This window comes from Desmodus rotundus, chromosome 9, assembly GCF_022682495.2.
Source record: "Desmodus rotundus isolate HL8 chromosome 9, HLdesRot8A.1, whole genome shotgun sequence".
Classification (NCBI taxonomy): domain Eukaryota; kingdom Metazoa; phylum Chordata; class Mammalia; order Chiroptera; family Phyllostomidae; genus Desmodus; species Desmodus rotundus.
The window spans coordinates 6,170,087-6,231,034 of NC_071395.1; the positions used below are offsets into that span (position 1 = coordinate 6,170,087).

The window sequence follows — 60,948 nt, forward strand, 5'->3', positions numbered from 1 at the left end:
AATCCCTTGAAAACTTTCAACCCACCCATCTTCAGGATTATTAAAAGTGCCTTTCTGGAATTATTTGCTGGTTTTCTCATTATTTTAATATAGAATATCATCCAAAACTGTGCATGGAACTCTTTTGGAAGAGCATCCTGTCTTTGACCTAGAATTGATAATAACCTTTATTTTGTATCCAATATCAACATTTTTCTAAATCTTGCCTTTCTAGACTATACACATTGAGAACATATCTTAATTGGCTGTCTGGTCCCTTGCCTGGCTCATAACTGATACATATAAATAGATAGAATTTGGGCAAATTTCCCATGTATTTTCTATCAGTGAAATTTAATGTGCCTTTTCTGGTCTCTTTATATAGTTATCAAAATGTTCCTACACGTTATTCCATAGTCAGTACAGTTTGCACAATAGCTTAGCAACAAGTGATATCTTCAAGTACAAAGATATCAGTGCCTGTGCCTACTTTCCATTATTTATAAACTGTTAACCCATCCAGCCTTAGCTTGGCTTCTGGAGGCCCCTACTGTTCCGTTCCCTTCCCAGAGACTACTTGTTTTATGTCTCTAATACTATTCTTTACACCTTTTAAATTGTCTACCATGAAAGCCTTTTTGAACATAACAAATTATATATTGTTTCTGTGTCCTCGTTCTCTATGTCCCCACAATATAAACATGAGCCAGGTGTGATAACCGCTAACATTCTGTGCAGCCGTTACCTTACTTCCTTTCAGGTTTTTCCTCTTAGGTTTCCTCTCATTTCCTTAATTCTCAGTTATGTGGACACAACATCCTTATTTTTACCACTTTACCATGTCACTACTTATACTCGGGCCACGGCAGACCAAAAGGCACTTATCAAAAGCACAGGGGCTCTGGAGCACTTCTGTCTGCTCTCCCTTCCCACACAGGTTCTTATACATGCTTATGGTGAACCTCACTTTCAGCTGTGTGATGCCCTCAAAGGTAGAGTGAAGGGGTGGTACAGTCAGCAGCTCCCGCAAACACACAGAAGAGCATGTTCAAAACACATCCCTGTGTTCTAAGACCGAGTGCATCTTCCACCTCAAGAAGGTAGGGGTGTCATTAGTGGTTTCCGTGACACTCAGCTGATCTTCGGCTCCTGAAGAGGGGGTACATGCCAGGCTCTAGGGAGAGGACTAGGTGGAAGAAAGGTCCCTTCTCCCTTGTTTTGTTCGAAAGCTTTGCACACAGAAAGGATTTGGATCCAGGCAAATCAACTATATCACTCCACATATGTATTAAAATGCTTAGGATGGAAACAAAACCTAAATGTGCACTCAGTGGTCTGGGAAATGGTAAGGGCACATTAATAGGTTATCAGTGGTGCAGTCATAGATGTTTCTGCTCTGCTCCAGCAGACCAGCAGTGCGAATAGGCTGAGACAGGGCAGAGCCCGCCTGCTCAGAGCTGAGAGCCAGCTCCTCAGCAAGTGAAACAAGACGCCTCCACTCATTAGGAAGATGAAACTGGAACCAAGTGATAGAGGGCTTTTTAAGTCCTGTCTAAATAATAGCACAGTGATACGTATTTAAGACTGATCATTAAATATTTGTTAAATGAATGAGGAAAAGTCAGAGATGCTACATTGTAATAACCTTGTCATTATGACCCTCAGTGTCTGGAAGAGACATCATTAGCAGAAGGAACACCATCACGACCACAGATTCCAGAAGGCACTGTTTTCGTTACTTACTACTCACATCCCATAGGCTGTGTGTGCCCAAAGCCCTGTTCTTCCTTATCGCTACTCGGCCTCCTCCACTCCATCCTGCCTCTGCCAGGGACCATCTGTCTAGTGTCTGCTGTGGTCAAAGTTTTGAGGTCTATTTTTGTTCCATTTTCTAGTAGAATGGTAGATCCTCAAATTCTTCATAAAGGAACACCTACTTAATAAGTAAAACCTTCCTGATACCTGATGGTAATTTCAATCTGTCTTTAGGCTAAAAGACCCCTCTTAAATGATGAGGTGTAAATGAAATAGAGAAGCCTGTTCTGTCCATGGTAAAAACCAAATAAAGCTGATCTCTCTAAGAGTGAAGACTAGATCAAGATATTTCTATCATGTAAAACATCTAGACATCCTATGCGTGGCCTGCGGGGTAGAAAAAAGACAGACACTACAAGCTTTTGCCCATGTTGTATCTTCTTTTTATCTTGACAGCATCTTTTGAACAGGCAAACATTTAAATTTTAACTAAGTCCATTTTTTTCATGGATCGTACTTTTGTTGTTTTATTTAAAAAGTCATCACCACACTCAAAGTCATCCATATTTTCTCCTATACAATCTTGTATAGGGTCGAGTGTATTTTTTTAAAAGCAAATAGATCCCCAAAGGAGAATCTATAGGGTCCACACTAGACAGGTCGGTGACCACCTTTTAATCATCCTTTTATAGACAGAAACTAGAAATCAGCCTGGTACATAGTTAGGTAATCAATATATTTACATGGAGGGATGGATGGTTGGATGGATGGATGGATATGGTGTCTTTATGCAGAATTCAAATTCCCACCAAGAACAGACACCTAAACTCATCTCTCTTTCCCACTCATTTTCCAGTCTTCTGGGGAGCCCCTCAATATTCCTGGCCCTCCAGGCTGCAGGTGGGAGCTTCTTTAGCTGGGGGCGGTGCCTGGACAGTGTCCCTGGGCCAGCACTAGGCGGCGAGAAAGCGCAGCTCTGGGTAACCAGGCCAGAGGCGCTCCAGGGCTGGCTGCTAGTGCGAGGTTCCTTCCGAGAGCGATTGGACAGTGGAAGGCAGGGACCCATACTCAAAAAAGGGGCTCTCTGGACTTGATCAGCCCCAGCGGGGTAGCAGCCAATAAAGCACCTATCTGCCTCGGGGCTCTGGTGCCAGGGTGGCTGCGCCCACCCAGGCTCCGCGTGGGTGAACAAGAGGGCAAAGGAGATGCACAGCCGCTGCCCTCCAGTCCCAGGTTGTCTGGCGTCCGAAGCTGCCCGGCTTTTCCATCAGCTCCCGGGTTACCAGCAGCAGACTGAGCTACGTCCAGGGAAGGCGGCGCCACGAGCACAGGGGTGAGAGCTGGGTGCCCCCTCGCCTTCCGCTCGGTACCTGCTGTGGGCCTTCGCAGCGCCGGTCCAGCGGGCATGTTCCAGGTGGGCAGGTCCAGTGTCCCCAAACCTGCACCTCGGAGTCTGGAGGACCTGGACTCAGTGCAGCGCGTCCTCCTGCACAGGTCAGTGCTGGCCAGGGCTGGGGGAGAGACCGCCCCACGTTCCGGGTCCCGGGAAGGGAGGGGCAACGCTTCCCGGGGTCTCGGGGAAGTCTCCTTGGAATGGTCCCGGTGCGGGACTCTGCGGGACTCGCGTGGGAGAGACGGTGGGATCCTCGCCCATGTGTCGCAGAATTCGATGCTCCAGACCCGCAGGGTCTCCCACGGGGAGTCCGGTCCCATGCGGTCCGGCATAGCACCCCCACCCCACCCCGCCAGAAAACACCACTTTCTAAAGAAGCGAAAATATGATTAAGCAACACTGTTCTTTAAACACCTCTAGACTTTCTCCGGGGGGGAAAAAAAATTGTCGAGAGTTTTGTTTGGAGTTTGGTTGTGATTAGAGTTAGAACAAGCCATTTTGAAGAAATCTAATTTTAACACCTCCCCACTCCCGACACACACACGCACACGCGCATAACTACACAAAAGAAATTTAAGAGTTCCTCTAGAGGGATGAGAACCCCAACTTTCCGTAGACTGCTAATATATTAACTTACTGCTAGTACCTTTGTCCACCCTTGCCCTTTATGCAAAATAGACCAACAGTAAATTCCCTGGTATCAGTGATGAGTTTATAGAAGAGAAAGAAATAAGAATCCACAGGGAAAACACGTTCCTTTTCCATTTTAAGATTGAGAGGAGGGATGAAGTGCAGGCATGTAATGCTGCTTTAACTCTAGCAAAGCCTGGCCTCCGTAAGATATTATATGGGAAAAGCTCTTCTAGAAATATAGCAAAAGGATCTCTTGAATACATTTGTGGTGAGAAAGAGTAAGTGGTGCTTAGTAACTGTCAGGGGGAGGCTTATGTGAGTTCTCTCATCTGTAAACGTTTCAAGTGACCCTTTTAAGTCTGTACAAAACCATATGAGCTGTAGAAACCCTGTTCTGCTGGAAGTGTGAGGAAGAGAGAAACACATTGTGCAAGGAGGGAACTGGGGCTCTTCAGTGTAAAAGCTGTCTTCAGAAACCCACAGTTTTCCACAGTTGGTTTCTTTCCCCTCAGCCCAAGAGAGCCCCTGCCATATACAATAAAATATTACCAAGTGAGCCACTAACAGGGGATTCTGCTAAATTCCCAAAGACAGTTTCCCCTGCATGTGATAAAATTACAGTCCAGAAATAATCCCCCAAAAGTATTAGCTAGAAACTCATTCGCAGACTGACTTTGATAAAGCTGGAAGGGGCGTTCATTTTAAAAGCTGAAGACCTTCCTGCAACAGAACTTCATGTTTTAAAGGTCAGGTGCCAAAAAAATTCTTAACTGATAACACTGCAGGGTTTCAGGTCCAAAGCACAAACCTGTCTGAACGAAACAGGGCAGAAGAGTATGTTTGAGATGTACTCATGGAAACTGAGATGATTCTTTCAGAAGTAAGCAGTGCAGTTTCTGGGGGTAAAAACCCTGCTTGGTAAATGAAAAGCTACTTTATCTGAATTACAAATAACTGCTCCCACATGCTAGAGGAGCCAATGGAATCTGAAACCATAAATGCGTGTGTCGGTATCACAGTGAGCAGTGCTTTATTTTTAACAGTATTTGAAAGCCTTTTTGCAATGCATTATTTTTATCAGTGGTTACTTATTTGTTACTACATGTTTTCAAATGCAGTTAAAATTTTTGATACACTTATAGAGGTTTTCCTTTCATTTAATGGACCTATATTTTCACACATGTTCAAATGTATTTAATCAAATATCTTTTTCTTGTAATATTAGACATAAGATAATAGAAATTAGATAACTTTTAAACCATACTCATCTATTCACCATAGTTCTCATTGTGTAGTCCAGTGCATGGCCTATTTTTTTAGATCAGCTTAACGAAATATTTATGTTTTTCCTTTAAAACATCCCTTGTGAGACTATCCACAAAATGTTGGAAATTGCATTAAAGAGACCAGGAGCCTTGAGTCATAGAAAATTTATAGACAAGAGAAACTAGCAGACTATTCTATTTGATTTTTTACATCTTATTTTGAAGGATGCCTTCTGAGTGTTTATTTTTTAATTATTTGTATATTTTCTGTTGCAAATGTGGTTTTCAACATGTAAAGCATTAAATTGCTATGCTTTTGAAAAAGATACTTCAGCCAAACCAAAATTGAAACAAAGTTGCAAACTTTTCTCTGCATGTGGTGTTAGCTTCAAAATACATCAATACTAAAATAACAACATCTTGGCAAAAAAAAAAATGTTCAGCTATCCTGCTTTTTGATAAAAAGTTACACATAGGTTGTCCAAGTCAGGGAAAAGTTTTTGCATTTCTCAGTTACTTTTACTTAAGTAAATTAACACATCTGTGATCTTGATTATAAGAAGTTCCCAAATACAATAATATTAGTACTCGGTATTTTCAAAGATTTTTTTAAAATTTTGCACAAGGCTATTGCAATGCAGTCATTCCCTTGGAGTCCTATTTCAAACTTGGTTGTATGAGTTGGCAAGATATTTAACTTGTCTATATTTTCCTGTTCTTCTAGTATATGAAATATTAATACCCACCTTACTGGGTGGTAGTGTAAATTTCAGATGACATATAAGTGCTCTAAATATGTAAAGTTCTGGCCCTGGCTAGTGTGGCTCAGTGGATTGAGTGCCAGCCTGTAAACCAAAGGGCCACTAGTTTGATTCTCAGTCAGGGCACATGTCTGTATTGTGGGCTGGGTTCCCAGTTGGAAAAGCATGAGAGGCAACCACACATTGATGTTTCACTCCCTCTCTTTCTCCCTCCCTTCCCCATTAAAAAGTAAATATGAATATAAGGGATTAACAACTGTCCTAAATATTAAAACAAAGCACAAAGACAGCTACCCTAAGATAGCTATCCTAAAGGCTCTGAGATGACTCTCCCAAAGCCTAATGGTTCAAGCCGGAGTGCTGTTGTGTTCTGGTATTCTGACGTCTAAGCCAGCAGGAAAGTGAGCTAGAGATGAGCCTCTGAAAATGTTTGATGACCTACATGTCATTCTTTTGTCAACAGCAAAAATGCATATTTAAAACATTGTGAAGAGGTAGAACTCTCAGGGGTAAAGGTGTGCCCCATTAGATAACATTTCTGATAAACAAAATATCCTTTTAAACTCAAAAACTATTGTAATTGGGATTTGGTTGAATCTACAAATTGCTTTGGGTAGTATGGACATTTTGATGATGTTAATTATTCCAGTCCATGAACATGGTATATGCTTCCATTTATTTGTGTCTTCCTTAATTTCTTTCTTCAGTGTTGTATAGTTTTTTGAGTACAGGACTTTTACCTCCTTGGTTAGGTTTATTCCCAGGTACTTTATTTTTCCTGTTGCTATAGCAAATGGGATTTTTTTGCAGTGCAATTTACAATAGACAAGTGCTGGAAACACCCTAAGTGCCCATCAGTAAATGAGTGGGTCAAAAAACTGTAGTACATTAACATGATGGAGTACTACGCAGCAGAAAGAAAGAAGGAGCTACTAACCTTCACAAGAGCCTGGATGGAACTGGAGAGTGTTATGCTAAGTGAAGTAAGCAAGGCTGCGAAAGACAAATACCATATGATCTCACCTATAAGTGGAATCTAATCAACAAAAAAACGAGAGCAAAATAGAACCAGAGACATACAAATAAAGAACAAACTGACAGTGACCAGAGGGGAGGGAGGAAGGGTTTAAGGAGGGAAAGAAGGGGAATGGTCGTCAAGGAACATGTATAAAGGACCCATGGACAAAGACAATGGGTGGTGGGTAGGATTAAATGTGGGAGGTGGGAGTGGGTATGGCAGAGGAGTATAATGGGAAAAAAATGGGGACAACTGTAATTGAATAAGAATTAAAAAAAGAAAGAAATGAAACTTCAAAAAGAATAAATTCAAAAAATAAAAACAAATAAATAATAGAATCAAAATATTTAAAATATATATCATATAGCACACACTGCTTTATTTCTTAGGGTGTGAGGCATGAGATTCCGAGGGTTGTCTTATTTGGTTCTTAGCAACGCTGCATAGTAGGCAGGGGTTCTAATCCCTGAATTCAGCTGGGGAGACTGTCCGCGTTCACTTGGTTTAGTGCCAGAATGAGGATGAGAGCCCAGCTCCTCTGGGGAATGCATGGCACTAATGAATTGTCAAGCATTTTCACGGTTGTCATCAACTTACTGTAAGGTTCCACAGTGTAGTGACTTTTTTTTTAGGTGCTACTAAGGGCATTTGGCAGTCACTTACAAGCTATGATTTTTTGTCATTCTTCTGTCTTCGTTTGTTTCCTACTTTCCTCTTCATCAGCAGATTGTCAACCATCAGCAATTTCTGCTGCTGTTGTATGCTTGTCTGAAGGAGGCCTCCCTTCCTTCTGGTTGGCAACTAATGATCTCTGGCAGCACGACATTTCACTGAATTTGTTATAATTTGTAAATGAAAATACCAAGTGAGGATAGTTAGGAATAAATGAAAGGTTTGGGGTTTGAACTTTGTGCCATCTACTTTAGTTACTTTTCTGTTTACTTCTGGATTCTCATCTGTGTTCCATTGTTATTCAAATGGAGAATATACGATCTTAGAACAAGTTCCATACATTTTTACAGATAACTCAATTTTTATATAGGTGAATGATAATTTTAGATCATAATGTAACTCTATAAACAGAGGATTGCCAAAATGTTACTTTTATATATTATATCTCTATCCCAGATTTTTAAAATTCCATATTTTAAGTCTCCATTTTTTAAATGTAATTTGCTGACCTACCAAGTTATTTATTCATGATTTTAAAAATGGTTGTGGTTGTCAGTATTACCACATAGTTCATGAATTATTACTTCCATGTTCACAAGTAAAGCGATATTAAGTAATTTTTAACAAAATTTTAAATGTTTTAATGGTCATGACTTCCTTTGGCCTTGTTTTCATTTACTTCTCAATGCTAGCTTCTATTATTACTAGGGAAAGAGCTCTTGAACCTGCTAAAGGTACTAAATATTTAATTATGTTCTTATCTGGTGTATTTTATGTCAGAATTGTATTGTTTGCCTAATTGAGATGACCATCTATGCAAATAAGGACTTTAAGTTGCATATATATTAAACTTAACATGTTTGGGCCTCAGAAGATGGCTGGTCATTTGTGAAGTGGATAATAGAAAATGAGAATGGACCCCAATCAACTCTTGTAAGTCTTCCTGCAATTGCTAATTAGGAAACAGGCAAGTATAGTATTCTTAAAAAGGCCCTGAAAATGGCATCTTATTCTTCTCCTTTCTTCATCTTCTCCAATACATCTAAGGTTGTTAAATATTAATTAATGAATATAAATATGACACCTAAAGTTAGAAATCTGATTAGCTAATACCATACCCTGAAAGTTTAAATAAGAATTTTAAATGATGGCTATTATTTCTTCTTTTGTGAAAGATCAAAGAAAGTGGTAACTTTAGGGGTACAGGGTATTTTGTCTATTAAACTAACACATAGAAATAAATTAGCCAAGGAAGTTGATATACCTCAGACATATCTAGTGTGAAGGAACGTTTCTTAAAAGATACTCTTTTCTTGGAGTTTGTCATTTGGCAGCAAAGGTAGACCATCCCTAAATAATTTAGATACTAAGCAGACTGGTACTTGTTATAAAAGAACTTTATGGGCTACATTGTGAGGGAAGGTAGAACCAGGAACTCTTACTGAGATAGGTAAAGAGTCTGGGAAGGCTTCTTGGTACTATTTGAACTGGATCTTGAAGGGAAAATGTGGTGTTTTGGATAAGTAGCATTCCACAGTGAGAGAAATGTGTGAGTTAAAGGGTGCATAAAATAGTTTCTTGGACAGTCTGTGCTAAGTGTTTTACATGCATGAACTCACTGGCCCCCAAGCAGTCCCATGAAGCAGGACCCAATACCCACATTGACAGATGAGAAGCGAAGCTTGGAGAGGCTGCTTTGCTCAAGATGACACAGATGACGGGTTCTGGAGCAGGCAGAGGAGTGCCTGCTCAGCTCAAAATCCAGAGGTGGGGGTGGGGCCCAGCCTCCTGGGCAAATGGGCAGTGGTGTGAAGCGCAGAGCTGAGGAAAGGCTTAGGGCAGCGTCCCCAGGTCGGCCTCAACCCAGGCACCATGGAGCAGGTGTTTAAAGTAGAGGTTTCCAGGTGGACGCCCCTGGGGACTCAGATCCTGCTGAAGTAGGGCAGGGTGTTAAAATGTGTATGTTTAACAAGGATCCTAGGTCATCTTTTAATCAAGCAAGTTGAGCACACCTGTTTAACCTGATTAATATATAGCAGGAAATAAAGGCATCTAACTCTGTAATTGGTGCTCAATTGTTTGTAGAAGTGTACTTTTTAAAAAAAGGAAACTACACAGTTTGCACTTCATGCTGTAATGGGCTGGCATTGCAGGTTTGTGAGCAGGGTATATAATTATTAGGTACTTACAGAAGAATGAAGTGTTATTTATAGGAATAAAATGTATTTTTTGTTTAAATTTAAAATATCCTTTAAAAAATTCCAGTAAGGTGCTTTTAAAATGAGGAAAGTTTAACTTATTACAGAGGTACCTAAAGCATTTTTTATTTTACAATGGAATCTTAAGTAGTTTTTGACATTTGAGATTGTGGTGAGAATAAGCATGTAGGTTTTAACATGAAACATAACATAACTACTATGGCGATTCCACCTTTTAAAATAATACTGTTTCTCTGATTTTAAAATTAATATCTTTTCTGGGACCTCAATCCCCAAAATACTTGGAAATATTTGTTTCTCTTGCTTCCTGGATCCACTCAAACTTCTGACCCCTAGCTTCCTCCATCACTTTCAGCTGGCAAGGTTGCTCCACGCTCGGGTTTACCAGAGAAAAAAGCACCATCACATGGAGATCGGCTCAGCGTCCTTCCTGGAACGGGCACGTGGGCATCCACGCCTGCACCCCCCTTTGGGAAGTAGTTTTGAGGAAACCGTGTCAGCAAGGCCATCCCCTCCCGCCACCTCGCACACCTCCTTTGGCCATTATCCCTCTATGAATTAGTCCCTTGGTTCTCCAATTTCAGTGATATGTGGACCTTTTTTAAGGAAAAAACTATCGGGGATTCCCAGGGATGACTTAAACTTTTTTTTTAACCATAATTTTAAATAAACAGATATAAAAGCTCTGTGCTATGTAGTTCTTATATAAGATAAAAGCAATTTTACAAATTAATACACATCAACTACAAAATAAAATTCAATAGCTGGTATACCAATATAAAAAGGCACATTTAAAAATGAATACAAATAAAACCATAAAACACAGGTATTCAAATGGACATCAGTTTAATGTGGCAGTGAAACTAAATTGCAGCTTGACAGTTTCTGTAACTGACCCAGGTCCTTTTGGGTTCTCCATGCATGTATCACTCTGGGCCGAGGGACGACTCACCTCCCAGTACTCTTCTTTGTTTGGAACATTATACCCTATAATAACAAGGCAAGTTAAGACCTCCCCTAAGAAATGTGCTGTGGCGCTACACACCTAGTTTGTTTTCCTTTGGGTATTTCTTTAGAAGTCTGTATTTATGCTAGAATACTTATCACTGTGTGCTATAAAGTGCCCATTCACCTCTCAGTCTCCACCGCCTGCCCTTGTACTTTAAATCGAATTCCCAGCACCCGTCCAGTGAAATCACAAAATAACATTACAGCATATCCTTCATTTCCTTGTTGTAACGGGAATATTTTCCCCATGCATTCCTCTTTGAAAACATTTCTGTTGAGATCATAATATTCATACATATAAGTGTATTAAAAATTTTCCACTATTGTTGAACATTTAGATTGCTTTCAGCTTTTCACTTTTATAAATTTTATTTGCATTCCTTACAGTCTAGTGGTTATTGACTTTTAAGTTCGATTCTTGGTTGGATTTGGCTAGTATAGGGTATTTACTTCATAGTATGTGACTAGTACAATATGTGAATAGAACAAGTAATTAGAGCAATGTCTAACTCTTAATAAATGCTAGCTATTTTGTACTTACAAAAAATACTTGGTGTAGGTTTTCGCAAATGACAGGTAAAACTTACCTGTTTACACTCTCAACTTCAGTGATGAGAACACTTCATTAAATTATAAAATTTTGACTTAGAGGATGAACACACAGTTGATTTCACAATATTGTCACCTATTTGAAGTACCTATCTACAATGTCTGCTTGGGAGAACTGTAGCAATGTTTACAAATGCGAAATAAGAAAACCTAAGCAGCAATGGCGCGTTAATTTGCATTAACACCTGGAGAGTATTGCTAAACAGCATCCGTTCCCAGATTAGACGCAGAAGCCCTCAGGAAAGGCAGAAGGTAATTTCCTTTACCTCAAAGGAAATGCAGGCTGAGCGTCTCTAAAGTTCCGACAGCTCTTCGGCGTAGAAACAAAGTGCGAACCGGAGGGGGGGAAAACTGGATCTCCACCTGTTTTACTCAGCACACTGCTTCAGAGACGCAGTAGAGGAGAGCACGCGGAATTTTGCTACTTCCATTCCTCCCACACCCCCTCCCAGAAATTTCAGCACATTGGCTTCTTTCAGTTTTCCTGGTCTTCCCGGGGAAGCTTCCCCGTCTCCTTGGCAACCTGAGCTGCCACCAATTGCAGCCAAGGATTGGTGATCACGTGGCCTGTGCCGCGTCTCTAGCGGAGGAAACATGGCGGCCTCGGCCAGTACTGGCTGTGAAGTTTGAATTGCTCTACTGTGGCTGCTGCATCTCCGCTGATGGCGACTGCGGCCTTGTGCGGTTCTCGTCAGAGCCCAGAGGGGCTCCTTGGAGACCCCTCTCCACAGGAAGATGAGGACTGTGATCCTGAAGATGCGGCCAGCGACTCGGGCTCCTATTCGTCCGCCAGTAGCGACTACGAGTAAGGTTCTGGAAGAGGCACAATGAAATCCATCCCTTCAGTCCCCAGAGTGGAGTGTGCACATGGTTTGGGGGAACTGCGGACTTTTGGGTGGTTGGGATTTAGTGACCTTCAGTAGCAGCGATTTTCCATCGTTTTCATGTCCTGGCACACATAAACTAATTGGTAAAATTATGCAGCACACCAAAAAAAAAATTTTTTTTGCCAGTCTGATTAAAAAATAGGTATAATTTTGATTCATTTATGTTGGATGGCTATTGTTGTGTTGACTGTTGTCACTTTTTTATTGGTAACCTAAGGGAAAGGAGGTCAGTGTCCCTGACTAAATACTCAGGGATTGCAGGTTTTAAAAATTCTACACATGTGTTGAAGATCGCTGTTCTGTAGTAAGCGGGATTTATTTGTGCCACGTTTCAGTTGTGTGATATCGTGAGCTGAAATGAGGTACTATTCTTTGCTAGTATAGGTTTTTTAGGATTCTCGGATGAGGAGTCTTTCCTCTTTCTGGTGAATTCTATAGTCTATTAGGGTTTGTCTGTTAGAGCAGGGGTGTCAAACTCGTTTTCACCCGGGACCACGTCAGCCTCAGGGTTGCCTTCAAAGGGCTTAGGACTGTGTTAATGTAACTACTTCTTAACTGTTAAGGAGGTGAAATTGCACTGGGCCCTTTGAAGGGAACAGAGGCTGATGTGGCCCCTGGTGGAAATGAGTTGACACCCCTGTGTGAAGAGTGTTCATACAACTGCCCTGTTGCGGGGTCTTCTGGCTTTTCTAGCATCATGGTGCTTGTGACTTCACCCTCATTAGCACTGAGAGCGAAAGGACACCCTACACGTTTTGTAAGACACCGATTTAAGGTGCAGTTTTTTCCTGTTATAAAAATGAATAGATGTATAAAAGAAAGAAAACCCACCCATAGTCTCAATGGAGGACAACCTCTCTTACCATTTTGGGGTATTTCTGCTATATTTTCCTATACATCCTCATGGTTTTCTTGTTTGTTTTCTTTTACCATAATGTAATTTTTTAAATACAGAATACCTAAGTATTGCTTTCCACTTTTTTTAACCTTAGTAATAATGAAGAAGTTACTTTGATTCACAGTACCTAGTGCTGCTTCTGTTTTAAAGGAATGTATCAATTACTACTGTGGATTAAGAACTTGTTGGAAAAGTCCGTTAGCGGTAGCTTGAAATGACAAAGACTGGAAAGGTCCAGTTACCAAAACATCAACCCTCCTTATAGGGGACTGCCACATATGTCAGTTTTAGGATGACATTTTTTTGTGTGTATTTAGGAATAACAGTTACTTGGCAATTACTTTATAAGTATGTAAAACATTTTTCATTGTCTTTAAAAACATGGAGGAAAATCATTACTAATAGCTACTTAATATACTCTAGAGCAGGGGTGTCCAACCTGCGGCCCAACACAAAATCGTAAATTTATTTAAAACATTATGAGATTTTTTTTGTGTGTGATTATGTGTTACAATGCATTTATGTGTGGCCCAAGACAACTCTTCTTCCAGTGAGTCCCAAGATGACAAAATGTTGGATACTCCTTCTCCAGAGGCTTAATGAGGACAGATAGCGTTCTTGAAGACCTGAACAAATTTAAGAATATCACATATTTTGCATAATCTTCCACTGCTGTGGTCATTTAAAAATAATTAGAAAATTCATGGTTATCAGTCGAAGCTGCTGGAAGGAAGTCTGGATTATATGGAACCCATTTGGTGTTGCTATGGGAGCTGTAGGCAGTGTGAGACTCAAAGTATCGGTTTGTCTACATCTTAAAATCACACACTTAGCGCAGAGAAAGGCTGTCACTTGCTCCTAGCCGCACAGCTAAGTGTTGTCAGTGTAGGAACTCAGGTGACCTGATTTCAACTGGGGCGCCCTGATTTGGATAGAATTGAAAGATAAATAAACTAGTCATGTTTCCTAGGAAATGAGCAATCTGAGAAACTTGTGTTAGGAAAATTCGTTACTTCAAAGTATTTTGTAATTCAGAAAAAATACATGTATCCGTCAAACTTGGAGCAGATTATAACTACACAGTTATTTCTGATTAGAGCAAAACAGACTAAACAAAATAAGAACCTCACTGAGAAACGTGTACATAATGACAACTTTGCAGCTTGTACCATGGGTGTCTCAGAAGAGAGATGAAAGAGTATTTATATAATATTGATTATTGTGACCCATATTTTATAAAAATCTGAATTAAAACTGCTAGCTTTAATTCCTTTTTTAACATATACCTTTTATTTTGGAGTAAGTTTAGATTTACGGCAAAGTTGCCAAGATAGGAGAGTTCCTGCATATCCTTCAGCGGGTTTGCCCTGGTGCTGATACCATCTTACGCAGTTATGGCACATTATTCAACACGAAGAAATTAACATTGGTACTGGGCTATTAAGTAAACTCCAGGCTTTTTCTGGATTTCACCCTTCCTCTACTTGTGCCCTTTTTTGTTCCAGGGTCCAATCCAGGATATTGTATTGCATTTAGTCATCAAGTCTCCTTAGTCTCTTCTGGTCTGCGACAGTTCTCGGTCCTCCCTTGTTTTTCATGACCTACATCTCTTGGTTAAGAAGATGCCAGCCAGGTTTCTCTGCAGTGGTTACTGTTTTTCACTTTCCACACTCTGTTCTTTGGAAGCACATCACTAAGTCCAGCCTGTGCTCAAGGGGAGGAGAGATTAAGCTCCGTCTCCTGGAGCAGGGAGTATCTGCACAAAGAACCAATGCCTTGGTGTCTTCTTGGTTCATTTTCTTTTCGCTACATATCGCCTTCTTTTGCAGAGTCTCAGGTTTATTTCCTGTCTTTAGTCCTGTCTCTCTACTCCCTTCCTGTATTTTTTCTTTTAAAAAAATTTCTTCTTCCTCTTAAAGTGAAGTATTTTTAACCTAAAGGTTAAGAAAATGGATCTCATTCATCGTTGTTGGACGTGTGAATTGGTACGGTCTTTGGGGCAAAGATCTCTGCATGCACAGATGCGTAAAGGTGGTTACCATATTGTTTTCCCTGGGGGGTGGGGGGGCGGCTGGGAACTGAACACAAAGCCCATCAGTAGGTGAATAACCAAATGCGTTACATCGCCGACATGGACAATTAATGCAGCCATTAGGGATTTCTAAATTGTATTGTTAATTGATAAACGATAATGATACAAACATACATTCCCACTTTTTAAAAACAAAGACAAAACAACCCTATGTGTTTTTATGTGATTATAAGAACATAGGTTTTTAACACTGCTTATGTCATGAAATGTAGGAAGGGGAGATGCTGTGTGTGGTGACCACGTCCTGTCTGTGTGGAATGAGTCTGTGCATCTGTGTACGTGAAAGGGTGCATGAGAGCAGGCACCAGCTAGAAATCCGGTCAGCGTTCATCCCTTCCTCTCTGTCGTCCTCTCACCTAATCAATCTTATAATCCGGGTGATTTTCCAGCATTTCTTAAATGTTTTTCCTATTTTTCATTTTTTTCTACCGTTGCCTTCCTTATCGTCTCTGCTTGGGTGACAAAAAAAAGCCCCCTAAATGGTTTCTTGTCTTGAGTCTCAGGCACCTCAAATCCTTCCCTGCCCCCTTGTCAAACTAGATCTATCCAGGCATAGCTGACATGTAAACCTGAACTTCATCGATGCCCTCTTACCTCCACTACACAACCCAAACCCTTTGCCATGGGCCAAAGGCCTTGCAAAATTAGGACTTGGCTGCTCCTCCTGTCGTCACTCCGCACCTCCTAAATTAAGCTCCGGCCACCGCAGTCTAGCTTAAGTTGTCCGCACAGGCCACGCGGACTGTTGCCCGAGGCCTTTGCTTATGCTGTGACTTCTTTTTGGAGTTCTCGTCTCCTTCTGCTCCCCAGGCTCCCCTCCCTGGTCCCTTAAGTCTGGTGGACAACAGCATGGTGATTGCTGGGTGGAGCGGTATAAGGGGACTAAATGGTAACAGAAAAAAAATACAATAAATATTAAATCAATGAGGAAAAAAAACCTCATGCGTGGGGTCTCATCTACAAGAAAGTGTCCCCTGACCTCACCCTCAACCCCTGGCTAAGCCCGATGACCCCTCTCTAGTACTAACCATGTGTATTGTCGTGAATTCTCGCCCAGTTCCTCTTCCCCACCAGGCAAGGGGAGGAACTGATGTTTTCATCGTGTAGTTCTAGATGACTCTTGTGCCTGTTCTGTTTCTTTGCCTTGTGACTGAATGCCACCCCCTGAGCACTGCCCCCCCTAACCTGCACGGGTCCTTAAATCATAACCGAAAAGTGGTTTCACATTTAGATTTTAGAGATTGAAATAAACTTCACATTTAACAGATAAGGGGGAAATGTTTCTTTTGGGTCAGATATTGTACCTATAATGCAAATAACATACCAGATTAAAGAGCTGGATTTGGGATTGTGAAACAAACACGTTCCTTCATTGCTTAAATTGATATATATTTTCATTAAGTAATTGTGTGTAATTATGGTATTTATATCGTGGCTTTTAAAATTATGGTGCATTGCTATCAGCAAGTTTTATGGTGAGGACGCAGTTACTTAGATTGTCCCTTCACAGCAGAGTGCAGTTATGAAATACTGATTTCTGCAGGTACGATAGGGTTGGCCGAAACAACGGATGTGTGATTAATAACCTGCAGTAGGTGGTGCCAAGTGCCTCAAACGATGCCACACACTGGGAACCAACAAGTGCCAAAGAAATACTGGGTTGCATATTTGGGGCTAGTTGTGCCCTTTTTTCACCTTTCATATATAGTTGAAAATTATGTGTTAATTGCCAGCCACAGACTGACGCGGTGGTTAGTTTCAGCGTTGAGTAATAGAAAAGTGCATTTTTTGGACTGATTTTCACAGTATTTAGAAAGAGACTCTTGAGTTAACAAAACGAGAGTTGCTAATACACACTGCAGAAAACCAAACTGTCGGCTCTGACTGAACGATTAGGACGCAAATTATACCCTTTCATGCCAGGATATTACAGCTCATGTTTCTAAAAAGACCCTCTCCACTGGTAGTTTTTCCACTGTAGCCAATTTTGCCTTAGAGAATAGCAGTTTGAAAAGTAAATGCTTGTAACATTGAACAGGGTAGAGTTTATGATTAGGTATGTTAGCTTAAGATGATTATTTTTGGTTTTAATGCTGTGTCAGTCAGTTTTAGTGGCAATAATTTTATTTCTTTCAATGGCATACTTCCCAGTTAAAAGGGTTTTTTTACAATCACATGATGAATTATGTAATATGTGGTTTACTTTTCCTACTACAATTATTCATAAAAAGGAGTTTTACAGAAATTACAGGCTAAAGAAGTGATTATTGTTAACGGTGGTTATAAACTGGTGTTTTCAGCAACGATTTTTATTCACGGTGAAGGGAATGTTTCTTTTTTGAAAATTTATTATTAAACAAAGTCTATCAATCCTGGTCTTCAGCTTTCATTTTAACATGACAGCCACACTGAAGAATGTCTATGCAAATAATGTGTTTGTATAGAGAATTTCCAAATGGCTTATGTCTGTGAATATAATTGCACAATCCACTACTAATGTAAATTATTATCCAGTGACATTGTGTAATGTGAATAACAACCACACAGGGGCTGAACTAAATTTCTTTAAAAAACAAAAACTTAAATTCCAGAAGGGGACCGTCTCATTTTTTGTTGTCTTTTCCGTCCTTGTAGATCCCTTCTCCAAAACCTGTTCTTCAAGGTGCTACAAAAAGCATCCTCCAACTATGGGTGCTCATGATAAGTTAGGGATAATGAGATGCCAATACTAAAAGAACTTTTACATCTCCCACCTCCCTGCACCCTGCCCCCACCCTCACTGCTACGCCAGGAAGACATAGCTGTTTTTCATATGTTCTGCTGCTATTCAGATTATCTTCTTTTTCTTTTTCACAGTGACCTTGAGCCTGAGTGGCTGGACAGTGTGCAGAAAAACGGAGAGCTGTTTTACTTGGAACTGAGCGAGGACGAGGAAGAAAGCCTCCTTCCCGAGCCACCTGTGGTGAACCATGTCCGGTTCAGTGAAAATGAGATCATTATTGAAGAGGATGATTACAAAGAAGGAAGAAAGTATGAACCCAAACTCAAGCGGTTCACCAAAATTTTAAAAAGCAAAAGACTTTTACCCAAGCGCTACAATAAGAAAAACAGCAAAGACAGTGGGCCAGTCTCCATTCTAAAGCATCAGTCCCACCAGAAAACAGGGGTCATTGTCCAACAGAGGTACAAGGACGTGAACATCTACGTGAACCCCAAAAAGCTAACGGTCACCAAAGCCAAAGAGCAGCTCAAGCTTTTGGAAGTCCTGGTTGGGATCATCCATCAGACCAAGTGGAGCTGGAGACGAACTGGAAAGCAGGCTGGTGGGGAGAGGCTGGTGGTGCATGGCTTGCTGCCCGGGGGGTCGGCCATGAAGAGTGGTCAGGTGCTAATCGGTAAGTGCCTTTGCTGACCATCAGTCTTTGTTTGCTGTGGTACGTAGTTAGTGATGCCTTGTGAGGAACGTGGTCAAACAGAGTTCGTAGCCAGCGTCTGAACAGACTCTGGACTGCTTGGTGACGCTTGGGACAGGAGTGACGTCGTTAAGGGTGGTGTGCTGCCAGGCACAGTGTTCTGGAAAGAAACTAAAGTGCTTTAGTGCCTTGAATAAAGTGTGTGCGCCTTGCCTAGGCCAGGGGAGAGCTTAACTGATTTTTGAGTTTTAAATTATATAATTTTATGTCATCTTGGTTATAGTTGCTGACAAGGAAAAGAAAATAAGCTGATTGTACAGTGATAATTTAGGGTTGAATGACCTGTATCCAATAACATGACAAAAAATATATAATTTATGAATAAAAATACTTGAAAATTGTATGTTTGCACTTGAGTGCACTAAGATCTTGGAGTGGTTTTAACTGTTTCATTTGTCATATTTAGCAACAGTGGTGCTGTATAGAAATTTCCTTTTTAGGGTGCTTGCCATAAAATGTCCCACCAATTTTGAGGGGAAAAAAATAAATTCACAAGTTATTCTGAATATATATTAAGATGAGCATTTGGTGCTACTGATATATTTTCGGCTGTTGTGTATGTAATGTTTGAGGTAGTAGTAACTTTATTAAAGATAAAATTAGACAAATGTGAGAATATATTATTAGTAAAACTTAAAGGTATTGGCAGTGCTAAAAGGCAACAGTCTTAAGTTGATCTAGCCTAAGATATCTGGACAAAGGAACTTTTGTTGATGCTTTAGAACCATTTAAAACTTTTTGAATTAAGTCTGAATTTGACTTCTGTGTTCACTGATTCAACAAATAATTTTTTGAGCATCTGCTAAGTGCCAGGAGTATAAAGGTTAGTGACCCAAACGCTCCTCTTAGGGAGCTCCTTCTGCAGTGGAAGGCTGGGCTGGAAATCGGCTGGCAGTGTCACATGGCGAGGTAGGTGCCAAGGTAGGGGTTCGCAGGGACGACTTGTGTGGGAAGGGCAGCTGGGCAAAGTATGTGTTATGGAGCGCTGCAACAAGATCCCCACGCTCTCCTCTTACAGCGTCACGCTGATACTCGTCCCCTGGAGAGTTAAGGCCTGTGTGCCTCTCCCCCTTCAGCTCCCTGAATCTGGGTGGGCCTGCAACTACAGCTTAGGTGCTGCTGGGTGACTTAGGAGGTGGGATTATAAAGGCAAAGGTCATGCCACTTCTGCCTGGTTTTCTTGGAACCCGGTCGCCCTTCTGTGCAGGAGGCCAGGCCGCATGTAAAGGCCATCAGCAGAGTCCTGTCCGGTGGCCCCAGCCACCGCTGCATCAGCCACCAGACGTGAGTGAAGAAGCCTTCCCAGTACTCCAGCCCCAACCACCATCTGGCTGCCTCAACAGGAGGAGCCCTGAGTGAGAACCTCAGCCAGAGCCCAGTTGACCCCAGACCCGGAAGAGATGATAAATGGCGGCTGTTCGTTTGGTTTCATTACTGAGATAATAGTGACATGTAACATGATACCAGTGTCAGGTGTACAACACAATGCTTTGATGTTTGTACGTACTGTGAAGTGACGACCCCAATAAGTCTAGTTCACATCCATCACCACACGTAGTTAAATCATGTTGTTTTAAGCTACTGAGTTTTGGGGGAGTGACTCATCACACAGCAATTTACATTCTCTCAGATCCTCAACTTTCTTTTTTGGAATATGATAAGATTGGGCTAAAATATCTCTACAGTTGTTTCTTTTAGTTCTGTCAAAGGAGGCCAGAATTCCTGCTTATGAAGTCCTGCCTGGTTGTTGCTGACCCCGTAGTTTTAAGATCCCACGCGATGGGAACTCCCAGCTACTGTATCTCTCTGTACACTCAGCCCTTCATACCCATCGGTTCCACATCTGCGGATTCAACCAACCACTCCTGGGAGGTTCTCCAACAATTGTTACTTTATTGCTGATGTGTGTTGTGTAGTTGGGCCTATGATGATTGTATCTGTCCTGAACATGTACAGGCTTTTTTCTTGTCATTATTCCCTAAATAATATAGTAGGACAGCTATTTACAAAGCACTTACACTGCATTAGGCATTATAAGTAATCTAGAGATGGTTCAAAGTATGCGGGGTGAAGTGTGCAGGTTATGCGAACACTGCACCGTTTACATCAGGGGCCTGGGCATCCACCGATTTCAGTAGTTCTGACAAAGACAGCATGGCCAGGAGAGCCTGAAATACTTACTTATCTTACCCTTTGTAGGGAAAGTTTGCTGACCCCAGATATAAAAGGAGGGAAAACTGTGCTGGAAATGTTTGTTGAACCACTTTTTAGTAATAATACAAAGCATGAAAATGTCAAACGAGGTTATTGTTGTTTAAGTTATAATTTTATAAATCTCTATGTTACTCTACTGTTAAAATGATAATTATCAAAACTATGTACCAGTACAAAAGTTTTTATTTATTGAGAGGTTTAAAAGAATAAACATCTTTGATACCTCATTTGTGTGAACACAGATAAAGACTAAAAATAATTTGCAAGAACAATCGTGGCAATAGTGTTAGGGTCATCGATGATTTTTCCAACATTTCTGTTGTATTTTCTATTTCAGTGAGAAATAAAAACTGCATTAGCTTGTTAGCATCACCAGGGAATGGGGTATTTTCCTGAGTCAAATGTTCCGAATGATAGTTACAATACACGAGCTCCCATTATTCAGGAACACCTAGAGTGGTAGATTGGGGGAGCCCTTCATTTTCTCCACTTTAGTACTTGCATAGGATAGATGAGGGATTGCTATTCCAACTCAAAACATATAGTAAAAATCATTATCTTAAAACTTAATAATTTGTTAGTAAATGTATTAAGTGTAAATGCATTAACTTAAATGAATAAAATGTCAGTATGGTAGCTATGTTTCAAAACCCAGATTCTCTCCCGACAAAGTCAAATTGGGCTTAGTTTAAAGAATCAGTGTAAAGTCACAGACTGATCCCACCCAACGGTCCCATGCTGATTTCCCCGTCCTTTTGTGCAGAAATCCCCCCTTCTAACCAGACTGATTTATGTTTTCCCCGTGACCACCAAAAGCACCTTGTGTATCCATTTCTGTTCTTTAAACATCCATGGTCCCTGACACTCAGTTGGTGCTTAGCCAACATTGCTTTGTGTGTCTAGGAGGGTGTATTCATTTTTATTGCTGCTATGACAAAGCATCACAAACTCAGTGCTTTAAAAAGGCACAAATTCATCATCATGCAGTTCTGGAAGTCAGAAGTCTAAAACGTTTCTTCCTGCACAAAAAAAGTGCCCACGGGGCTGCATTCCTTACAGAGATTCCACGGGGAATCCCTTCCCTTGGCCAGCTTCCAGAGGCCACGTGCATTCCTTGTCTTGTAGTTTTCTTCCTGCAGCTTCAAAGCCAGCAGCGTAGCACCCTCAAGTTTCTCTTCTCTGACTCTGACCCTCCTGTCTCCCTCCTATAAAGACCCTCGCTTGGGCTCATTGGGTCTTCTCCCCACGTCAAGGCCCTTAACCTAAGGAAGTACATCTGCAAAGTGCCTGTTGCCACGGCAGGGCAGCGTATTCACAGATTGCAATGTGGATGTCTTTGGAGGACGGTTACTCTGCCTACCACCGTGGGCTGGTGTTTTTTTTTTGTGGTTTCCGTTTGTTTGTTTTGATAAGATCTATTCTTTCTTTTTCCTATATTTATGTGTCATTTGTTTCAAAAGTAATTTCTTAAACTGTATACTCGTTTCATGTAGTATAATAGAGCGGGACACAAATAGAGCAGAGAACAAACTTGCATGTTTTCATAGCCCGTGGTGCTTTATGTCGTGGCCTTTCAATACACATTTGCTGTTTGCCAGATGTTGAGGAATTGATAGGTTTTCTCAAATGATGAACTTTACATTGAGAATTGATTTGAGCACTGTGATAAACTGGTCTCACCTCTTTATGCTCTATTTGATTCTTGACTGTATCTGTTGATAAACGTTTCTTCTTTTTTCTACCCCCAATAATCCCTAGACCATTTCTTATTTAACAATTGAAACCTGTTCACAAGCTGAGTTCCTTTCAGCCTTTGAAGTGGGACAGTGCGTACTGGCGACTCCCCTGCACTTGTGGAGAAAGAACTTTCCATGAGTGCAGCTGTCAGCTGCCGGGACGTGACGCCCAGAACTCCTGCCTCTCTGAGTCACCTCACGACAGGCTCAGGACACTGGAGGAGGCAAATCTCTGGGAAAAGGAGAAGCACCTGTGACACTGCTTCTACAGGAATAAAATTTTCCATTTAAAAGTATTTCACTACCCTTACTCTAAAACATATTTTTGGATCTTTCATGATGACGTGTGTCTCCTACTTTCAGAGGTTGAGGCGACGTGATGCTTTCGGGTGACACTCAGCTGCAGAACTGTACTCGTCAGGGTTTGGAGAAGAGTCATTTGGAACATTACCCAATGGAGTTTTGGTTTAAAGGAGCAAGTTTTAAATGGTGTCACTATTCTCATCATCTCACAGACAATGGAACCCATGGATAGAATGGTCTAGAAGTAGTTTTGTCTTGTATCATCAACACTCCAATATCCTTCATTGTTTCTTAAAAAAAAAAAAAACTTCAGCTACAAATCATTTGATGTAATACACTTGTTTAATCTCCTATTTTAAAAAAATGGGGGACATGTTGCTTTGCCCCACTGCCAGGTGTAACTGAAGTTGGAAGTTTAGTTTGCAAGTTCTTGCTTTTAAGAACAGTTACCAAGCCACTCAGAGGGCTGCGGTGGTCGGCTGTCGTAGTGCCTCAGGGCCCGCACCTGCGGGCTGTGAACCAAGCAGCCAGACCCTTGGGCAGGCTGTCCAGGGCCATCACGGTGATGACCTGCAAGGTCTGCCCGCTCACTCTGCACCCAGCCCCTTCCCCTGTGCTCAAGTGTCAGGGAGAGAAAGGGAGGAATAGCAGAGCTAAAGGGACAGCTTTTCACCTGTTCCCCAACCCTCACTCCCAGGGCGACATGAAGAGGGCCAGGTGACACCTACGCACATACCTGTAGTGAGTTGCATTAAAGGGAGAGGAATTTTGACCTTAAGGAGCATGAATCTTCTACAAAGCACAAACACTGATAATAAGGTACTGAGGGAACACTATCCCTATACTGTACATTGAACAAACTTGACCTTTGCCCTGGAGGGAGATGCTATCTTTGTCACCCAAGGCTGTTCAGTATACAAGGGAGGACCTCCCAAACACAGAATTTACTTATAAAAAATTGCGTATTCTTAACATGTTTAAACTTCAGTCACCTTCAAAGTATTCTCTATTTGATACAATACACCTATCGAGATGCTTTTTCCACTGTTCAAAACAGTTTTTGAACTCATCCATTTTAGTGCCTTTTAATGCTTCTGCCTTTTTTGGTTTCACCTCTTCCACACTGGCAAATCATTTCACTTTGAGGCCTTTTTTCATCCAGGGAAACAAAAAAAGTGGCTTAGGGTGAGATCAGGTGAATAGGGAGGGTGGGCACGGGGGTCATGCTGTTTTGGGCCAAGAACTACTGAACACTCAGCGAAGTATGGGCAGGTGCACTCGTAAATCACCCATCACGAAATGGGCAAATGTGTTGAAAGAGTCTCCAAAAAAAATTCACTGAAGCCAGACACAGCCTCTCACAACAGCGCCAGCTGGTGCACTGATATAGATGAGTTCCCAGAACACTCACCTAGTGTAAGGAGCCTGTATCTCAAGGGGCCTGCCCTCCAGAAGATAATTCCATTTTTTTTCAGGGGGCGGGAGCGAGCATCCTTAAAAGACAAACCAGAACAAAGACTTTCAGTGCCATGGGTTGCAAGATGTACAAACCAATGGAGAATTGTCTATCAACACTATTTTATCTATGTACATGTTGTCCATCTTCCCCAAAGAATATTAAGCTCCATGAAGAGATTTATGTCTGTGTAATTCAATTCTCTATCTGCAGTGCCTGGCACACAGTAGGTGCTCAATGAATATTTGTTGGATAAATTAATGAGTGGATAAATATGAATTACTTGATCAGATTCCTAGTGATATGTTTATGATGAGAAATAATCTTGTTTTATATATATTTTTATCACTATAGCTTACTGGTGTTTTGATATTACTTTTAATTATGATGTGAAAGTAAATTTCCATTTTAAGACTGATCATTTTTATATCAAAGCCCCCAAATTTATAAATATACAAATTTAAAGAAAAACCATTTCAAAGGAGATTTCTACCAAAACATGCTGTGGATTTTGATATGGTGGGGTCTTTGAAACAAAGAGCTATGTGTAGACACAGATCGATAATAGGAATACCACAGCGTATTGAGTTATGGTGTACCACAAGGATTTCATTTAAATTGCAGCTGAACTTCTTTACCGTGGGTGTAAGTGGTTAGATTCAGTTTTGTTGTGCGCAGATACTTGGTTTATGCTACAAATTTTCCATCTTTCATTTGGGCTTACATAATTCTTCCAATTGTCTCAAAAATGAGAATATTCATGTCTTTAAATATCCATAGGTTGTACTCAGTCATGGCGCGACGTTAGGCTGTATTACAGTTTAGGAAAGAGTGGAGTGGAAGATTTGCTCTGCCACTAATGAGCTTTATAACCCTGGACAAGCCCCTGGGTGTCTGTACCATATTTTCCACTGTACTTTCAAGAGGTCGGAATAGATGCTTTGTAATGTTCCAGTTCTAGATCTTTTTGGTTTGGGGATATTCACACAGCTCTTCCCTGTTGTTCTTCTTTCAGGCGATGTCCTTGTTGCTGTGAACGATGTTGATGTGACTTCTGAGAACATAGAGAGAGTTCTGTCTTGCATTCCTGGACCTATGCAGGTATGGATGCTCTTATGATGAATTACATAAATTAAGTGCATCTTGTGCTATTTCCTTTTTTTAAGATTCTGGAAATTATCATGCTTAGTGGGTGAGTTCTACTCACATACTTGGGTATTTAAAACATTTTAGATCTTGTTAACATTTTTAGCTTTTGGAAAGTGTTCTTAAAAGAGAACAGTATGTCCTGACTGGTGTGGCTCAGTGGGTTGGGTGTCGTTCCGCAAAATTAGAAGTTGTTGGTTTGATTCCCAGTCAGGGCACATGCCTGGGTTTCGGGTTCAGTCCCTGGTTTGGGGTGCATACGGGAGGTAACTGATCAGTGTTTATCTCTCTCGCATTGATGTTTCTCTCCTTCTCTTTCCCCATCCTTTCCCCTCTCTCTGAAATATAGGGAAATAAATAAATATTTTTTTAAAAAGAGTGAGAGACAAGGATCTACAAATAAAACTCATCCTAAGGAAAGCAGGAACAAGAACAATAATAAAAACACATATAATGACCAACTTGCCATTATAACTACCATTTGTGCTCATAAAACTCCAGTTCCTAGAAAAGTCATTTTAAACAGTCATGGAACTGTCTGTTCTCTGACTCGTTAAAATCATTATTGTTATCAAGTTTTTTTTCTGTGGTTTTATTTATTTTAAAAACCATACTCTTCTCTTGATTTTTCTGTTATCTAGTTTAGCCTTACTCCTGAGCTTTTGTTTAGCTATTTAATGAATTATGCTTCATTCCTTGAAGGTAAAAATAAATCTCTTTCATATTAAGTCATTTTGATACTCCAAGCATTGACATTTTTGCATCAGAGATGGCATTTTTAGGTCATTAGATGTATTTTGAAAGTGCTGTCCTCCTATTGAAGAATGTTCTGCTCTTGTTGGCCTCAGGAATTCGCTTTCTCCATTTTGAGGGGTAAGGAGGACGTATGCTTCCGATAGGTGAGAGACTCCATCAGGTGGTGAGAGGGTGGCGCGGTTTGGGATGAACAGAATCCCTGACAAATCAGAATCTGATCTGCATCTGATCTGAGATTCTGACATAGTAGGACCCATGATGAAATTCCTTATTTTCTAAGAAATAACATTTCCCTGTACTCAACTGCCTTCTGTTAAATCAGTCTCCCTCTCCTTCTCTCTGTCTGTCTGTCTTTCCCTCTCTCCCTCTCTCTCTTTCTCAATTTACCTATCTTTGGAAATATAAAATTAAAAGTTTAGCAGATTTGCATTTTAGGAATGTATTGCTCTGGGTGGGACTGGGGGCTGGGCAACCAGGCGGTTAGCTTTGGAGCAGTCTAGAACGGAGCAGTCTAGAAGAGAGGTGATGAAGGCTGAGGGGAGGTGTTGGCTGAGCGTATGCAAGAGGAGGAGACTCCATTTCAGACAGGTGGGAGGTGAAGAGGTTAGTTCTTCCTGCAGGACCGAGAGGAGTCCAGGATGCCTTCCAGCTTGCGTCTCGAGTAATTCAGTGAGACTGCCCAGAAGGTCAGAGCATCAAGGAGAAGGAAGGTGCTTGTCAAATGGGACGAGTTGCAGACAGATGTAGAAAGAAGGAACATTAAAACAACAAGGTTTTGGAAGTGATGCGTTACAGAAAACATGTCCTCAGACCTGAGGAAAGGCACATCTTCTCCTGAGCGGGGAGAGGAGGAGAGAAAGGACGGGCAAATTGTGCAAATCCGAGACCATTTTGAGGGAGTCAGGAGGTGAAGGACCCACGAAACTGGTCACAGATTCGTCTCCATGGAAGAACTACAGGAAACTCTTTTTATAAGGAGCTTCATATAAACTGTCTTGTATTAGGTGTTTTAAAAGGGTTTTTTTTTCCTGTAAAACACATAATATCCTAACCTTTACATGTATCAACCCCCTTTTCAAAAATAGCACTTAACTCCTAATTTGGTTATCTGTCTCCCCCTTTATTATTTTATCAAGGCAACCAGGTATCCCAACACTTATAGCACTTAACGTGTGAGCTTTTTCAGAATGTCTTGCTAAAGTGTAATTATCTTTTAGTTATAGAGACAACCTTACTTAAATCAGAAGAAGGGTGGCTAAAATAGTTCCGTGGGGGATTTTAATGGCTGGCCCTGTGGAGTGTGTGTTGGGTTGAGTCTGTCACGGTGGGGAAAGGTCCTCGTACCACAGAGAAGCGCTGCTGTTTGCCAAGTATAACATTAACGCTGGTTTTCCAGTGTCTGTTCTTCCTGAAGCACAGCAAACCGGTCTTAAATTTTAGGTTGCTGCTGCTGCCTGAAGTAAAATTGGTGAAGTGTTATTTTAAGTCTACGAGTTATTTCCTTTTGTCATTGCTGGGGAATCACGCCCCAGCCTCAGACCTTTCTGCGGAACCTCAGCTGGAAAGGCTGCCTTTCCTGTTCCGAGGCACGCTGTGGCTCTCTCCGAGGACCGCCTTTCTCCTGCTTCCAGCGCTGTGCACCGCAGACCCAGCCTGTCTCCCTACAGCCAGGTTTCCCCCGCTCCAGGCCTCCCCCAAGCCCAGTGCCCGAGAACCGACTTCAAAGCTCCCGTCTGTCCTGTCTGAACTTGCACAAAGTCTGCGCTCAAAATCTCCCCAAATTCTAGATTCTTACATTTCCAAGGAACACCCTCAGAGGCTCCCGTTTATTTTCTTTTGGACACTCCTAAACGACTCACAAATAAAAGAAGCCCCTTGACCACCAAGCCATTTACTTCATCAGAGCCTGCTCATGTATTCATGGTTACGTTTATATTTCTATTCGTGCACACATATATTGAGCATCACCAACCACAACAGATGCCACCCTCAGAGAATAGTCTTTCAGGCCATGTAATGCTTACATGTTGCTTGGTTGGGTCAAAACCACACACCAAACACTGTTTTCACACCCTAAAATCATTTCTAAAACAGTGTCTCTTCAGTTCTTCCTCACCTTAACCATGTATTAGTTGCCATCACATAAATCTTGATTGTTCCCATGTAGAATCTGTATTTTTAATTTATTTTTTTAGTTTGCTTAATATTTCCACCCCCCAAAATATACTCATTTTATACCCAACCTTCTAGTGAAAACTTCTTTTACTCAGGGTACACACAGGTGCTTTGAAAGGAGCGAGTTATCTTTGGCCAACCTAGCGACATATCTCCTTTTTCAAGGAAAGGTAATCGAGGATTGGTAGATACCTTTCAACATCCTGGACACTAACCAGTCTGGTTTGACATCAGGCCTTGAAATGAAGACTGCCCTGGGAAAACTGATAGATAATCTTTCTTAGGGCCACGGGCCAAGTCCCAGCATGCTGATTGTTTTTTGCTGTCCTCAGCCTATATTTTAAAGGATGTGTAGGAGAAGAAAACTTGAGCCTCACTTTACTTGAAAGGAGCGCCAGTTCTGGTGGTGAGGTCACTTTTAATCCCGAACCTCCTCCGTCGCTTTCCCCAGATGGGTCGGTGCTGTCAGGGCCTACAGTGTGGTGCTAGCCTTTCTCACACTGTCAGATCACACTGAGTTTTGTTTTTCTGGGGCATTTCTTGTTTATGGGATAACGTGTGAGGGACCCTGGGCGCAGAGCTGAGATACGACTGTGAGCAGAGCGCCCAGCCCCTGCCACCCAGGAGCCCACGCTGTGGGACGGCGTCACTGCGTGCTGTGCGCGCCTGAGAGTGTGTGCGTGTGCAGGGCCTCCTCCGCAAAAACTGCAGCCGATTTCCCCTCGGTGAGACATCAACACGTTGTTTTAATGTGCAAAGGTGAAACTGACGTTTGAAAATGCCTATGCTGTGAAAAAGGAAACCACGCAGCCAATACAGAAAAAGGCGCAGCCGAACACAGAAGGGGATTTAGTCAAGCTTCTCTGGGGAGAAGAGGTCGAAGGCACCGAGCAGGATGTGCTCCGCACGCCGCATGTCGTCCTGTATCTCACCCTGGAGCTGGACTCCGAGACCTCAAAGGAGGAGGTGAGTGTCTTCTCCAGGAGCGAGGGAAACACAGAAGCACCCTGCGTCGTCTTCCGAGGGAAGAATACGCAATTTCTGAGTCATTCCATGCCTTTATGTTTTAGGTATGTTCCTTCTTCTGACAAGCTCAATGAATCCATTTGTAGAGATTTGAATTTGTTTCTGCTTTCTTTAAAAATTCTATTTGAACTTATTTTTTCATGATATTTTGGTTGCTTGTATCATTATTATTCTTGTTGTATACTCTATTGCTATTTTTTTGTGAATACTCTTAAAATTTTATTGTATTTGTCTTCACAGATTCTAAAGTTAAACATTATCTTCACCCTTTTGCAAAATGAGTGAAGGTCTGTAATATGCCTTCGCTTCAGTCAGCCCCCCTCCACCCACTTGCTATTGTCTTCAATATTTTAGTGCCGTCATTTTTTTAATCCCACAAATTGGGTATAATTGTACTTTTATTACTACTAATTATTATATTTTACACTTTATAAAATATAAATTACATGTTATCAAATTCACGTTTCATACATGTTTCCTGGAGATGGACCTTCTTTAAATTTACATACATGTTTACCGATTCCTCCACTCACCATTCTTTCTCACATGTCAGACTGTCCTTACTTGGTCGTTTTTTCTTTTTCCCAAAACATGGATTTTAAGAATTTCTTTTAGTGAAAGTATATGTGTGATAAATTATTTTTGTTTTCTATCTGGTGATGTGTTTTTCACCCCTTCTTCTTTACTGAATTAGTCAGCAGAGGCCACTTGCTATAACAACCCTCCTGTCTCGGTGGCTCAACATAACAGGAGTTGATTTCTCACTTCAATGTGAATGTTCCTGCCAATGCAGTTCAGTGTTTCAAGCTCTTCATCCAGTGATTCCCTTACTCCCAAGAGCTTCCGAGTCCTCTGTTGCGTCTTTGGCCTCCAGTTGGCCATTGCAAGAAGAGAGGAAGCATGCGGTAACACATGGCACATTCCACTGGCCTGGCTTAAAAGTAGCACCATCACTTCTGCTCGTGTCCCAGGGCCTAGAGCTAGTTATATGGTCTCCCCTGATGCAAGGAGGTGAGAAATGTAGTCAGTCTTCCTGTGTGGCCAAGAAGAAGATGAGGTCCAAACATGGTCTTGCTTATGCTAACCAGGCGGAAAGTGTTTTCCAATCTGTTCAAAGATAGTGTTCCTTTGTCTTTTGACTTCCACAGTTGCTGTTAAGAAGTCTACTGTCAGTCATTCCTCTGTAAGGAATGTCTTTTATTTTCTTTGTTCAGTTTCTTGATTCTGCTATGTTCATACTGTTTTTTAACCTCCTCATTGTGTTTTCTATTTAAACAGTCACAGTTTTATTTTTAGAAGTTTCTGAAAATCTACAATGCTATTCCTGGCAGTCTCATTGCTTGCTCATCTTAGTGAATCTCTGTTTCTCTAAGCATGTCATACAGAGTTCTTCCCTGTTCTGAATCTGCCCATCCCACTATCTCTAACCCCTGAGGGACTCTGACTTGTGGTGGCATGCATTCTTATGTCCTTGGAGGTCATTGGCTAAACTTACTGCTTGCTTTTATCTTTGGGAGTCCTGTGTTTCTAAACTGGGAATGCACTCCTCCAGAGAGAATTTGCTTCTTCTGCTTCTGCCACTGACCTGGGCACTTCAGCCTTACTCAAGGATCTGGGTTTAACACATGGGTCTTAGGCTTAGCTCACCTCCTGAGCCACTAGCCCAACGCTCTGAGTCTTGATCAAAGCTATTGTGGGCATCCACCCTCGGGACAGCCCTGCCTCTGCCTTCTGCCATACTCACCACTCCCAGCTGAGGCCCCAGTTTGCTTTGCAGTGGTGGGAAAAGGGGTGTGGAAGGGTGTGGAGAGGACGTCTTGGAAGCCTCTCCCCTTCTCCCATGTCCAACAGTTCAAACAGGCCTGTGCTGACCATGCATCTAGTCGCTTCACAGCACAAGGGTCTCTCAGAGCATCGACTTTACCATGAAGATTCTGCCTGGAGCAGAAGTGGGATCTAAAAAGTTTTTACCTGATGTACATTTCTTTGTTTTTGTAATCCTTGCAATTTGTATTCTGAACGCTGAAGCCATTTTATCCAAAGGTTGTATTTCCTTGTGTTACTTCTTCATATATCAAAATTTAGTCAGTAACTGAGATGGAAAAGAAGGGATTTACTTATTTGGGGTTTTTTTACTTTTCTGTGTTCTGAAATGCCCAAGACCTAGAGTTAATTATCCTAATTTCTTGCATGTGTGATTAATCCTTGGTATCTTTAAAACAAATGAGAAGTTTAAGCATTTACTATATAAAACACAACAAATTTCTGGGATGGTAGCACCCTGACTCTTTCCAGGCTGTCTTCAAGTAGGGACTGCTGGGGCCTTTTGTCATCCTTGCCTGTCTTCCCATGGGAAAGTGTGTAGATGTTTCTCAATGAGCAGGTTTCTGTCTGTGGACAGCCCTGTGTCAACACTGTTCAGCAGAGGCTTTTTCTTCTCACTGAATAGAGTGGAAGCTGCTGCAGATGCATGCTGCTAACAAGTGCTGGAAAACGCAGCTAATTAAGCCAGTTAGGAACTGTGGGGCCTGCCAGGCCTTTCACAGCCGGGCTCCTGGGGCCGGTTGCTGCCGGCAGTGGGAATAGAGGTTTTCTCAAAAGACCTTTTTTAGTGGTATGACTTATTTTACAATAAAATGTCACAGGGTCATTTTGTTTTCACATGAGTTACATATTTCAGAAAAGCGTTTTTTCTTTGAGTTACATGATTTGGGAACTTAACCAAAAAAAAGTATCAAAGGAAATATGGTTATTTCTTTCAAGCGGTATTTGTTATTTGGCTAAATGCAGTAAGTTTATATACTAACCAAGTTTTAAATGCCATTACGTAGACATAACAGAAGATCTAAACTGATAGTCGACTTAATTTCTAGAGATAAAGCATTTAACTGTTTTTACAGTAGAAATACTGTGAGAAAATTTGAGTTGTTAGGCAGAGTATATTTGGCCAACATATTCCATAGCAATTTGCATCTATTGAATATGCTTATTAATAAGTATAAAAAGCAGATGTGTGCAGTTTATTTATATTTTTCCTAATGTAAAAGTTGCCAAGACATACACACCATGTCACGTAATTATTCTTGTAAAAAGAGACTGAAACAAGATGTGGAACGCTCTTAGCGAGATAAAGATCACGGGAAAAGATCTGGTGCTGTTTTAGGGTGTTGGGCTTTTACAGTGGCTGTATTAATATTCATGTATGTTGCCATTCAGCTGTATCAGTGGAAGCTACTCTGAATTCTCCAAGGATTCTACCTGGAAGTTTTTGTTTTGCCTTCTTTTTATTTGCCTCGTAAGAAAAATGGCACCTTGCTTTAAGTAACAGCAAAGAAGTGAGGTACAGAGTGATTCGTCCCTTTGTGTAAAAGTTCTGGCACAATGCACATCCTGATTTTGAAATTTGTCGTTTGTCATTAAAACTGCATGTTTCCTGAGAACACGCTTTTCTTGAAAATAGAAAAGTAGTTAGCATTTTGTGATTATCTTATAGATCTAGTATCTTTCCATAATTTGAAATGTGCTGTCTTTCGAAGATTTCTTTCGGATTAATTATAGTGGGCAAACTCTTTCAAATTTAAGACAGGTACAGTTTTATAATGTCATAATGCTTCTTTCTCCCTATCTGCACTACTCTAATATACTTCCACGTTCTCACTTTTTAATTTCAGTGTTGCCTTGGGTTTAAATAAAGATTTAATAATTGAATGAATTCACAAGAAATGACAAAAATTATTTTTAAAGTCAGTGTGAAAGTAATTAAATTTAAATATTTCTAAAAATTACATGTGGTATCTATGTAAATATTGACTACAGAAGGTAAAAATATTTGTATAATAAAGTATTATAAAATATTAGAATTTATTATAAAGGAAATTAAAGTTTAAAACATTGTTTGAAATCAGTTGAAATTATTCCAATTCATTAGTGTCCCACTCAGTATATATTTTGGTATCATGACCAACTTTGATATTCTCTAACTTATTTTCAAATGTAATATTTTAAATGCTAGTTAATGTGTTAAAATTCCAGGCATATTTCTCTTCTTATGTTTGAACAAAACTCCCACTGAAGCGGAAAGGATTCCTTCTGTTATTGTTGTTCTTTCTTAATTACAAAATCTGAACTTTCCACGACAAAAAAATAATGGTTGGGATGTTTGGGGAGTGTGGTCATTTTTGTTTGTTTCCATTTCACAGCAGGAAATTCTTTATCACTACCCAGCATCCGAGGCGTCTCAGAAATTGAAAAGTGTGAGAGGGGTGTTTCTTACACTGTGTGACATGCTGGAAAGTGTGACGGGGACACAAGTTACTAGGTAATGATTTTCATTTAGATTTGATTCTCTTGTTCTTTCAAGTTCTTTGCCTTGATTCTGACAAAATGCTGTAGAAGTATCTATTATACAAATGTGCTTATTACATATTGTACAAATATGCAGATAAATCTACATATACAAGTATTTCATGTAGATTTATCTGCAGATATTTTGTTTCTCAGCTAAATTGTTTCGACCAGTCATCTATTTGAAGTGTAGGTTCTGAACACCACTGTAGAGCTGGGTGTTTCAGCACATTTTCAGTCACAATGCTGGACCAGTGACCTGTACTTCAGAATTTATTTCATGGAGGTGATAGATATCTCTTAAGCATGGCATTATGATGAGCCTAGGCTTTTTCATGTTTTTATCTTTTTTTTTTTTATTTTTTTTTATTTTTTTTTTAAATATATTTATTGATTATGCTATTACAGTTGTCCCATTTCCCCCCCCACTCCACTCCATCCTGCCCACCCCCCTCCCTCCCACATTCCCCCCCCCCCCCATAGTTCATGTCCATGGGTCATACTTATAAGTTCTTTGGCTTCTACATTTCCTACACTATTTTTACCCTCCCCCTGTCTATTTTCCACCTATCATCTATGCTACTTATTCTCTGTACCTTTACCCCCCTCTCCCCCTCCCACTCCCTTATTGACCACCCTCATGTTCTAGTTGTTTGCCTAGTTTGCTCTCGTTTTTGTTTTAGGTGTGGTCATTAATAACTGTGAGTTTGCTGTCATTTTTACTGTTCCTATTTTTGATCTTCTTTTTCTTAGGTAACTCCCTTTAACATTTCATATAATAAGGGCTTGGTGATGATGAACTTCTTTAACTTGACCTTATCTGAGAAGCACTTTATCTTCCCTTCCATTCTAAATGATAGCTTTGCTGGATACAGTAATCTTGGATGTAGGTCCTTGTGTTTAATCTTGGGTAATGTAATTATGATGTGCCTTGGTGTGTTCCTCCTTGGGTCCAGCTTCTTTGGGACTCTCTGAGCTTCCTGGACTTCCCGGAAGTCTATTTCCTTTGCCAGATTAGGGAAGTTCTCCTTCATTATTTGTTCAAATAAGTTTTCAATTTTCTGTTCTTCCTCTTCTCCTTCTGGCACCCCTATAATTCGGATGTTGGAACGTTTCGAGACGTCCTGGAGGTTCCTAAGCCTCTCCTCATTTTTCCAAGTTCTTGTTTCTTCATTCTTTTCTGGTTGGATGTTTATTTCTTCCTTCTGGTCCATACCATTGATTTGAGTCCCAGTTTCCTTCTCATCACTATTGGTTCCCTGTACATTTTCCTTTGTTTCTCTTAGCATAGGCTTCATTTTTTCATCTGTTTTTCGAACAGATTCAACCAAGTCTGTGAGCATATTGATAACCAGTGCTTTGAACTGTGCATCCGATAGGTTGGCTATCTCTTCGTCGCTTAGTTGTATTTTTTCAGGAGCTTTGAAGTGTTCTGTCATTTGGGCCATTTTTTTTGTTTGTTTGTCTTGGCACGTCTGTTACTTTAAGTGGCGGAGCCTTAGGTGTTCACTGGGGCGGGGTAATGCTGGTGGCTGCGCTGTGACGCTGTACGTGGGGGAGGGGCCGAGTGGGAGCAATGGCGCCCGCCTCACTGTCCTCCGGATTTCAATCTTCCACTCCGATACCCACAATCAAACTGGGCCACTCTGGTGCTGGTTCCCGAGTAAGTGGGCCTGTGCACACTCTAGGCCCCTGTGGGTCTCTCCAACGACCTCTCCTGTGAGGCTGGGAATCTCTCCTGCTGCCGCCCCAACCCCCAGGGGCGCTTTCAATCAGAGGTTTGAGGCTTTATTTCCCCGAGCTGGAGCCCTGGGTTGCGCAGCGGTCTGCTTCGCTGCCCGCCGTTCGTCGGGTTTATCTGTGGGCGAATGTGGTGCCGCAAGGTGCTACCCGCCACTCTGCCTGCCCCACTCTCCGCCACTCTGAGTCCGGCCCTCTGGGTTTATCTGTGCAAATGTGGGACCACAGGGTCTGCTAGTGCTCGGACTGCCTGCGCCATTTGTCCCACACTCCGCCAGTCTCAGTCCCGCCACAGCCACGCGAGTCCTCTCCACCCCGGTGCCCGTCTCTGCCCCTCCTACCAGTCTGGATGAATGATTATTTTCTGTTTCCTTGGTGTCAGTCCCCCTTGCTGTTCGATTCTCTGTCAGTTCTGGTTGTGCGAGGAGGCGCAGTGTGTCTACCTACGCCGCCATCTTGGTTCTCTCCCCCCATGTTTTTATCTTGATTGTTAGTTTCTGGGTGGGTAATACCTTTGTGGTTGGTAAGAGTGACTAAATGCTTATTCTGTATTTTTCTATCATAGTTCTTACAACAATGATAGAAAAATACAGAATATATTTTAGGAGGCATATTCAGAATGCAGTATCATCTATGCAGATTTTTTCCGTGATGGATAAGCAAAACTGAAGTCAAATAACTTTTGGAAAAATAAAATACATGATATCATCAGTTACATAGCAAAACATCCCATTCCACATGGACTTATGCAGCTCTGACCTTGAAGTGCCACAGTTAACTTATAGGAAGAGGGGGCTCAAAGCTCTTAAGTTTTGTTTAGGGGCTTCATTCTCTTTTCGTAAAATAAATTTATGAAATATAAAACATTTTCTTCCTTAATATTTCAACAATTTTTGACTTTACAAAAAAGTTTGTCTCAAAGTTTAAGAGCCCTCAAATACTGATAAAATGTCGGATTGTCTATGCTTCAACTTTTCTTTTCTCATTTTTCTGATACCTCTAGGGTTTTACAAGAAGTAGGATCTGCAAGGCAACAGGAAGAAAAATTTTCTTGCTTTTCTAAACAAAAGTCTTGTTTAGCTGTGGGACTTTAAATATAATGCGAATATAGAAAATACTAATTTTCAAGACACTAGGAACTGAGGTTCCATTTAGTGTGTACATTTTGTGTACATTTGCCTTCATAAACTCATGCTGCAAGCCCCTTTCATCTTTTAAACAGCCTTATTGAGATCTAGTTCATATTTCATACAATTCAGTGGTTTTGTATATTCTCAGATATGTGCAACCATCCAGAGCCAATTTTAGAACATTTTGATCACCTCAAAAAGAAACCCCAAACCCTTAGCTATCAGCCCACAGACCCCTCCCCAAGCCCTAGACCACCCCTCATCTGCGTTCTGTGTCTGTAGATTTCCCTCTTCTGGACATTCTGTGTGAATGGAATTATAATATTTGGTTATTTGTCACTTCTCTCACTTAGCATAATGTTTTCAAGGTGCAGGGATCCTTCCTAACCTTTTTTTTTTTTCTGTAATGGGTCTTTTTTTTTTTTTTAGTAGTTATGGGTTTTTAAAAAATATTTCAGAATATATTTTTGTTGTCATACAATTCTTTGTCAGTTAGGGATATGAAAATAAATATGCTTATTAAGCATACATTTCTTAAATCATACCATATGCAATCTTTTCTGAATGACTATTTATAATTTTATAACATTTATAGATATTCTAAATTTATTTTGCCTTTATTTTTTTCTCAGCTCATCCCTTCTTTTAAATGGGAAACAAATTAATGTGGCTTATTGGAAAGAATCTGACAAGTTATTGTTAATTGGCCTGCCTGCTGAAGAGTAAGTTGAGATTTTTATTTACTTTAAAAATCATTTCTCAAATACTGCTTACAAAGTCTGTTTCATTAAAATTATGACATTTTCATGAACTCCTTACACAGCTGTACGATTTAAAGGTCCGTTGCTCTGGTGTGATAGCTTCGAGTGTTCCCGTGGTAAGAATCGTGCAGACTGGGGCCAGGAGGGCCCCCTGGTGAAAGCGGGAGCTGCTGATCACTTTTCTCAGCCATATGGCCAGTGGAGGTAACTGAGAGACGAGCTGGTCCTCTGGTCAATTTTGGACGATACCATGATTAGGATTTTGCCTGTTTACAGTTTTTTGCCATTGAGATTTTGAATCGCAGTCAGCAAAAAGGTGTTTTGCCCTGGTTTTGAGCACCTTTGGCTCAATTAAGGAATAAATAAGGAATATTTAACCCTAAAGTGACTTCTCTAATAGTACATCTTATAATATTATCATGGTCTCCCTCCTAACTTGTTTGGAAGGATTTTTTAAATATATCTTTTTCATTTTAATAGTCTGAGGTACAAGCAGGGTTGAGGTTGATAATGATCTGACCATGAACCTAGGGACTCTGTTAGGTATTTTACTCATAAATCAATCTCATTTACTCTTCAAAATCAGCTCCAAATGGACTTGATGATTGCTGGCCCCATTCTATAAATGAGGAAAGTAAAACAAAGAGAAGGTTAAATAACTTGCCAAAAGTACATAATCAGCAGGAAGCAGCATTGGAAATTGGACAAGTGTCTGTCTGAATTCTTAGCACTAGATCACTTCCCTAATGTCTTAGCGTGTGAAAAGCAGGAGGAAGGCGGTAGGACTATGGAGAACAGCCCCAAAGGGGTGGATTTAACTCCTGGCAGACTAGTCTATGTCCCTGTTCAATGATTTATAAAGTTTGTAGTTTAGACACTTGCCTACTTTAAGGAGTAATTGGGCAATTTCTATTAAACTATTGTATGGACTTTCGTTTTCCCTCTTGGTCCAAAGAACCATCTTATGTTGTCTAACAATTAGGAATCAAATGTGAAACGAATAGCGTGGCATGTAACTGACGCACCTTTAGAGAACACCATTTTGGACAAATTATTTAGTCAATCTGAACACAAATATAACTATAATCTAGTTACTAATGACTGTTAACCAGATTTCTTTCATTATATAACAGTGTATTAGTTATCTATTCCTGCATAACAAATTAACTCAAAACTTACAGGAAACATTTATTATCTTACAGGTATTTTTGTGGGTAGGGAGTCCCTGAGCAACTTAGCTGGGTGGTCCTGGCTCAGGCTCCCTTTCTGCAGCTGCAGTCGAGTGGGAGCCCAGGACACACCTTGAAGGTGGCTTACGCTCAGGGGTACCATCAGGAGGCCTTGGCTCCATGCCACATGGACCTCTCCGTGGAGCTGCTTGAGCCTCCGCACAACACGTCAGCGGGCTTACCCCAAAGCAAGATCCAAACTAGAGAGAGGGGGAAGCTGCGAGACCTTTTACGACTTAGTTTTAGAACAGATACACTATCATTTCCACTATTTACTATGAGCTAAAGTGAGTTACCAAGTCCTGCCCACGCTCAAAGTGGGGGAATTAACTCTGCCTCTTGTGGGGGAAGTGGATCAATTTATGGACATGTTTTAACACCACAAACAGGAGCTCCAAAGTAGGCTACAGTGAAAAATGTTGAAAGGATGTGTTTTGAAGGTGCCTGCAGTCTTCAACAGAGATATGATCAGTAGTGAATGTGGGGTTCTAACTTCTTCACATGAAGGGATAGTGGTGCTGTGACAGACCCTAGATGGTGGCTGTCTTTAAACGGCTGGTGTGTATTTTTCTGTCTGAAAGGGAGCTACGGTCATCCCTCTCCATCCCCAGAGCATTGGTTCTAGGACCTGACATGGATACCACAATCCACGGGGATCCAAGTCCCTCACGGGGAATAGCACAGGACCCTTCTGGGAGACTGCCCAAAGCCCGCGGGCTGGGTTATGAAAAGCTAGGCTGTTTAGCTAGTGTGGGTTTACAAGGATTGTGGAACATCCGTAATAAGGCACTTTAGGATGCAGTAGCGGGGGGTGGGGAGAAGCCCGAAGGCAGAAGAGAAATGAAATGCAGTAGCAGATAAAGGTACCATAGGCGGTTGGAGAGGGAGAGGAAGGCCCAGCTAAGAAACTGAGCAGAGACTGTATAAACTTGACCTACTTCTTTTAGATGTGCATTGTGTGATTATATTATAAAGAAACAAATGTGTTTATGCCTTTTTTAGAGTTCCTCTTCCTCAGCTAAGGAATATGATAGAAGATATTGCCCAAACCTTAAAATTTATGTATGGTTCTTTAGATAGGTAAGTATGTCTTTGAACTGAGCCTCAAGTTTTAAGTGCGTGATTCTAAATCAGCTTTTGCCCTTAACTGCTATTCCTTGGTTGGCAACATAGTTGTTTGAGTTGCTCACCCATCCTCCCTTTCTTATTTTATATCTCTACACAGTTTTTCATTCGATCCTGTGCTTTTTCTTTTTTGGTCTCATATGTTACTTTAGTGAAATAAAGATGTAACCTCAATTATATTCTGACTTGATATATTTCTGTAGGGGCAAATGTAAGAACATTTTCATAACAGATGATTTTACATATTTGTATGTGTGTATTTGATTATAACACTATTGTCAAATTCACTCTTCTAAAATCTGATACTTCCTTCTAAAACAATGTAAGTGAAAAAGCATGCATTATTAAAACAAAGAAAAGACACAATACAGAAGGTATTAACTGTTCAGTTTCCTGTGTATCCTTCCATGTATTTTCTATATGTATATGAATATGCAAGCCCTCTTTTTTACACATGGGTTCATACTGTACATATTTTTCTGTCTCTTGCTTTTTTAACCTTACAACATAATATGATGCATCTTTCCTTATCTGAAGAAGGATTTTTGAGGAAACTGTTCAATATTTGGTCATGTAAAACTATGGATGGAAAACAAATTTTTCTCTTTGAGGGGTTTTTGTAAGTCCCAGTACTTCCAAGAGCTAAAGTGCTACCGGTGCTTTCAGAGCCTTAAACGTGTATCAATATATGAATCCAAGGACAGTTTATACGTTTTCCCAAACCACAGCGGGATCAGCTGTCTGTTTATCTATGTGGGTCTCTGCTGTCACTGTTCCCAATGCAGCCATCAGGGACGTTCTGTGACTGTGCCATCTGGAACGATTGTCTGGTTTGTAGTATTCTCCCCCAAGAGCTGCTTAGGAGATACATTCCTCTGAAAACCTATTACTTACTCATTAGCATTTTCCAAATGTGTGAGCTACAAAAGGCCAGGCAGCCATAAACAGGGCTTTTACCTTTTACTAATAAGGAAATTTTAGCCAGTGGAGTGTAAGGGTGTAGTTATAAACTACCTTCTTAAATTTATACTAGATAAGCAGACGTTACTATGTTTTGCCCTGATTGGTGTTTTCATAAAATGAGATAATCAAAGAATAAATTCCTGCAATGACTTCTGTTCAGAAGATAATCAATTGGAGTGTTATGCAAATTTCAGTGGAGTAGGTTGGAGGCAGAGCTTCCATCGATTTGGAAGTATCTCCAAGTTGGCAGCAATTTAACTGGTTTCTTCTTGTTCAAGTGAGAATTTGAAAGGCAAACTAAGCAATAAATGTAAAGATACATTGAGTTCTTAAAACCAAAAAGCACGATGGATCCAATATGTTATTAAGAGTCATTTTGCAATAATTTTTTAATAACAAGGATTTTTTTCTGATTATGGAAGATATGAAAGGCCCATTGAGCCACAGAACTCTGATTATCTGTGAACAAAGGTTAGCGTTGTGACCAGAGTAAGGGTAACAGTCTCCGTCACCATGCTCGGCTGGCCCACCAGCAAGTCCGCACCAGCCCGTCGTCCGTTTCTCGCTGTCTTCATTGCTGCCCTGTCTGGCCAGAGCCATCTCTCACCACTCCTGTAACTCCTGACTGGTTTCCTTGCCTGCATTCTTGCCACTTTAATTAATTAATTTTTTTAAGTCTGATTTTTTTATTGAATTTATCGGGGTGACATGGGTTTATAGAACTATATAAGTTTCAGGTATATAATTCTATAATACATCATCTGTACATTGTATTGTGTGTTCACCGCCCTAAGTCAAGTCCACTTTAATTAATTTCCAAATGCATTTCATGTGGTCTTTCTACATTATCTGGCTCCTGTCTCCCTTTCTCATTTCAGATCTCAAACCCCACCCACCCCTCTGCACTGTTCTGCTAGTGTCCTGGCCATGCTTGTTCGCCTTTTGGCTTTTGCACTCTTTCCTCTCCTTGGACCAAGATTCTGATGTCAAGAAGGTCAGGGAAAGAGTCCTCCTTCTAAGGGACTCTTCCCCCACCATTCGATCTAAAATAGCCAACCAGTTACATCACGCATTCACACAGTCCTGTTCTCTGCAGAGTCCTTTGTCAGAGCTCATGTTCTTACTGTCCGTTTACTTGTTGTCTTTCTCCACTAGAATGTGGGCTCCACAGGAGCAGAGGCCTTGTCTTTCGTCATGGTATCTTCACTGCTGTACCTCCAGCAATGAGAACAGTGCCTGGAGCACAGTAGGTGCTCAAGTAATTTGTGGGATGAATTGATGAATAGTATTCTGACATATACCAGTTATTGTGTTATCCAGTGCGCTGTTCCAATGAGTGGTTGCGGGCGATGCTGTATTACTTTTACATGGCTAAAACCAAGGTTCTCTCCCCCCTCTTCAGAGTTTTCCAATAGTTATGCCTTCATTAGTAAAGAGGGGAGGAAATAGGCTAATTATGTGCTTACTAAGTAAGGACCCTAGTATGTGCTTGTGCTAATTATATACTAGATATTTTACATGTGAATGTAAACTTAGACAGTTTTCCTGTGATATCCACCTCGTAAGTGCAGTGCTAAGATTCAAAGCCAGATCTGTCCTATTACAAAGCTCAAAATCCCTTTATTTTTTCTACATTACCTGCAAAATTTTGAAAGTTTTAAATGGTTGATGGAGGTAAAAACAACTTACATTTTTTGCAAAAAAAGGTAGCTCGGCCCTTCCTGTTGTAGATACAACATTTATATTAGCCCCGTGGTGCATCCATAGTACCATCTGCTCAGTGCATTTTAGGGTAGATTTTAGAGTAAAAACTATGACAGGGTGAATCTCTTAACACACTCTGTCAGTAACACCATGGCGGTAATCCTTCCTAAGGGGCAGGAGTGAGGAAGAGGGCCGATGTGGTGGGAAAGACCCAGTCCCCTGAGCAGCTTGCAAACGATGGCCACCATTGCCACATGCCGTGCTAACTTAGAGCTCTTGGTCCTTCAGTGCCTTCAGCCAGACTGAGAACATCCCTCGAGTGGATCACTTTTTTGAACTGTTCTTTCAAAGAGCACTGCAGCCTGCCAGGCCGCACAGCGGGGCCAGTCCCGGGGCGCAGCAGTACGAGGCCTCCAGTGCCGTTCTTTTGGACGGACTCCCCGGAGTGCGGTGGCTCCCAGTTCCACAGGAAATCAAGGTAATCGAAGGCGTCGCAAAATGAGAATCAGAACCAGCTGTCTTTTCCTTCTCTATCTTCTCCCTTTCTTTTTCCTTTAACTATTTGTTCTTTTCAAGATTGTGGGTGAGCATTAGAAAGGCGTTAGTTGGTGAAGCAGGGGGTCCAGTGAGTGAACTTGGACAAATTTTCCTTTCTAGATAGAAATGAGCTCTTTCATCTTATTACAATATTTAATCTTTGTCCAAACTTGAGATACTTTTCAGAAATCATAACTGTAGGGTGTATCTTACTTATGAATTTTGTGACTTTGATTTTATAATTCAAGGTTATGTTAGGGTTTGTTTCTCATAGATTAAAGGTAGATGACATGATTGGCTAGCAAACAATATGCTTAGTTAAAGTACAGATCTCCACTGATGATAGCAAAATCTTCTCTCTGTGACTACAGGTACTTACTGTTTTGGGGAGCAATGTCTTTAGACTTTTGACACATTAAGATTAAATACTATCTTCCTCCTAAGAAAATTGAACATATTTTAAAACATAGCCTATTTTAGTCTTATAAATTCCATGTGAAGGCTCCCTCTTATATTCAGATTATTTTTATTGTTCTTTTTTCTTAGTTTAGCATGCATTTGATTAAAAGGACTATATGCTTTTATTTATCTCAATGTAAAAGAATATCGGACTGAGAAATCACCCTGTGAATTCTGGTTTATATTTTTTAATTTGTTGCCCCAAATCATACCAGTTGTTTATCTCACCAAAGCTTTAGTCGCTTTGACCCCTGTCAAGTCTAACACTACCGTCTGAAGATCAGTAGTGTTCTTGTGCCAGGTTCTCAGACCTGTGTTGTGCTTTGGGGAATCCAGAAAAGTCTCCCCTGGATGCTCACAAGTCAGGTGGGTAGGCAAAGTTCATACACAGAAAACACGGAGGATATAGCTTAGACTTTTTCTGTATTTTGTGGTTTAGTTAAGAAAATTAAGAACAAAATTTCTGGAAAGAGAGAGAGATACCTTCTATAAAGTGATCTAAAGGTCCCTGGTGAATGTAAGGTTTTAAAAACTAATAACTCTTGAAGTTTTTGTTTTTGTTTTACCAGCAACCTCAAAGAAGTTGCACACTTTCTTCTCTTCGAAATTGCTTACTGTGTTAAAAGTATAGGGTTTAGTGAGTATATATCTTCTAATGAGAAATATTAAGGAATTTTATGCTTAAAAAATCAAGTTGAGCCCTGGCCGGTGTGGCTCAGTTGGTTGGAGTGTCCTCCTGTAAACCAAAAGGGTGAGGGGTTGATTCCCAGTCAGGGCACAGGCCCAGCCTGCAGGTTCAGTCGCTGGTCGTGACACGCGTGAGAGGCGACCCACTGATCTTTCTTTCACTCACATTGATATTTCTCTCCCTCTTTCCCTCCCTTCCCCCCTCTCTAAAATCAATATCCTCGAATGAGGAATTTTTTAAAAAGCTAGGTGAAAACATACATATATGAAGTTACTTGTGTCTGATACATTTTAAGTAGAAAGTTATTTTAACTTGGAATAAAACTTGCTCTGAGTTTAGTATGCAATGAGGTCTTCAGTTTTCTTTCCCAGGTGTCTGAGAATTTATTTTGTTTGTTTGTCAGATGTTCTCTTTTTTAAAATTCATTTTTCCTAAGCTACATTGGAATAATTAAGAGAAATGATTCTCTACCTTTTGTCATAAGGAACATGAGGAAACAATGATAGCAACCTCCAGCTATCAGTGGTATCAGCCCATGGAGTCCTGTAGCAGGGATAGCAACGCATTAAACAGTAATGTTTCTGAAATCAAAACTCTCAAGTGGGTGACTTCCTTTTTGTCCTGTAGTTTTTCTCAAGAGAAACTATAGCTGCCAAAAGGAGAACATGAAGTATTTGCTGGAGGCAAAACAATGTAGGTCACAGAGGAGTAATAAGTCATGCCGTGTGAACTGCATTGGAAGGCATGACTGGCGTTTCCAAAGCTTTGTCATCTCAGTCAGACGCAGTCTGTGGAGCAGTTCTGCGGAGAGTGCCTTGGACTTAAAAAAAAATAAAAATTAAAAAAAAAGGACTCTTTTTCACAAATACCATATGTGCTATAAACCTTAATTACCAGTGGTCTTTAATTGATGGATATGCATTACAGATTAAACTGCTGATCACTGTTATTGTTTTTAAATTGTGAATGCTTTAGGGAGAAAAAAAATGCATGAAGGAGTTCAGGCAATTTCTATAGAAACAAGAGCTAAGCCCTAAGCAAAAGCTTTTTCTAATAACTCTGTAGGGTGGTTAAGCTGTGCCAGATTCCAGGGGACACTTGCCTTCATGTTTTAATCCACGAATAAAGATTAATAGTCCTTTTATACAAAACATGGGAGAGAGACAGGGAAGAACATTGATATTTTCCAAGAATCTATCTGTTGAGAAATATAGTAGAAATAAAAAAGCAAAAACTCAAAATAGATAAGCTACATTATGATTGATTTCTTTCCTCTAACAATTTCAATACATTAAAATTTTTCTAACTTAAAACTATAAGCAATTTGTTGATCTCATAAATTGTTTTATATTGAATACAGAGTGAAGCTCATTTTGAATTGTGATTTAATCAAAAAATGCCCATATGTTAAATTAATTTTTTTGCATTGGAAAGTTTAAAAATAAGATGTTCTGTTTGAGACAGTGGTTAAATAATACAAAGAAGAAAGATACTTATTCAACTCTTCAAGTAATTATTAAACACTTTTGTATGGCCATCATTAAAAAGTAACTATGAGGTGAATGATTGTGTTACTCTTTTATTCCTCATAGGTGGAATTAGACACGGCATTGAATGACTTGGAGGCTGCGGATTTTGCAGAACTGGTAAGAAAAGCAGTGAATTTTAGGAAAGACTCAATGTTGATTTCTCATTTGCAAATCAATCATTATTCTAAATATTTTGCAAGTGGGCATGTAATAATCTTGAAATGCAAAACACTAGGTCTCTATCTTGACAAGGACAAAATCTGTTTTGCTTGCCTTAAGATGTTCTACTCAGTTAAAAATAATTGTTATGTAATGTATATGTAATGATTAATTACATTGGTATCATTAAGAACTGGGCTTTGTAAGACAGGACATACATGTAATGTTACTTAAATCAATTAAAAACCCTGTAGATCTGAATTTAAATGGAAAGTATTGATATGGTTTTTGATTTCTTTTGTTTTTTTAAATATATAATCTTTATCATATATTTTCCCCTTACCATTTAGTTTCCTTATGTTCCCCTTCCCCCCAGCAATCACCACACTGTTGTCCACATCCATGAGTCCTTTTTCCTTTTTGCTCCATCCCTCCAGCGCCTACCCTCCACCCCCTCACCAGCTGTCATCTGTTCTCCATCTATGAGTCTGTCTCTGTTTTGCTTGTTAGTTCAGTTTGTTCATTAGATGTGTTCAGTTTGTTCCACATGTGAGTGAAATCATATGGTATTTGTCTTTCTCTGACTGGCTTTTTTCACTTAGCATACTGTTCTCCAGGTCCATCCATATGTTGCAAAGGGTAAAATTTTCTTATTATTTATGGCCAAGTAGAATTCCTTTGTGTAAATGTCCCATAGTAGTTTTATCCACTCATCTGGTGATGGACACTTGGGCTGCTTCCATGTCTTGGTGGTTGTAAGTAATGCTGCAATGGACATAGGGGTGCTTATGTGCTTTCAAATTAGTGTTTTAGGTTCCTTTGGATATATTCCCAGAAGTGGGATCTTTGGGTTGAAAGGCGAATCCATTTTTAATTTTTTGAGGTATCTCCATACTGCTTTCCACAGTGGCTGCACCAGTCTGCACTCCCACCAACAGTGCAAAGGTTCCCTTTTCTTCACATCCTCACCAGTTGTTAGTATTTTAAAAAATGTATTTCCTAGCTCTGCCCGATGAAAAACCCAGACACTGTGACCATCCCCAGCACTCATGAGCACCACTAGCACCCAGGCTGTGGTGCATCAATAATATTTCTTGCCAAAAGGAACCAAGACTTTTAAGAGAAATGGCTGAATCCAGATTTGGGCCTGAAAATACACATGATAAGCCTGGCAAAATCTTGTTATAACAGGAATCAAGGAACCTTTCAAAAATTGTTAGAGTTAATGTAGGACTCATGTAATCAGGAGACTGCTTAAAGAGTTTCCCACTTGAGCGTCTGCAAGGGTAATAGCTGCAAGAACTTGAAACATATCAGGTATATTTAAGTCCATGCGTTCATAATGATACGAAAGAAAAACTAAATTTCTCGGTCAACTTGAGAAGATGCTAGGGAGCCAAATCCTTATTGTGAAAACTGGTAAATTAGAAAGAAGAATCAAACATTTGGAGGGTCTGACTTCTTTCATTTAGCATAATGCATTTGAGATTCACTCACATCATTGAGCGTATCAGTAGTTCAACCTGAGCAGTATTCCACTGTGTGAACGTATCATAGTGCTTATCCATTCCCCAACTGGAGGGTATTTAGATCATTTCCAGTTTTTAGTTTTCTTTAGGTTTTACTGGTTTTTTTCATTATAAAATTAATGCATACATATTGGATAAAATTGCAAACCTGGTTATTAAAAGCAGATGTCCTGCCTCTTCATCCTTCTCCCCAGTTCCATCCCCACTTGTAGCTGCTCTTTCAGTTTGGAGCATATTCTTCCTGACCTTCCTCTATACACATGCGCACACACAAGCCTGCACGCACGTACATACACATACATGTGTGTCGTCAGGGCTGCTGTTTCTAAGGAAAACTGCGCCACAGTGACGTTTTGTTCTGCAGCCTGACTCTTTGTGAACAGTATATCCTAAAACAGTTCGTACCTGCTCGTATAGATCAGCCTTAGTTCTCAACAAAGGTATGATATTCTCTGTTACGAACATACCTAATTTCGTTAACCATTCTCCATTGTTGAAACTCACTTTATCTTTAATTTTGCATATTACACATAATTAAATAATTGTTATATAATTAAAGAGTGTGTATATACATATTTTTTTACTTTTTTAAAAATTTATTTATTTATTTTTATTCAATTACAATTGTCTGCATTTTCTGGGGTAGAGGGAAGGGGAGAAAATGCAGAGTGTATATATTTTTTAAAAAAATTTTGCATAGTACTCAGTGGTCTCCAAATAGGTTGTGCCAATTTCTACTATACTAAATTTATACTATAAAAGTAGTATATGGTAGTATTAGGTACTCTAAACGATATATAGTGTAGAAGCTCTTTGTCTTGATACATTTTTTTAATGGTAATCCCTCTTGGTGTAACAGATCTTATGTTTATTCTTACATGTCTCTAATCAACACTTTCCTATAAGAATCAAAAATAAGACTGCTCTCAAAGTACTTATTTTGTATATTATCTTTCACTCTAATATTGTAGAATATTGATTGCTAATAAAGGTACTATGAAAAGTTCAGTTACTAAAGAATATAATTGCCATTTCAACTGTTGTTGCTGGACTGGGATTTTTAAATCCACTGTGGTTTTTTCCCCAGTCTGAGGATTACCACGACATGAGGCGGCTGTATACGATTTTAGGGTCTTCTCTGTTTTACAAGGTAAGTTGAAGCTTGAGTCTTTTATGAATGTCAAACTGCTATATGAACAGACCTAAATTTTCTCCAGCTTTTACAACATGAAAAATACATCTATTCTTTTCTTCTGAATGTAGGTACCCTAAAATTAACATCTTAAAACTTGTAGCTACATATTTACAAGTACAGTGAACATTTCTGGTTTCATTGTGTTCTAAAGCATTTGAAAATTTGTAAAGGAGAAACTATACTCAAAGAACCAAGTGTGTGAGAGAGGAGAGAGTGCTTTCCGAATTTCCTTTTGCAGTAGGATGCTGGTTTCTTGTCTTCAGACATAACCATGCATCTTTTTAATAAATCTTTTAACATTAAGTAGTTGACTTCCAAGTAAAGCAAGTTAAGCATCAAATGAATTTAGGTATTTTAATTTTTCAGCTCTTGATTCTCCACTTTCCATCCTCAGAATTCAGTTCTGTTCCAATTTTGCCAAACACTGAGGCTTGACACTACTCAGAGATGATCTTGCTTGGTGCTGCCGCTTACCTATTGTAGACTTACGTTATCATAAATATTTGATCTCTAGTTGACCTCACGGGGAAATAATTATTTTTATTATGTCTTTATTCCATTTGAAACTGGAATATTTTAAGCTAACTGAAGAAGTACCTACAGAATCTGAAAAATATATTATGGGATTATTGCTCGATGCCACTGGTTGACTTGTGGTCTTTGTGGTTACATTCAAGGGCTATTTGATATGTAGCCATTTGCCTAAGGATGATCTTATCGATATTGCTGTATACTGTCGTCACTATGGCCTGCTGCCGTTAGCAGCAAAACAAAGAATCGGTCAGTTGGTGATATGGAGAGAAGTGTTTCCTAGATGTCACCTCCAACCTTCTCCAGATGCAGACACTGAAGCCTTCCAGGAACCTGAAGGGAGATATTTTTTGCTAATTGTTGGCTGGGTGAGTTTACCTTGGTTTCTTTCTTGTTCTTTTTTTTTTTTTGTCTTATACTAGCTAAATACACAAATAGGATGATTTAAAATTATGAGCATGTCAGATATCAGTATTCAAGAAATATTACATGCCCCTTATTTCTTTTCTTTAGCATTTATCTAATATTCATGGAGAAACAGTAATGAAACCCAGGATAAGATTTTTAGCAGGTTCTTAAGTCGTTTGCTCCCATTTCTGTAGTGGTTTTATCCCCTGGTATGTTTTGGGAAATAGAGGGAAACATACAAAAAATATAGAATCAGAGTAAGTATGTGATTATAAATGAAAGGACTTCTAGTAATTGAGGCTCTTTGAAAACTACCTTAGGGAATTCCATGTGCTGTAAGTAGTGACTGATAGCACATCAGGATAAGGCAATATGAGATTTGTTCTCCGGGGTGATCAAGAAGCACTGAGAATTACTAAGAAGGAATGGGAGGGAGTTTTATAATAATTTTTACATGGTTACGCCATATGCCCATTAAGTCTTCAGTATTCGTACATCGATACGTGCATATTGCATTAAATATCTTCATGTAGCTAAATCTGTCCTAATGACTTTTTCTTCTTATAGAGGCATTTTATGTTGTGTGTACTATTAGAAGCTGGAGGCTGTGCATCCAAAGCTGTTGGGAATCCTGGACCAGATTGTATATACGTGGATCAGGTCAAAACAACTCTTCACCAGCTGCAAGGAGTGGACTGCCGCATAAATGAACAGCTGGAATCTTCTCCAAGTCCCTGCTTGTCTTGTGCTGACTGGTTCCTTGCTGGATCACATGAAAAATTAGATTGTTTGACAACCTCACCTATCCTCAGTAAGCTACAAGGTACTTCCAAAGTAGCGACCTCTCCAACATGCAGAAGAACTCTTTTTGGTGACTATTCCTTAAAGACACGTAAGCCCAGTCCTTCCCGAAGCAGTGGAGGATCTGACAATGGTTGTGAAGGTGGAGAAGGCGGTGGCCTGAGCCCCCACACTACACCAGATACAGAACGGAAGCAAAGAGAAGCTGATGGCTCGGAAGAAAGTGGGGCCTTGCTTAAGGTGTGTGTGCATTCAAGTATGTACATTCTGGGAGCTGAGCTGTCTTTCCAGTCCTTATTTTATCATTCCAATAGGATTTTTAATGGCAGATCATTCTTCATTTGAACTGGTGGTGGTTTTAATCACTGTTGGAAAACCAGTGGTTTAGAACCCAAAAGAGGAAGAAATAACAAGTAATATCTAGGACATCTGCTTTGACACTACTTGCAAGTAGGGAAACTCTTTAATCCTGCCTTCTCTGTTCATCTCTTTCTTCTCTGTTTGCAGTGTTAACAGGGAACAGGGAACAGCCCAGTAGTGGGCATTTAGTGATCTGACTACATAGCCAATAAAAGGTTCAGCAGAAACAAAAACAGAATCAGTAACTTAAAATATATGTGAGTTTCTTGTTCTATTTTTTTATAGATTTTTTTTAATCTGCACCTCTGAAGATCGGATCTCCATACACAAGAATTGAAAATGTGACTGTTAAGGGGAGACGGTGTTCACTTTTCAGACTGCTTATCTATCATTTCCTGTGTGTGTTTTTTTCCCCATGAAAGCACCCTACTATATCCAAATGATTATCAAAGTAATCACCCCAAGAGGTGATCTCTACCTACTCTAGTAATGTTGCATTTTCGAAACATTTTTGAAAGTCGTCGTTTGGGTGGGTGGAGGTGACAAAGCGTGAAGAAGGGGGGTCTGAGAAAGGGCAGGAATGGACAGGAGATTCTGAGTGTCAGGGCATAACCAACTATAGACTTGATCTCCCAGTTCCAAACAATAGACTCTGAAGTGGATGTATTTAGGAAGCGCTCGCACTGGTACTGTACTTCGTATCCCAGTCTGTGAAGTGGGTAGGAAGTAGAGTTTAAGAGTATTTGGAAAGTATTAAGGAGCCATGAACAACTCCTAAGAAAAATCAAATTAATCTCTGAGCTTTAGCTTTTCAATGAGTGTTGATTGAACACCTACTGTGTGCCCAGGGCTTTGTGACACAAAAGAGATCAGTGATGACTAAGGTACAGCCCCTGCCTTTGAGGAGTGAGGTCTGGAGAGGGACACATGTACGCACATACACAAATTATAACAAAACTTGGTAAACGCTCCAGAGTGGCCCTGGTGGGAAGTTTTCAGGGAGAATGTTCATGTCCTCCTATGACATGGCCCCGGAGTCCCTGGTAGCAAAGATAACTCAAGAGACACAAGTTAGCATTGAAAATATTAAAGGTAACATTGCAAAATAGCGAATAGTTCTCTTAGAAGGATATTTAGTTTTTACATCATGTCTGCTATTTGACTTCATTCTTAGATATAAACTGACCTACTTAATTATATTTTTCAGGTCATTAAAAAGAAGTCTGCTCTTCTAAATCCATTTCATTTGGGGAACTTGAAAAAGGACCTTTCAGAAAAAGAATTGGAAATATATAACACAATGAAGTAAGGAACTTCCTTATAATATTCTTTTCCACTTAAACTCTGCCTTCAAGGAAATTTTACAATGAGAAAGTACAAGTTCATAACGTATAGAGATTTTATTCAACAATTGTAATGACAATGTTCCTTGCATATCAAAGGTAATATCTGTGCTATTTCTCTGATGTTCTTCGTTACACATATAGGAAATATATTGTAAGAGATAAAAAGCACAAAATAATAGTTCAAATGTGAAAACCGCCCTTTATCTCTCCCCCACAGGTAACCTCCCCTTTGCGTGTCTAATTTTTAAAGTAGAGTTTACTATTCTCCGATGGGGCTCCCATGGTGAGCTGCCCAGATAAGGACACCCCTGATCCAGGAGTGCTCGCTCCCGGTGCCCAGCAGGGACGACCAGGGCAGGATCCAGGCTCAGAGCTGAAATAGGCCTCTTCCTGGCCTATGTGCTCAGGGCCGAAAAAATAATCAACTGAAGGAATTTTTTGCTATAGACGTTAGAATCAGAACAGGACAGCTGGAGTATCTGAGATGCCGATGGGGAATTGCTGTTGATATATTTAAAGACTGCCAATCAGAAGTCAGCAGTGAAGAGAAAAAAGCGAGGTACAGCAGAGCAAGTTTCAGAGTCAGCTGAGCTCTGCCGCTTAGCTAAGGGATGGCATGGTTAAAACGAGGATGCTACTGTTTAATAACCTGCAGGGTCAGTATGAGAGTTAAGATCAAAATATTTTAAAGTACTATCCTCACACACAGAGGGCATTCAGCATATTACGGTTATTTTGTTGTTCCTGGGCTCTGCTCACTAATGGTAGAAACAAGCAGTATGTGTAAGTTCTGCTGGTCTGTCTGAGGCCTAACCAGGGGGAGAAAGGATGGAGGAGAAGAACGGAGAAATGAAAATAGTAAGAGAACACAGAAAAAAGCAGACTGCAATAATGAGAAATAGACGGAAGCAATTGCCATGGTATTTGAGAATGTCCACCAAGCCCTGCAGTTGGTAATAATTGTATTTTTCTTCAGGACTGTCAATTGAACTGTCATGGTATAAGGCTTTAATGCTACGAACTTAAATGTGTTTCGTTTATTGGAAGATTTTTTTATATATGTGTGATCTACCTTCAACTGGTAGCATGTTTCTAACTTGCAGAGATCTGGGCCAGGCATGGGCTGAGTTCTTCATTACCAACAGTGGAAAAAGAGGAGATTGGCCAATTTGGATTGTTTTGCAAAGGGATGATTAAGTTACTTGCAAATGAATTGGTGTTTATTTATCCTTGCATAATACGCAATGCTTGCCTCCATTAAGGGAATTGATAATAACCCTAGCCTGTACTTCGGTTAAGGAGGAAGAGGGAATTCAATGTTTGGCTTTGTTTCCTTTGCCTAATTATCCTCCCAATACTATATTGTAGATTAAAAAAAACTCATTAGGAGTCTTCACAGTTCAAAATGGAGCAATATTTCTAAGTTTACTTCAATATCTTTTTTCTTTTACTTTTTCTTCAAGATTGACATCTGGTCCAGAGAACACACTTTTCCACTATGTTGCCTTAGAAACAGTGCAAGGGATCTTTATTACTCCTACCTACGAAGACGTGGCCCGGCTGGGCGGCTCTATCCACCCTGAGCTAATAAAGAATTTCCATCAGTGTTGTCTCTCCATTCGTGCAGTTTTCCAGCAGACCTTGATGGAAGAGGTAGGGCACTGTTCTAAATATAGATTTCTGCTGGTTTCATTTCCAGATCTCCAGATACTCTCTCTAAAAGCCGTTTCTTTAACCAGTGTGTCCAGTAATGACCGTTTTCATTTACATTTTTGTTAAGTCACCCAATCTCACTTGATAGCATAAGGATTATTATACTCAGAGTCCTTAACTTCAAAGATCTGTTCTATAATGCTGAGTTTGATGTCTTAGGTTACCGTTTCAGGAAATGGTGGACCTGTGCTTTTATACGGCAAAGTAGCATGTTATAGCTTAGAATGTAAACTAGGCTCCCGTGTTTTATATCTGTGACTCAGCCATTACTGGGACAGTAATATCTACCAGTCAGTAATGCTGATAATTCCTTAAATATTCAACCAGCAGTATAAGGTATTTTGGAACATAATGGGATAAGGTCCAACAGTAGACACAATACTGTTGCAAATGTTTTAGCCACTTGGTTGATTGGTTGCTTGCTTGCTTTTCCATCCAGAATGAAATTGCATTTAATATTGTACCTTCTGGATAAGTAGTAATGTGTATTAATTAAAGATAAGTATTAATTTCTAGAAAAAGATAAACTTGTAGAAGTTTAGTTGTGATTGGTCACTCATCACAGACCCACCCCCCAAAAAAACTCTTTGAAGATGATTATAATGTATATAGCAGTGTGTGTATTCAGGGTCTAAATTTGTGAAGAAATTGGGTTTAAAGGTGGAAGAACATTGGGCTAGGAATAGGAATCCCGGGCTAAGCCTTGCCTCTTCCTATTTCCTCAGCTATAAAGTGAGTAGACTGAATTATATAATTTCTTAGGGCTCATTCATCAGTAAAAGTCTGTGTCGTATAGGATTTCTTCTTCAAGCTAACAGAAATTGGTATTCAGCAAAATGTTATGTTTAACCATATATCCCTATGCATTTTGCATTCTATGTTCCTCCTTTCCTATTTAACGCAACTGATAGATTCTGTAAGGGACCATCTCATTTGCTTATTCAATAATATTTAGTAATATAAATTAGCCTTCCCCATATTATTTAAATATTGGGGTACCCACTATTCACCAGACCCTATTCTAGGTACTGGCAATACAGCAGTGAACAAAACAAAGTCCCTTTCCTCATGAAGCCTATATTCTAATAGGGGCCACTAACGAATTAACAAGTAGTGAAATATGTCAGGTAGGGTAAGTTTCAAAATGAATAATAAAACGGGGAGGATGAGAGATGAGTGTTACTATTTCGAAAGATCCCTCTAATCATGTCAAGTAATATGTGAACAGAGAGCTGAATGAAGTGAGAGAGCAAGCCAAGTGGGAATCCGGCGGCAGAGCTTCCAGACAAGAGGGAACAGCAGGTGCAAAGCCACAGAGGTCAGAGTGGCCTCGAGCACCGGAGCAGCTGTATGGGCAGAAGAGTGGTGGGCATTGAGACGGCCAAGGCCGCAAGGCCAGATCACGTGTGGCCTGACAGATGTAAGGACTTCGGGCTTTGTTCTGAGGGAGATGGGACAGTTGTGAGCAGAGCAGGGACATGATCCCTGATTCTGAAAGGATCACTCAGGCTGCTGTGGGAGAAAAGGTGCTGTAGGGTAGCCAGGGTGGAGGCAGGGACCAGTTAGGAGCTATGGAAATTCTCAAAGCAAGGAACATAGTGGCTTCTGAACTCTGGATGCATTCCGGAGGGTGAGCCCAAAGGGTTTGTCATTGGGTTAGATCAGGGTTAGATCAGGGTTTTGAGAGAAAAAAGAACTGAGGAGCACTCCACTGTTTTGGCTTGAGCCTCACAAAAAGTCTTTATGTTCCACATAAGTCATTGTTTTGCTAATGATTTAATCAATGGGCAATTTAGAGAGTGTACTGCTATAAGTTTAATGTGTTTTAAGCATTTATAAAAATGATCTATTTAGTAATCTATTCATTAAGCACCTACTATGTACCAGGCACTTTTAAAAAATACAAAGATGAGTAGTATATTGTCTCTGCCCTGAAAAAGAATTTTGTCATGTGCTGGGGAAGAAAGACCTATAAACTGCCAATATAATACAATGTAAATGCTGATACAGAGCTATGACCAACATGTTCCCTGGAGAGTCAAGGGTTACTTGCTCCATCAAGTCTCTCCTAGGAGCTAGTATTTAAAGTAAGTGTGAGGAAGAGGAGAAATTTTCCTGCAGGTGAGGAGAAGAATGTCTTTGCAGGCTCTGAAGTACTAGGATCAGCCAATTCAGATATATATGTGCAGACATTTCAGAGTAACACTACGAATACCAGTTAATATTAATAATACCTATTAATTTACAGAAAAAGAAAGCGCCAACTGTTGCAGATCATTCAGATTCTACAGACTCGGTCTCTTCTCTAAACCCTGTGAAAGAACACGGGGTGCTGTTTGAGTGCTCACCTGAAAACGGGGCTGATCAGAGGAAAGCACCACCGGTTATGGCGTACTGGGTGGTAGGGTGAGTGGGGAAAGCATTTGGGAGGGAAGCGAAATGCTAGAAAAATGAAAGAAAAGTAGTGGTAAAGGAGAGAAAGTTTTAAGATGTAGGCATGTAATTATGAATCTAACTATAATATTTGACTATATTTTAAAATTTTATTTTACTTGCCAAGTATGTCCTTTAAATTCCTCCCAAGTCTTTTTCTACTAAAGACAAAAAGTTAACAGTTACAAAATTATATTAGTAATAATCTAAAAAAAATGATTTCACAATTTTACTATTATTTTCTTCCTTCTGTCCCTAGTTCCTTCTTTCTTTCCCTCTTCCCTTTGCTCTCCCTCCCCTCATACCCCACCAACTACAAGACCCTGCCTGACCTGGCTCCTGCACACCTCTCTGTTTCCGCCGCCAGCCATTCTCCTCCCCCACCCCATATGCACAGCACACAGGCATAATCGAATCTCATTCCTGCTATTTGTCGTGTATGGGATGTTCTGCCCCTTAACCTTTGCATGTGGCTCCTTGATATTCACACCAGTGCTAACAAGTCTCCTCCTCAAAGAGAAGATCTATACTCTCTTCCCTGTAGTAAAAGAGCTACTCAGTGATGCTCTATTATATAACCCCTTTATTATTTATTTTCTTGTTTATTTGTGGTCTTTCTCCCCCTCACCAGAATGTCAGCTTTATGAGGTCTGCCTTGGATGCCACTGGCACCTAGCACATATATGGATAAACATAAAACAATTTAGTAAATGGGGCCGTGCCTGGCAAACTGTGGCGGTAGGTGGGTGGTATGGCAAACAGAAAGGTAAAGTCACACTTCTTGTATCTAACGGCCTTACATCTCACAAAAGGAAGATGAACTATGCTCAGATATCTATATATTTATGGATGCGTTATATGGATATAGATATATACCTATATAGCTAGGTGTATAGTTAGGTAGGTAGGTAGACACACAGACTTGAATCACGTGTTAAAATTAGAGATACCCACACTTCACCCCAGTAAGCTCCCTTGTGATTCTGATGTGTAACCAACCAAGCTTGGGAGCATCAGCATAGGTTCAGTTCTGTGCATCGTGATCAGAGCTGTACTACTGGACAATGGATTTGGGAGCAGCAAATGGAATGGTGTGGATGGATTCACGAGAGAACAGAGATAGAAACAGTTAGGCACACAGGGGGGAATGTAGAGGAGGCTTAATTGCATTCACAGCAACTGGAACAGAAAAAATCAAGAGGTGTGGAATTCTGATGATGCAGGTCTATATAGGACAGAAACATTTAGGGAAGTCAGGCAGAACTACCCCTGATTTAAATAGTTTGGTTTGTACACAGTAGTATTAATTTTAGATTTTAACTCTTTAAGAAAACCAAGTAAAGTTCCATTGTTAATCCCAATTCAACACTATCTGTAAAACAAGCTTATATATAAAATGTTTGAATAATAATGAAACTTTAGAAAGTAAATGACAATGTTAATAACTGTTGTGCTGAACATGGCGGTTCCACCAGTGGCTTTATTGTAATGATAATGACTAAATTTAATAATTAAAAACTGAGGGATATGGTAATACATATTAGTAAAATAGGCTTTTTACATGCTGGAAGAGTAAAAATAATTGACCTAAGCACACATTATTTATTCAAAAGTAAATCTAGCTGCATTTCCCTCTACTGTAGATTTAAATTAGTGTTTTAATGTGTTACCAATACTTTCAGAAACAAAAAAGAAATAAAATAAATTGAAAGTGAACATTTTTTTCCTTTGTTTTTTGACTTTCTAAAATAAGTGTTTTTCTCTGCAGGAGACTCTTTCTTCACCCCAAAGTTCAAGAACTTTACATCTGTTTCCATGACTCAGTCACAGAAATTGCCATTGAAATGGCCTTTAAGTTGTTCTTCGGGTTGACCTTATAACTGTGTTTTCTTGCCGCACAGCAACACTGTGCGGGGAGCCCTGGGCATTGTCAGGGTTGCGGAAATCCACACACAGAAGATAAGGGTTAAATTCTTCTCACCGTTCACTATTAAACATAGTATTGCTAAATATCAAGAGTATTTGCTGTTGGATTTTATGCACTAGATCTTATGTAGTATTGTGAGACTTTTGAAAAAAGATTCATGATCAAAATATGAAGAAGGAATTATTAACTTATTTCCATTTTGGTATATAACATTAATTTATTGATTACTTTGAAATAATATTGTGTTTTATATAAAATTAATATAGGAAGTATTTATCTTGGAAAAATACTCAATTCATTGTGTATTTATCTCACGGCTTATATTGAATCTGGTGAAAGAATCATGAAATTGGGGAGCACGACCAGTTCCTGGGACTGTGTAACACCGTGCCCGTGAGCAAGTCTTTGTACCTCTCTGAGGTCAGGACATTAAGGGGTCAAGGGTATGAAGGCACTTTGGGTTTAAAAGTATTAATTAAATGCCTTACATTCCTTGATATTTTCCCCCAAAACACCATGACCTAATTTAATATTAAGAATTATTAATAAATGCAGCTACTGATCACCTGAGATTTTCAAACAGACAAAGCCATCATAAAGGACTTTTTTTGTGTGTGATTCATTTAATGAAATTTTAGTCTGTTGAACAGCTTTTCTGGTGTCAAAGAATCATATTGACCACCGCTAAATAACTGAAATAAAGAGACAAAATAAACTACTGATGTTAATTAGGGGAAATCATTTGCTATACTATAGATGTATACTGTAATGTCCATGTTGTAGAGACTGCAGTGTTGTGAGGGTTTTTTGTTGTTGTTGGTATCAATCTTTTTTTTTTATCGCTGTTCAATTACAGTTGTCTGCATTTTCTCCCCACCCCTCCACCTCACCCCAGCCAAACCCACCTCCCTCCCCTGCCTCCACCCTCCCCCTTGGTTTTGTCCATGTGTCCTTTATAGTAGTTCCTGAAAACTCCTCTCCCCAACATCATCTTGGTTTTAAGTAAACATTGCAAGTAAACTTAGCAGACTATTTCCCAAATGTGTTCATAGTCACATCTGAAAGTAGATCAGTCTGGTTACTGTGTAATAAATGCCTGTCTACCACCACTTTATTCAACAAAGTGGCCAAAGTGACGGTGCATATACCACAGAGGTGTATGCTCTTTAGCGGGTACAGAAACATTCTGAAGTTGGATTTTGTTAGCATCCTGCAAATGGTCCCTTTCATCAAGGCTATTAATGCAAAACATTATATAACTACCATTTAAAAAAAATACCACGTACTGTCTTATCACCATGATATGTAATATGTTGTATATATTGTATTATTTCCGTATGAACAACTGTTCATATGGAAAATAATATAATAATCAACAAATAATAATGTAAGAATAAGTTGTATTTTGTTACTCACAACTGTAAACCTACTTTTGCCCCGCCCTGTATTTTTAGTCCCCCAAAATTCCCTTTTTGAGTCTCCTCCTTTTCCTCCCTCCTCCTCCTCTTCTAACTGTCATTGGTTTATTTTTGTGGGGTTAGAGAACTGTACTTAGCAAGGGAGAGTTTTTTTTATTTGTGCCAAGGGACTGTTGATGATGATGCATACAGGCAAGATAGTATATTTCCAGTGCCTGCTTTTTCGTATTTCTAATACAAATGGAAAATGCCTATGAAACCAATTGAGTAGGTTTGTCTGCTCTGAACATTCTTGAAAATATTGTGAATAATTATTTGTTGTGTGCGTGAGTTCCCTCTAAATAGTGCCTGGCACATGTTATGTGCTATAAAAGCGTTAGCTGCTGCTACTAGTATTACCAAATACCCATTGGTTGAAAACCAAGGAGTCAGCTAAATCAGCTTTAATCCTGCTACTGTACAGGATATTGGAAAGAAGCTGAGGAAAAGTGTTCAGCATTAAACACTTTGAAGAACAAGGATTTATACTTTGGTTATTTTTAAAAATATTGTTAAATGTTATTAAAACTTTAGTCTATACACTAAACTGTGTGAAAGTAATTTAATTTGTATCGCTATATTTCTATATTCTATATAATTAAAGCTATTTTTATACTGTACTGATAGTTTTTAATAAAGATGGTTTGGAGATTTGTTCGTGGTTGTGTTGCCTCTTCATGCATTTGTCCAAAAGACGTTTATTGAATTTCTACTCTGTGCCAAGCACTGTTCTGGTTGCTGGGGATGCAGCAGTGGGGAAAAACAAAATAAAAAAATAGAACAGCTAAAAGTCCCCACGCTTGTGGGAGTGCAGAGCACAAAGGCCCTGAGACTCTATAGTTTTAATAATTAACATATAAATCACCGGCACTGTTTTTGTCCCACCAATCAGTAAATAAAATGCAATGCAGCAAGTTAAAGTAAACATTTTCAGTTAAGTCTATTGAAAAGAGCTGATCTAAAGCACTTAAGGTCAAAAAATCTACATTTCTAAGTACTTTCAGTTCTGTTGTCTTCTCTCAGAGAATGTATATGATAAATCAGCTTGAGGATATCATAAAAGAATATGTTGTAAACACCCTCAACTATAGAGTCAAATGCTGGGGTGAGGGGAAAAGGAGGCAAGAAAGGAAGAGGGAACTGCCCTCAGGAGTAGCTTGTCTGTCCTCTGAGATACTTATATTCCCTGTAACCAGAGATGCTTCCTTTGACCTCTCTTGACACCTTGGAGCGAGGTTTAAGTAATTACCCCCTTAAGTTTCTTCCCGTGTACTTGTTAACGTTTTACACTCCCTTTAAGGAGGTTGGAACCTTTCATTTTTCAGATTTTTGCAAATAAAACACTAATCATTTATTTTTTGAATTTACAATGGATTTTACAAAGGATCCTGAAGTCAATGCAATGG

General features: G+C 40.0%; 1 protein-coding gene across 2 annotated transcripts; it reads left to right on the forward strand.

Moving 5' to 3' along the window:
- The first annotated feature begins 11,900 nt into the window (after positions 1-11,900).
- INTU (inturned planar cell polarity protein) lies at positions 11,901-60,168 on the forward strand. Of its 2 annotated transcripts, none has more exons than XM_024569112.4 (16): positions 11,901-12,117; positions 18,046-18,584; positions 25,387-25,472; positions 29,208-29,414; positions 33,674-33,792; positions 37,321-37,410; positions 39,681-39,758; positions 42,759-42,948; positions 45,747-45,800; positions 48,459-48,521; positions 49,244-49,465; positions 50,073-50,546; positions 51,874-51,971; positions 53,476-53,665; positions 55,974-56,131; positions 57,927-60,168. In XM_024569112.4, exons 1-16 carry the CDS (start codon positions 11,975-11,977, stop codon positions 58,036-58,038), a joined length of 2,823 nt encoding a protein of 940 aa, XP_024424880.2. In that variant the 5' UTR covers positions 11,901-11,974; the 3' UTR covers positions 58,039-60,168. The 2 variants fall into 2 exon arrangements, with proteins under 2 accessions (XP_024424880.2, XP_045058653.2); XM_045202718.3 differs by having other exon boundaries at positions 55,974-56,126.
- The last annotated feature ends 780 nt before the right edge of the window (positions 60,169-60,948 follow it).

Bases quoted from the DNA above. Each gene is read 5' to 3' on its own strand.
- INTU (XM_024569112.4), top strand. From the start codon at position 11,975: ATGGCGACTGCGGCCTTGTGCGGTTCTCGTCAGAGCCCAGAGGGGCTC. The intron at 25,473-29,207 runs GTATGGATGCTC...TAATGTGCAAAG, and splicing joins GCATTCCTGGACCTATGCAG to GTGAAACTGACGTTTGAAAA. The intron at 39,759-42,758 runs GTAAGTATGTCT...TTGGTCCTTCAG, and splicing joins ATGTATGGTTCTTTAGATAG to TGCCTTCAGCCAGACTGAGA.